The 72,089-nt window shown below is 46.7% G+C and overlaps 1 protein-coding gene and 1 pseudogene across 1 annotated transcript; both read right to left on the bottom strand.

Moving 5' to 3' along the window:
• Positions 1 to 55,933: 55,933 nt before the first annotated feature.
• Positions 55,934 to 56,800, bottom strand: LOC115315732. Its single transcript, XM_040212122.1, has 3 exons — positions 56,741 to 56,800; positions 56,585 to 56,604; positions 55,934 to 56,453 (listed from the first exon to the last, which is right to left on the bottom strand). Exons 1-3 carry the CDS (start codon positions 56,798 to 56,800, stop codon positions 55,934 to 55,936), a joined length of 600 nt encoding a protein of 199 aa, XP_040068056.1.
• A 9,585-nt stretch (positions 56,801 to 66,385) lies between these two features.
• Positions 66,386 to 68,810, bottom strand: LOC115318527 (annotated as a pseudogene).
• Between the last annotated feature and the right edge of the window lie 3,279 nt (positions 68,811 to 72,089).

The raw sequence follows: 72,089 nt of genomic DNA, 5'->3' as shown, positions 1-72,089 counted from the left end.
GCAAGTATTTTCAAGGTGAGCTATTGTACGCCTATATTTTATTTATTTATTATTTATTTATTCATTTATTTATTTGGTGATACTGCCAGCATTCTGTAGATAGCCCAGGCAGGAGGTGTACAAAAACAGTATTCGAAAACAAGCGGGAGTAGCGCAAACAAACAGACAGCCACTACTCAACAAAGTGCGAGAGTACTGCTTGACTAAAAGTATCTAATGATCTTAAATTTACAACACTTTCAGAAAGCTTATTCCTCTCACACGTGGTTCTAGGAAAAAAGGATGCTTTGAACAAAGTGCTTCGACACAATGGTTCGACAAGTGTTAATTGATGTTTGCCTCTCGCGGGCCTTGTTTCGTTAAATGAAGTGTAATCACAGAGACGCAGTCGCAAAATACCCTGTATCATATTGCCGCGCGCCAAGTAGGCAGCGCGGCCGTAGCCTAACGGTTATCGCGCTTGCCTCCCACGGGAAGGGTCAGGGTTCGATTCCTGGCCGCGGCTACGCATTTTTGTTTACACTGTAATGTGATGTTCTAGTGAATTCGAGAATCGTCTAGGCTGATTCGAGGTTAGAATGTTCTACGCGTCGAACCTTCTACATCGAATGCTCCAGAAGCCAACGCGTGTACAAAAGCGGCTCCGTCTGGCAAGCAGGAGTCAATGTTTGCCCCAGTGTTCGACTGTGCTGCTACGCCGACTTCGACGCCCGCGACGCTCTGTTATTATCTTTGTACTCTTTTATTTTTGGCACAAGTTCGCCACATTAAGCGTTTATCTCTTCCTGTTTATTTGCTCTTTTTTTGGTCACCACCCGTGACATTTTGGTGGAGGTGCGGAGTACCGCATGCCCGTGCAGCGTTCCCCTCCCAGGGCCCGCAGTGCAAGCCCGATTCCAAGCCCTGTGAGAAGACCACTCAACGCGGAACCTGAAACTCGGACCAGTCGCCGCACCCAAGGTCTACACCCGGAATACGGACTGCTGCCGCCCAGGACCAGGCAGCCAACGAGGCCGACGATGGACGATCAGCAGTCGCAGTCCCCGACCGCCGCCGCCGTCATCTACCTGCCTGTTGCCCAGCGAACCCCAACGACCTTCCATGGCGAGACCCACGAAGACGTAGAGGACTGGCTTCTGCACGACGAACGTGTAGGACGCCATAGTGGATTAACCACTGAGCAGCGCCTCCTAAACCTCTACTTCTCCTTAAAGGGCACCGCGAGGAAGTGGTTCGAGAACCACGAGGCGTCGCTTACGTCGTGGGACTCCTGTATCGCTGGCCTGAAGGAGACATTCACGAACCAGACACGACGATAGCGAGCGGAAGACTTCCTTCAAGTACAAACTTAAGGGCTCAACGAAACGGTCACCAGCTTTGTTGAAGACGTCCTCCGCCTGAGCAACCGCGCCGACCCTCAGTCCACCGTGGAAAAGAAGCTGCGTATCCTGATGCGCGGCGTGAAGGACGACATTTTCGGTGGGCTCGTACGCAACCCACCCACGACGATTCAAGGATTTGTAACCGAGGCGACGAACATCGAGCGTGCGCTGCAAGCCCGAGCCAGCCACTACCAGAGGCTACCCGGCGACAGCGCGGTTCCGCCGTCCTCTTGCGACCTTGTCTCCAGCATCCCAAGCATTCGCGAGATCATTCGCGACGTCGTCCGGGAGGAGCTGCCAAAGCTACTACCCGCCGCTGACCGACCAGCTTCGCTCTCCATCGCTGAGGTCGTGCGGGAAGAGGTGCAGAGAGCCATTCAACCAGAGGCTCTCATCAGCGCAGCAGTCCCCGAAGAACCCGTGCTAACTTACGCCGCAGTGGCCCGACGGCCACCGCCTCCTCCTCGCGCCTATGTCGCGCCGCCACGACGCCAATCTCCTGCGCCGCAGTACGACCGACGCCGCGACGACCAGCCCCAGTACGCCAGCCAGGAGCCCCGTGCACCCCGGAAGACCAATGTGTGGCGAACGGACGACCGACGCCCTCTGTGCTTCCACTGCGGGGAAGCAGACCACACCTACCGCCGATGCCCATACCGTCGACTCGGGCTGCGCGGGTTCCACCCGAACGACCCGCTACCCCGTTATGGCGAACGCCCTCGGGAAATCGACGAGTACCTTTGACGACCTCAGTCCCCCGAGCCTGCGTCCCGCCGAGAGTTCCGGTCGCCTTCGCCGCAACCTCCAGCTTCGCCGATGAACCGACCCCGATGTGAAAGCCTGTTACCCCTCGCTCCACGCCGGGGAAACTAGGCGCGGCAACCCCTGGAGGTGGAGTTGCCGAAGACGACCGACGCAAAGATCCTCCACGAACGTCGGAGGGCCCCCACTCGAACGCTACCACAGACCGAAACGATGCCCCTGCAGCAGTGCCCAATAACCTAAACGTCGTCATCGACGGCCATGACGCATCAGCACTCGTGGACACCGGAGCAGACTACTCGGTCTTGAGTGGGAGGCTCTCCCGCCGCCTTCGAAAAGTCACCACGCCATGGGACGGACCACAAATACAAACCGCCGGAGGGCACCTCATCACACCAGTCGAGAGATGCACTGCTCGCGTCGAGATCCACGGTGAGACGTGCCCTGTGAAGTTCGTCGTTCTGTTCGAGGGAAATTATCCTCGGAATGGACTTTCTCTGCGAGTGTGGCGCCGTCATCGACCTCGGGGCAAACCAGCTGACGCTACGAAAGCCTGTTTTACCGCCGGTGGAGACCAACACGACGTCAACCGCGATCCGAGTTATCGCCGACCATGTGAACTTACCGCCGCGGTCGAGTGCTTTCGTCACGGTCATAACCGACGCAGCCATGTACGGTGAAGCTCTTCTGGAAGGCAGCGTCCAACTGCTCCTTGAGAAGGGAATTTGCGTCGCACGAGGCGTAACGGATCTCCAAGAAGGACGTACAGCTATTCTTGTGACAAACTTCCGAGAGGAGCCGCAGCACCTAACGAAGGGTACCACTGTGGCCACATTGAGGAGCTTCAGGCGCCAGTCGTGGCCACCGCAATCTCCGAAGAAACCTCGTCGTCACAGCAGAAGAGCACAAGGCCGCCGCCAATCGACATTGACCCCGAGCTCCCAGCTCCTAAGCGCCGGCCACTGGTTGATCTCCTCGTTGAATACCGTGACTGTTTTGCCAGGTCGTCGAAAGTTGGCCAAACACCAATGGCGAAACATCGCGTTATTACCGACGACGACGCGCTCCATGTCCACCAGTCGCCGTATCGAGTCTCCTTAATGGAAAGGAAAGTGATTCAAGATCAAGTCCAAGAAATGCTCGACGACGACATCATTCAACCCTCAAGAAGTCCATGAGCGTCCCCAGTCGTCCTTGTAAAGAAGAAGGACGGAACCCTGCGGTTCTGCGAGGACTATCGTCGACTGAACGCTGTGACGAGAAGGACGTCTATCCGCTCCCCCGCATCGACGATACGTTAGACCAACTGCGCCACTCCCGATATTTTTCGTCGATGGATCTGAAGTGTGACGACTGGCAGATTAAAGTCGACGAACGCGACCGGGAGAAAACTGCCTTCGTCACTCCCGACGGACTGTACGAATTCAAAGTGATGCCGTTCGGGCTTCGTACTGCGCCAGCCACCTTCCAGCGTGTCATGGACACCGTGCTGGCAGGTCTGAAATGGCAGAGCTGCTTCGTCTACTTCGACGACGTCGTGGTATTTTCACGAGATTTCGACGAGCACCTGAAATGACTTCGAGCCGTGCTTCAAGCCATCAAGACCACCGGCCTGTCACTCAAGCCAACAAAGAGTCGATTCGCCTATGATGAACTTAAGCTCCTTGGCCACGTCGTGAGCAACAAAGGTGTTCTCCCTGACCCTGAGAAGGCCCGCGCCGTGACTGCATTTACGCCGCCGTCTAACAAGAAGGCCGTGAGAAGATTCCTCGGACTTTGTGCCTACTACAAACGATTTGTTTGGGACTTCGCCAAGCTGTACGCACCGCTGACGCACCTCCCGAAGGACGCCGTAAAGTTCGAATGGACAGACGAACACCAGCGGTCATTCGATTAGCTGAAACGAAGACTCCAGACGACCCCGATTCTTCGCCATTTCGACCAGTTCGGTGATACAGAAATCCACTCGGACGCCAGTAACACCGGACTTGGCGTGGTGCTTGTTCAAAGGCAGGACGGGGCAGAGCGAGTCATCGCATACGCGAGTCGGACGCTGTCTAAGGCGGAGAGAGACTACTCTACAACTGAAAAGGAGTGACTTGCTGTCGTCTGGGCAATAACAAAGTTTCGCCCATATCTGTATCGAAGTCATTTTCGCATGGTCACGGACCACCACTCGCTCTGCTGGCTCGCGAATCTGAAAGACCCCTCCGGACGCCTCGCCCGGTGGAGCCTACGACTGCAGGAGTTCGACATGACCGTTGTGTACAAGTCCGGCCGGGAGCACCATGACGCCGACTGCCTGTCAAGAGCTCCTTTCGAGGCCGGTCCTGCCTGTGTCGAAGACGACGACGATGAGTGTTTCCTCGGCGCTTTGGACGTCAGCGACATGGCAGCACTCCAACGAAACGACCCTGAACTGCGAGCGCTCCTCGAGCACTTAGAGGGACAAGCTAGTTCGGTTCCCCGTGCTTTCTTAAGAATCCTGCATACGTTCTCCATACGGCGAGGGGTGCTGTACAAGGAGAACTTAGTCAACAACACCACATGGCTGTTGGTTGTTCCTGCCAGCCTTCGAGACGAAATATTACAAGGATGCCATGACGACCCAACGGCTGGAATCCTTGGCTACAGCAGGACGCTCGCCAGGATTTGAGAAAAGTACTACTGGCCGAGGCTACCGAAGACCGTTCACCTATACATTCGATCATGCCACGAGTGTCAGCGACGCAAGAAACCACCAACGAAGCAGTCAGGACTTCTGCATCCAATTTCTCCCCCGTCTATGCCGTTTCAGCAGATCGGAAGAGATTTACTTGGCCCTTTCCCATCGTCAACGTCGGGAAACCGCTGGATTATCGTCGCCATCGATTATCTCACACGGTACGCCGAGACGAAAGCCCTTCCAGCATGTACGGCTGTTGAAGTCGCCAAGTTTTTCATTGAGTCCATTGTCCTCCGGCACGGCGTCCCTGAAGTCCTCATCACAGACCGTGGATCTTCGTTCATGGCCCAGCTGACGCAAGAGATCCTTCGTCTCAGTGGCACCGGCCATCGTCGAACCACGGCATACCACCCGCAGACCAACGGGCTGACCGAGCGACTCAACAAAACAATCGCCGATATGATCTCTATGTACGTCGACGTAGAGCGCAAGACGTGGGACGCGGTGTTGCCCTACGTCACGTTCGCCTGCAATACAGCGGTTCAGGAGACCACTGGATTCACCCCTTTCCAGCTGGTACATGGTCGGAAGGTAACGACCATGCTGGCCGCAATGCTGCCCCATGAGCCATCTGACAATGAGAGCGACGACGCCCAGGCGACTGCTCAACGCGCCGAAGAAGCCCGTCAGCTCGCCCGACTCAAGATTCAAGACCAGCAACGCGTCGACGCGGGCCGCTACAACCTTCGTCACAGGGACGTTCCCTTCCAGCCCAGAGACAGGGTGTGGGTGTGGACGCCCGTCCGTCGCCGCGGCCTCAGTGAGAAACTGCTAAAACGGTACTTTGGACCATACAAGGTACTTCGTCGCCTCCGCGAGCTGAACTACGAGGTGATGCCCGACGGAACAATAACATCATCACGCCACCCACCACAACCTAAGTCGTCCACGTCGTGCGCCTGAAGCCGTACTACGCTCGATAGGACTTTGGATCTTATGTTTTTCAAATGACTCTTTAGTTTGTCGTTCTTTTTATGTGCTTTGTTTTGTTTTGTGTTGCATCGGGGCGATGCACTTTTTAAGGGGGGAGTAATGCCGCGCGCCAAGTAGGCAGCGCGGCCGTAGCCTAACGGTTATCGCGCTTGCCTCCCACGCGAAGGGCCAGGGTGCAATCCCTGGCCGCGGCTACGCATTTGTGTTTACACTATAATGTGATGTTCTGGTGAATTCGAGAACCGTCTTGGCTGATTCGAGGTTATATTGTTCTACACGTCGAACCTTCTACATCGAATGCTCCAGAAGCCAACGCGTGTGCAGAAGCGGCTCCGCCTGGCAAGCAGGAGTCAGTTTTCGCCCCAGCGTTCGACTGTGCTGCTACGCCGATTTCGATGCCCGCAACGCTCTATTATTATCGTTGTACTGTTTTATTTTTGGCACAAGTTCGCCACATTAAACGTTTATCTCTTCCTGTTTATTTCCTGTTTTTTTGGTCGCCACCCGTGACAATATTCTGAAGAACCTTCTGCCGTTTTCTTTTTCCCGGGTTTCTAAATCACTCAATCCCAATCTTGGGTACAAATTTGAAACGGATGACATAAAACCATAACGGTTGTACACAAATCGCAATGTTTTTTTTTTTTTTTGCACAGTCTCTAACATATCAATTGATAGCTTTGTATGAGGGTCCCATACCATACTTGCATATTCTAGCATTTGTCTTATGATGGTTTTATAAGCAGTTAGTTTAGTTCCAGGTGAACACAGGTTAATATTTCGTTTTAAGAACCCGAGCTTCCGCATTGCTTTACGAAATTTGCATTTAGACAAATCAGAGGTAATTAAAACTCCGAGGTATTGATATTGTTTATCAGTCTTACCTTAGGAATTCAAACACAATCATAAGGAAAAAATCGACTTTGTACATTGGGGTGGTGTATCTTTAAATCGTTAATAAAAATTAAAAGCGAAAGTGGCCCAATAACCGAGCTCTGGGGCTCGCCCGAGAAAACGGGTGACTCGGGGGAAAAACAGTCAACACTAACACACTGCGTTTTGTGTTTCATTCCTCTTGGATGCCATTTCCTATGTGTAGAGGTCTTGCATTACTATTTTGGTGTCTCTCTTCTCCAAAAACACCCAAGTTTAATTAGGACCGGGTTCTTTCTTAAACATGCAGGTCTTGGTGGCAAGCACCAGCCAATCAAGGCCAGAAGTTTGCTCTTTGCCGCTCATCGCAAGTGTTTTCAAGGTGAGTGATTGATGCCTATCTGAGTTGTGTGTTTTATTCGTCACAAACACTCAATTTCCTTTCTTTATACTGGTCTTGTATCAGGCTTTTGTGTCTCTGTCCGGCCAAAGCATTTGTATTAGACTAAGACTGGGTTCTTGAGGATATGTGCAGGTATTCTTCGCAGCAAATGGCTGCCAATCAGGAACACGATTTTGTTCTCGGCCACCAAGAGCAAGTATTTTCAAGGCAAGCTATTGCCCGCCTATATGAGTTTCAGCATTTGTCGAGGAGCGCAAAATCAAAGCCCGGAAGTAGGCCATTGCAAAAATGTTGACTCGGAAGCGCATAGGGAGGAAGCTTTCCCAAAGTATCCACCTTCCTTTACAAGTGAAACCGAAACTAAGAATGTGGTTCCATTTGAAAAAAACAAAACAAAAAAAAAACATTGTCAGCCCGAATTAACTCGGGGCGGCACGGAGCAAAGAAGCCACGATACGAGTATGCTTGCTTCAGGCTTTTGTAGGGGTGGTCGATGACTCGGTGCTTTCTAAAAAGTTAAGTTTTTCATAAAAGTGTCGTGGTTGAATATTCTGGGATGGGCATTGAATCGGGATGTTAAGGTAAAAATTTCATCCACATGCCGGGATTCATGTGCCTTGTCCTCCCAACGAGGGGGACAAGGCCTTCAAAATTTTAGGTTCGCAAAAGGGGTGCGTCCGTATTGACGTCTCATTTTACATCCGGCCTCTTATTTTAAAACTCGCTATAAATGACATGCCTAAAATTCGTTTGGATGTACTTCCTCCCAGCAAGTATACGGTTTTTGTCTCAAAAGGTCTAATCTGATTTTGACCGCACCTCAGGTCTCCACCGACGATTCATCAGGACGAGACCCAACCGGGACATTAGGGAGGAGCGGTTTAAGCAAGGGAGTCTACATATACGACAGCTTCTTGCGGCCAAGAACCGAAAATAGATAGACGGTGGGTGTTTTATTTTCTACGCCTTTTGGCGTGCACATTCTGTTTGTTATGATTGAAGATTTTTGCAGAGTTCAATGTCAACTATTGTAAAATACCGAGCTTGCGCTCAAATCGCAGAAGCGCCTACCCTCTGATTCGAAACGATCCGCAAATAAGCACAGGGCATACCAGACACCCATCCACCTGTTTTGAGCCTTGCTTAAAATATTAAAAGAGCATATCAAGCGCCAGGGGCTGGTGGCGTCTTTGCCACAATGGCGCCGGTTGCAGAGCTGACAGATTCGTGACTTGCAGAAGCCATGGCATGGCCTTTGGGAACCAGGGAATCAAGATTAACGAAGTAGCGCAGATATCGGAGGCGAGTGGTAACTAATCGTAACTAATCGCAAATCTCTTGCAGTTTCTACGGCCCACAAGCCAGCAGGCGCCAGTTCGTTCTTGTTCAAATGTGAGAATTCGAGATTTTCTGGATTGCTCTGAAGCAGCAATACTGAAGCCAGACAAGCGGTACGGCATATTTAATTGACAGAACTCAGAACGGCTGGGAACGCTTTCACTGAAGCTTGTTTTGCTGCAATGCACGCGGTACGGCATATTTAATTGACTGAGCTCGGAACGACTGGGGACGCTTTGACTGAAGCTTGTTTTGCTGCAATACACTAGTGTATTGCAGCAAAACAAGCTTTAGTGAAAGCGTTCCCAGTCGTTTTGAGCTCCGTCAATTAAATATGCGGTACCGCTTGTCTGTCTGGCTTTAGTGTTGCTGTAGGCGACAAAACATGTGCCCAGTTTGGTCACAAGAGGCATATTATGTGACGCACATCTAATTTTGAATTTATCCGGCTTAGTGTGCTGTAGGTGGCTTGTCAAAGAAATTGGTACTTGGACGCAAATAATCGCAAATCTTTCTGCAGTTTCCACGGGCTAAGAGCCAGCAGGTCCCAGTTTGCTTTTCCTCAGAGGTGAGAATTCTAGATTCCCGAAGCACGAATACTGAAGCCAGACGACCGGTACAGCATTTTTAATTGACGGAGCTCAGAACGACTGGGGACTCCTGCATTGAAGCTTATTTTTTTGTAAAACACGCGAGCGACATTGACGTATGCCCAGTTAGGTCACAAGAGGTTATCAATGTTCCGCGCATGTAATTTTTTTAATCTTTCCGATCGATCCAAAGTAACTGCTACTTAAACGCAACTAATTGCAAATCTCTGTTCCAGTTTCCACGGCCTACAAGCAAGCAAGCACCAGTTCGTTTTTCCTCAAAGGTGAGCATTCCAGATACTCTAGTTAGGTGCAAGGCAGGAACCGTGAAGCCAGACGAGCGGATACATATATTTAATCGACAAAGCTTAGAATGACCCGTGGCAGTGGAATCGAAGCTTATTTTTCCGCAATCAAACGCAGACATAATTTTGAATCTACCCGGCTTAGTGAAGGATTGCTACTTGTCGCGAACTAATCACAAATTTGTTTTTGGCGGTTCTATACGGCTACAGGTAGCAGGTGCTCTTTTCAGTAAAAGATGAGGATTTCACATTCCGTTTTCAAAACAACAAGTTTTTGAATGAGGGTCCTAAACAATTAACTTTCTTTTGCAGTAAATCAAGATCCTCCAGTTCAGGAATATGTTAAATATATTTGGTATGGATAAGCCTAGTGTTTTGCTTCTTTATTCATAATTTGACAACAGCAACATTTTTTTTTTATTTTATAACTCAGAAATACACAAAAGAAGAGACTGCGTTGCAAAGAAATGTCGTGCTGAACGTGATATTCCAACGCGTATATAGCTTTATTGGTAGGCGAAATAATATATTGGATTCCAATATCCATTATACGCTAAGTACACTGGAATTGTAAACCCTTATTGGATCCCCATAGACACATGGGGATCCAATAAGGTTTTATATGGTATTGGATTCCAACGTTTTTAGTGTATTATGGATATTAGAATCCCATAACAAACCCTTATTGTAATACAACACAATAAATGTAATGTTTTCCAATACACTGTTCATATGGTATTGTAATACAATAAAAAGATAATGTTTACCAATATCCATAACACGCTGTTCATATTAGGGTTTTCTAAAAGGGACTGCTACGTCCATGGCTTGTATAGTGTGTTCTGAGTGTCCTCCTTTTGTAAAAGACTGATGTCCCGGTTTGTAATCCTGATTCAGCGCTGAGGCAGTGCTGCGCTGTAAACAGGACACCTTGCTCGGACATTGAGGTTTAGTTAAGCAGATTAGTGTGTAGCTGTGCACCTTTTTTCTTTACAGGTTAGTAGTACAAGGTCTCCCATGGGCACGAAGGCAGTACAAGGTCCCCCATGGACACGAAAGCAGTACAGGTTCCCCCATGACAGGAAGGCAGTGTGCCGTATACTCGAATTGTGCATTTTTAATACACCAGATATTACTTCTTCCCACGGTTTTACGTAGGCATTTTCTGAACCCTGTATGCGTATATAAGCATACATATAATTGACATTTGCACTCACTTTCCCCTTCCCTCAAAACAACGCGGTTATATCCGTACCACATGCCACGCAACCTATTGCCGTCTTTCTTCTTAGAGCCCTCTATTTAGAAACCCATGCTAGGAGTATAATTTCCAACACAATTCATTTGAATGTCTAGATACACTGCTTTGGGTCTCTGTTGAAAATCCAATGTTTTTTTCTACAGTGTTGCAATTCATGTTTTGATGGGCCATCTCATTAGGTATATTCCGACTCGTCGGAATATAGCTAATGAGATGGCACGTGAAAACCTCAAGTACAACGCGGTAGAAAGAAACATTTATTTTAAACAGACTCAAACCAGTGTATCTAGACTTTCAAATGAAATCTATTAGAAATTCTTATGAGATGACACGGCAAAACCTTAATTGAAACGCGGTGACCAATAGTTTTCGTAAACTCCTTAGGAACTCATTACAAAAATCGATTGTTTTTCAACAAAGACTCGAAACGGTGTCAATAGACATTAAAATTATATTCATATGAAATACATTAGAACCTTTATGCGGTAGCACGTCGAAACTTCGATTGAAACGTGGTGGCCAATAGTTTTCCTAAACTCCTTACGGATTCGTTACAAAACTTATTTGCATTTCTATTGAGACTCGAAAAGATACGATGAGTAGACTCCATAAACTTTCAAATGAAATTCATTAAACATTTTTGTAAGGGGTTAGTTGGGTTATTTACGGCACTTTTGGAATCTTGAACATTCACGTAAGAAATTAGCGTCATCTTTGACTGACTGTTGTCAAGCACATTGCGGAGAATCCGCACAACGGATATGGGGTAAAAAGCTAGAGGTGAAAGCGATGTTGCGAAAATGTCCTTGAAGTTATACGTCCATGTTATTTGTGAGAACTGCATACGCGGGGTTTTATATCACGGTCGACTTCACAGGAAACCGACCACTTCGGCTGTATGTCAAACCACGCAGAACTACACGTTTCACGTTTTACCGGCCTTAATATCTACCGAGTGTCTCCACGGGGCAGGAGAACAGCTTGATATTGTCTGTCCCGGTATGCCTTTTGGACTAGGCACTCTGCCGCTTTCTTACTCGTGAGACCACTGTTTCCTGGAACCCACTGAAGTGCAAAGTCATGGCCCGCCTGCATTGCAGCCGTCTTTTCAATCGGAACATTGTAAATGAGTTTGCTGCTGATGCTTTCGCATTTCATGATTGTATATGGATGTGAGAGCCACTTGAGACTAGCTGCCGATGAACTATACCTTTTCCGTATTTTGTTATTTTTTTGTAATGACTACAACACTGGTATAGACGCTTTAAAGCGACTGTATATGGGCGCCGGCATAACAGACTCTTAGTTTTTTTGTTTCCTCTTATTTCGCTTAGCTCACTTCAGTGTTCCCACAACGGAACAGGCTATTGCCATTTTGGATTCTACTGTTTTCTTATCGGCCTTGGCCTTCGTAGAGGCTCATCAGCGCCTGCTTCACTAGCTGGGCATGACGGTAAAACAAGAAAAGGTCGCCAATCACGGCAGTAATCTCGAGCGTGTGCAAAGCATCTACAGAGTACTGAATAAATATGTGGACACGGCACTTACCCCTTTAACCGATATACACATATCTTCCTCAGTAGATGGAGAATTGTACACTTCTTTAAAGCCGCACTTTATTTTGACGTCCGATCTTGAAAATCGGCCCTAAAATAAAAATTGGAATAGATTTGAGGGGTAATATTACACGAGCACACGTACTTAACGTCATGGGGTCAATACATCAGTGAGTTTTAAGATATTTATACCGTATTTCGGCTATATTAAGAGCATTCAATTTTATAAATGCAAATGCAAAAAAAAAAAACCACAACAAAGAAAAGAAGATTTGGACACTCAAAAATAGCCAAATGTTTTTTATAGAAGGGCTTAAGTTTCATATTAAGCGTATCCGCGTTATCCGAATCGCACAACCCCCGTGTGGCTAGTTTTTAGAAAACAATATGGGGCACAGTTGCTTTCCTTTGTACTCGGGGTAATTTTACCTTTACTTTTCGCATGCGTTTCAGCCTTTGCTATTGCTTGTTCACATTTTGTTTTAGTTGACCCTTGTCCACCTCTATACTCCATTCACCCTTAAAGACCGCCGACCAGTTCGCGCTTTCCACTTTTCCCTCACTTCCTCTTCTCCTCCCTTCTACCCTGTAGACCGCTGCATGTTTCCGCCTCCCCTATGGTGAGGAGCATGTTCTGCTTTGCAGAATCTCGATTCTGGTCGTGTTCAAAGCTCCGCCTTCAGCGTGAGCTCGTTGGCTTCCGCAGGGCTTTGGTTGCGCGTGGCTGTGCCTACACGCTTGTGTTAACAAGCGCAGGAAGCTCGCACTGCAGGATTAGCTCCTACTCTCAACTTTAGAGTGAACGAAACGTAGGGACGATAACCTGATTTATATTATATTTATACTATATTTTTAAGGCGTGAAGTTGATTGAAATGAGCCGTTTGGGTCTTTTTATTTTTCAGCACACCTTTATTTCATATTGATTTATTTCAAAATATTTGAACCTCGATGAGGTCATTTCAGGAGTGGAAAGAAAACATACATATATATTCAAAAATACAAACAATTAAAGACGTACAAACCGTACAAAACAAAACTTACAAACCCGAGAAAAACGCAATCTAGTTGAAATATAGTACAAAAAAATCACATACACTTCATTAGTAGATTCACAGGTATCATACCAGAACACCTATTGTACTTCTAATACAGATCTATCAAAATCGAGTTAACGAACTGATCTATTTATAATGTTCCAGTTTTCTATCGTTCGAGGAAAAAAATATTTAAGAACAGTTAAGTTGTGCTCATTACGGTACAAGATTTAAATGATAGAAGCTTCGAGGGCGTATTGAAAAACAAAACCAACATATTTCTCCCGATTAAGTGCACAGTCACTATTCACTATATTGTGTAGGATCTTAAGTTCTACAGCGCTTCTGGAATCAAGAGGCTTAACTACTATGTCAGTCATGAAAGATGTAGGAGAAAGTTTGCGATCGTATCTATTACAATTAAGTGTAGTTGTCTTTGCTCGTATTGCGTCACTATGCTTAATATCATTCTTTAGGTGCGGATCCCACACCACACAGCCATACTCTAAGATAGGTTTAATCGAGGTATTATACGCCGTTATTTTAACTTCCTTAGTTGAAGATTCTAAGGTTATTTTGAGATATCCTAGCCTTTGCAGAGCACTAGCCTCTTACTTGAGGCTAAATGTGAAGAAAATACTCAAATATTTGTATCATGGACTTGACGCAGAATTATATTACCAGTACCACACTTAAAAACAGACGATTGCTTTATATTAGTAAATGCCATAACGACAGATTTCTCAAAATTAATTTCCATCTGCCACTTCTGACACCAATTAAAAAAACTTGTACAAAAGAGTCGTTTAGCGAGGCATGGTCATCTACCGAGTTGATTTTGTTGTGCTAACCGCCATCATCTGCATAGAGACGAATTTCAACTGGAAGACCATTCGCGCCGTCGTTTATATAAAGTACAAAAAGAGGTCCTAAAACCGATCCCTCTGGGACCCCGGAACTAACTGAGACATTGCTAGGATGAACATCCCTATATGAAACTAACTGTGATATTTTTTAAGATAATCTTCGATCCAATTAACTAATGACGTAATATTTAATACCCCTTGTTGTTTCTGAAGAAGTTTATGATGTGGCACTTTATCAAAAGTGTTATAATATTCTACAAAGATGGAGTAAACTTATCCTCTTTTATCTAAAGCTAAACTTGTGTCGTGAGTGAATTCTAGAAATTGCATTGAGGTGGAGTAGCCACGACGAAGACTTTGCTGTTTAGGGAAAGAATAAAATTAGTCTCAAGGTACTCAGATATGTGCTAGAAGACAAATTGTTCCAAAAGTTCGAATGAAGACGATGTGAGTGAAATGGGTCTGTAGTTTGTAACCACCTGTTTGTTGCGTAACTTGAACAAGGGGATGATTTTAGAGGACTTTCATGACAGAGCTACTGTTGCAGTAAAAATAGATTTTTCTATTATGAGAGATAGATATTTTGAAGTCTAAAGGGAATATCGGCGAAGAACAAAATAGAAAATTCTATCAGAGCCAGGGCTTTTCTTACAGTCAAGTTTCATTGGCAGACTGAGGACACCTGAAACACTAATTTCTAAATCAGATAAAGCTGGGTGTATACCATCAAAGAAAAAAGTCAGAATAATTGCCGTTATCACGATTGAATGGTGATTTGAAATAATCGCTAAAACAGTTCGCTATCTTTGTCGGCACACTTAAAGATTCACCTTGAATAGTAAACCTCTGCGATATGTTACATTTTGGAATAATAGGGCTAAAAATTTGTCAGGTTTTGATGTCATAAATTCAAACAAAGTTATATTAAAATTTTTTTCTTTTAGCTGTTAACATCTTTTCTTTCAAGGTTGTTTTCAGATATTCAAACGAGGTATGAACAACTCATACCTCCACGGGTCTGCAGGTGCAGAGGGTTTTTTTACCCGCTTCCCTGGGGGTACAGCTATACGGGCTTGTGCCAATGCTGTGGCAACGAACGCCTGACTTTCCTATGGTCGTGCAATCAGCATCCACACGCTTGGATGGGCGTGGCCGACAAACTTCTCGAACCTGGTATTCCATCCTTCGCAGGTATATGTCCGGTCTTTATCTTGAAGAGTGGCGTCAAACATATTCCACCGTTCCGGGGGAAACTCCGGTCGCCACCGCAGAAGGAGCAGAAGCATAAGGGAAGGGGCCGTTGACATACGTGCAATCAAAGTAGTCCAGCAGGTCGCTGATGTCACCGGTAGACTTTTCTTTGATGTAGATTAGTCCTTTGGGAACAAGCGGTGGTGTCTAATATACAATGGCTTGTATATTACACTTTTGCTTCAGTTTTTTTTTCACAACACCATGAGATAAGCCTTGATTTCAAATACATTTACGACGCTCAATGACGGAATGAATTTGTTTTCCTAGCCATTCACTTCAGATATTAACTCGAACCCCATGAAAACCCATGCATTAGTAATGAAGAGACATTGCGCCTAACCTTTATTGGAACGTTTAGAGTGACATAAGCTCAATGAAAAAGCGAGGTCGAGAAAGGGTGACTTCGCTTCTGCGGTCACTTTTTAGGTTCAAAAACTTCGGTTCACGAAGTTTCTGGGGCGTGGCAAAAGGTTTCTCCGACATACCTTGAGTCAAGAAAGCTGGCTCTTATCAGCTCCATTCAGTTTCAGAGACCTAAATTTTGGCCCTAAATCTTTGCCTCTTTGCCTGTCATGGCTTATCTGTCGACACCTTTACATAGGTTGGGATGCCAGTTCTCCTAAAAATGGCGCAATGTCCATCGCGTCCGCACTTCGTTCCAGCCCGCGTTTCGCCCGGGGTAAAAAAGAAAAGAATGAGGTAAGCTGTTGTCCCGCTACCACATTTGGACATGCTGTCACGATTTAAAAATAAAATGTAGACTAACCGAATATGTAACAAAAGGAAAGATGTAACTCGGTGTAGGGTTGCTGAAAATTGACCCATCCTTTAGCCGTCACAGCTCTTCAACACTACTCGACTTAAACTATCCGTGAAGGGTGCTTCGGGAAACGCCAAAAACACACTTCTCTCGAGCAAACAAGTGCGCTTCGGGTCCTCGCCACTGAAAAAGCTGTGCGCTGACGTCCTGGTTCCTGAAAAAGGATTCTTTGATGCTCTGTGCTACCGAATACTCGCGCTCCAAATCTGCGACAGGGCACTCTAGGGATCCGTCGTCGAACTGCCATGCTTTGTGAGTATAGAGGACGCTTTGGCACACCATAATCCTGCGACCAAACTACCCAAGCAAGTCCGATGATAAGAGTGATGGTGATGATTTGTGGCTTTGGTTCTTACTCAAGCGCCACGGCGCGGCAAAGATTGTCCCGTGCTTTTCCTTTGATAGGGGTCTCTCCAGGTGAATGCAATGACCGGTGGAGCGAGCCACGCGCCGGACATCTCAAGAGGTGATGCCATGGCGAGCTCTGTAGACTGTTTTACTGAAAGAGGGCGAGAGAGAAAAAGTGAAAGGGCTACCGACGCTTTCCCCCTCGCTGAGGCGTTAGAAAAAGTGAAGGTACCGGATGGGAGGCTTCGCCTTTGTTGGGTGTAGGCATTGCCCGAATTTGCGCTTTCTTTTCTGTTTTAAACTTCCAAACTTAATTAGAGCCACGAACTTGGATGGCGACAGTCCCGCGGTCAATGGGACATCATTGCTCGGTTATAAGGTGCACGAATAACGACAGAAAGCGTCAATGTCAGAGGACCTATGCAGCTTGCACAAAATTCGGCAAGGCGAGTGTGCCTGCAATTTCTTTAATCTCCATTGCTTTCCACGTGACCCCGATTTGCGGCGGCAGTAGCTTGCGCCCCGAAACCGAAAAGACTTTTCCTCCACACCATCCTCTCGACTGTGCCCGGATCGTTCTGTGAATCTAGCGCTCACCGCACTTAACGCTGTACCGTCGAGGAACATGGGGTACACTCGCAAGGTGCGTGCAAGTTTTCTCCTGATAATTGCTGTTTTAGCAGTAAGCTCTTGTAACTGATTTTACTTTAAAATTGATATCTTGAAGTGGTGACACTGACTCAATTTTATTATCTACAACACTTAGTTGAAGGCTGATTTCCGCCGGTGGGTGTGGCTGCAAATTGTCGCAAAGTTCTATCGCTTTGCCTGAATCGGGATCAATTGCGCGATACCGGAGGGTCGTGAACCTATGGTGACCGTCACAACGTGACTAGACTCTTCTTATTTTCAAAATTAGTACATAATGCAGCTGGAAAGAAACCTTCAATTTGTGGTCATGAAATTTGAAACATGCTCATGCATCGGTGTTTATAAACGTTTTATTACAGAATCCCGTGACGACGAGTGTGAGTTTTGTCGAGAACTGAAAACAGCAAAGTCGAGATGGGCCTTTTGCCGGAGCGAGTCGATCAAGGATTCAACGATTGGAAAGCGATGCATGAGCATGCTTAAACTTTAAGCAACAGAAATTGAAGGTTTCTTTCCGGCTACATTATGTACTAATTGTAAAAATAAGAAGAACCTAGTCGCGTTGTGACGGTCAACATCGCTTCACGACACTCTGGAGTTTGCGATTCAGGAAAACCGATAGAACTAACTTTTCGACAATTTCCAGCCACACCCGGCGGCGGAAATTAGACACCCAATAAGTGTTGCAGTTGATAAAATTGAGTCATTGTGAGCACTTCGAAATATCAATATTGTCGAAACCATTGAGCCGAAGCGTTGATGACTACAAGAAAAAACACTACTTTAATCACCGGTAGCTGCTTTACTCACACTTCCCAGTTCCGAACGAAACTCCCCGATCGAAATTGTAGCTCGCGCTCGGGCCAAGTCCCCGAACCTCCTCGTCTTCTTTTCCGCTCCGCTGAAGGGTTTCTTCATCCACCCCCCAAAAGGGAACAAAGTTCATTTTTAACCGCTTTCTAGCCCGTACACAAGTTGTATTGGTCGTTTTACAACCGCACCAGCGGGAAGTCGGATCTCGCAGACTCGTACTCTTCCGTCTCTTCCGGAAAACAATGTTTTCACAACTCCCATCTTCCAGAGCTGGCGTGGTTGCTGGCTTTCGTGAAGAATAACCAGGTCCCCAACTTTGAGATGTCGGTTTGACCTCCTCGTCTTGTACAGTGATCGGAGTTCCGTTACGTACTCCTTTGACCATCGTTGCCAGAACTCTTTCAGGAAGTCTTCTCTGAGTTTCCAGAGCCTTCGCAGCGATTCTGCGTCTCCGTTTTGCAAGTCGGAGTCGGACGGTTTTGGTAACGACGTAAGTCTTTTCCCTGTCGTGAAGTGCGACGGTGATAGTGGCTGAGGCTCTTGCGCTTCACTGTACGCGTAGGTCAATGGTCGAGAATTGATGATTGCTTCCACCTCAGTGAGGAGAGTCACTAACTCTTCTTCTGTCAGGACTCTTCGTCCGATGGCTTTCATCAAAGAGTTCTTGACTGACCTGATCAAACGCTCATAAAATCCGCCCCACCACGGGGCACGTTCTGCAATGAACTTCCATTGTATCCTGCTGTTTGCGAAGTAATTCCGCACTTCTTCGTCTCGTAGAACATTCCAAAGCTCGCTTAAGTCTTTCTTGCTTCTCTTAAATGACAACGCATTGTCAGAGTAGATCACTCTTGGCACGCCTCTTCTTGATACAAATCGTCGGAGCGCACACAGAAATGTTTCTGCCGTCATGTCCGGTACCATTTCCAAGTGTACTGCCCTAGTAACTGCACACGTGAACAACGTGAGATATGCCTTCCTCTTTGTTTTCCTCGCTGTGACCCATACGGGTCCCGCAAAGTCAACACCCACGACCTCAAAGGCTTCCGCTTCTGTGACACGATCTGCGGGCAAGGGCGCCGTCACTTCTGACATTGGTCTGGCGTTCAGCCGTTGACATGCGATGCATTTCTTGATTTCTTTTTTTTATCATTTGACGAGCTCTCACGATCCAGTATCGCTCCCGTAATTGCACGAGTGTGTCACGCACTCCCGCGTGCAATAGTCTACGATGTGCTTCAGTTATCAACAACTTCGAAAAGTGGTCGTCTTTTGGCAGCACAACGGGATGCCTTTCTTCAAAGGATTTTTCGGAGAACTGTAGTCTTCCTTCTACCCGAAGTATTTCATCGTTATCCAAAAAAAGAGAAATGTCTCTTATAGGAGAATCTGGCGGTAGTTTTTTGCCGTCTTGAAGATTCTTTATCTCCTGTTCGAAGGCTCTACGTTGCACATTCTTTATTATATATCTTTCGGCTCTGTTCAATTCTTCCGTGGTTAATGGTCCAGTTTGAGCGCTAATTCTTTTAGACTTCATTATAAAGCGGAGTACCCACGCCATTGTTCGCCGAAGTCGCATAGCTGTGCTAAACCGCTCAATTTCTGGAACCATCGTTTGGTCTGCTGTTGCCGTGGGTAACGCTGCAACCTTTTTCTTCTCTGTTTCTTCTATATTGAATTCTTGCGGTTCGGACTTCTCTGGCCACCGCTCTGGTACTGTTAACCAGCTAGGTCCTTTCCACCATACTTCACTGTCGAGCAGCTCCCTGGCTGTGATTCCTCTGGTCACCAGGTCAGCTGGGTTCTCTTTGCCTGGGCAGTGTTTCCAAGAGCAAAGATCAGAGTTTCGCTGGATTTCAACGACTCTATTTCTTACAAACTGTTTCCAGTCATTTGCTTCTCCGAGGATCCAATAAAGAGCTATCTTCGCATCGGTGCACAAGTGCACTTCGTGGATGTTCTCCTGCAGCTTGGTCTTAATGTAGACACTCAGTCTGGTTGCCAAAAGACATGCCAAAAGTTCTAGCCTCGCTACAGAAAGTTCTTTTAGAGGTGCCACTCGAGACTTGCAAAGCAGGATCGTGGATGTCGTGGTGCCGGAATCATTCGTCATAGTTACCTATGCTACGGCTCCATACGCCTGAGGACTTGCATCGGCAATGATGTGCAGGTTTGTCCTGATCGTCGCTCCCTTTATTCCCCGTCTGTAGAAACTCGGCACCATGACGTCACATAGCAATGGAAGATCTGCACACCATCGGTGCCATTCACTGCGCAGGTCAAGAGGCAGTAGGTCGTCCCACTCCATCTTCTGTTTCCAGATTTGTTGAAATAGGATCTTTGCTCGCACGACAAATGGCGCGATGAATCCTTGGGGATCGTAGAGTCTGGCTGTAGTCTGTAGGACAAACCTTTTTGTGTCTGAGTGCTTCTCTACGAAGTTCAGAACATCGCCTGGTGCAAATGTTAAGACATCTGTGGCATGTAGAACTTCCGAGTTCCAGTCTGCTCATCTGACACTTCTTCTGCCATTCCACCTTCGGTGTACTTCCGGATCGCGACGTCATAGTCCCTCATCAACTTAGGGTTCTGAGTTAACTTCCTTGTTAGCTGCTGAAGCCTTCTCTCCGCAACTTGTTTGTTATCGTCTAAGTTCACAACGGGTTTCCACCGGAGGGCCACCTCATACCGAAGACCGATCTTCTTAACTGTTTCTTTATAAGACGCGATCACGGGTTCTGTCTCTGGATGAGGTTCGTCGGTTATCCCAATCGATTCAAGGTTCCAAAACCTTTGCATTATTTCAGATGCATCCATGTTGTTTGTCGTTGGGTTGAGAACGACCATCTGTGAGCTCTTGATGACAGATGCTGAAAGTTCTGTTGGACCGTGTACGGTCCAGCCAAGCGACGTCTCGATTGCTCGAAGTTTTCCGTCGAGTCTCTTAACTTGGTCCGTGACGAAGTTCCAATAGCAATCGCCTCCAATCAGTATGTCCACGCCGTTGGGTCCCTCAGCTTCGCAGAAGTCCGCGGCCGTGTATCCCATTTTTTTCAGTTGGCGACGCAATTCTTCTCTTGGATAGGGCAATCGTTGACCACAAATACGGCTTGTCTCAAGTGCTTCCAAACGGAAAACTTCACCTCTCTGATTTTCAAGAGTCACAAGAACTCTGCGAAAGTTTCGTTCTGTCGTGTGGTCGCCAAATGCTCCTACCGTCAGTCTTTCGTTTCCCAGGTGCTTGCATCTGAGCTTTCGTGAGAGTACTTCTGTGACAAAAGACCTCTGGCTTCCGCCGTCGAATAGCACTCTTACAAGGATGCGCTGTTTCGGTCCCAAGCTCCACACTGTCGCTGTTTGCAGGAGGACGGTTTTGTTGACCCCGTCTTTAATCGTAGATTGTATGGCCACTGGACCAGCAGAAGTCAGTTTTTCCTCTTGTCTGCCTTTGTCGTCTCTTGAGCTTGACAAGAACGTTGGGTCACACATGACTGATGCGTGTCGACCTTGGCAGTTGGAGCAAGAAATGTTTTTCCTGCATTGTTTGGCCAGGTGGTTTTTCTTCGTGCACCTAAAGCATCTTCCCGAGCTCGTTAAAATCTTCCCCTTCTCGGGAAGACCTATCGTTGTTGTGCACAGCTCTGTCTCGTGGTCTGCTGACTTGCAGAAAACACAGCTCAGCTTGTCACTTTTCTGTAGAAGTGTCGCGGCCGTTCCTTTTGTCCATGGTTTTGAATTGTGCTTTGCTGCACGAGATGCTACTCCACTCTCTTTTCCTGCTTTGCTTCTTATGCCTCCTGATTCTGGTTTTTTTGTGACTGTCGTTCTTTCTCTACTTTCAACTTCAATTCTCAGAAATTGCATAAGTGATGGTAGTTGCCTTAGCTGGGACTGTTCTACAACGTGTTGGTTTCCTTCGCCAGCCGCGTTTACGACCGCAGCTTCCGGGCGACGCTGTTCTTTCTTCCGAACGACATTTCTGTTGAAGGTTAGCACAAGATCTTCTGGAATCAGCCGAAGTACAAGGGGGCAAAGGAGAGTCGAATAAAAATCTTCGTTAACTCCTAGAGACTTGAGTCCTCTTATATGCGCTTGGAGGTCATCGTGTAGTCGTCGTAGTCCTCGGACGTCTTGCGAGGTCCGAACTGGCTGCCGTTCTGCTAGTTTCGTCATGTGGTCATCTACTAGCAGCGCCTCGTCGCCGTAACGGGACTTTATGATCTCCCGCGCATCTTCATAACAGCTGGCCGTTGGTGGCAATCCGGCAATCGCTGCAGCAGCCTCTCCCGACAACGCCGATCTGAGGTAGTGGAACTTCTCGGCCGATGACAGTTATGGGTTACCATGGATGACCTGCTCGAACTGCTCCCAGAAGGGCTGCCATTGTTGACGTTGTCCGTTGAATTTCAAGAGTTCAAGTTTTTGTAGCTTGACCTTGACTGACAAAGTGGGACTGCGGTGGTTTGTTGCGATTTCTTGACCGCTTGTACTCGCTCTTTCGTGTAGGGTCCGCACCTTGAAGGTCAGTCTTGCCGAGTAGGTGACGATACGATCGCTGTACTCGACGGTCCGAGCATACTCTTGTTCGATGTCACTTGCTGCCAACAATGGTTCGAGGGCAGAGTCCGTTTCGGTAAGCTGACCATGTAGCGCGTTGAGACGAGTCAGTAAGACGTTGAGCTCTTCCTCAATCGGCACTTCGGTTTGGGTAGCTGTATCGATTTCCGTCAGCAGCTTTGTTACCTGTGAACGCAGGGCTTTTCGCTTCTGTTTCAGCCGATCCATGGCAGCGTCGTTAGGGTCCCTTGCGTTCTCGAGCTGGATGGTGTCTTGTCCTGTAGCCTCGTTACATCAACGCTTGTGACACCTTCTCATCTGGCCCATCGTACAGTCCTGATCCCGGGTTTCGGCACCAAAATGTCGAAACCATTGAGCCGAAGCGTTGATGACTACAAGAAAAAACACTACTTTAATCACCGGTAGCTGCTTTACTCACACTTCCCAGTTCCGAACGAAACTCCCCGATCGAAATTGTAGCTCGCGCTCGGGCCAAGTCCCCGAACCTCCTCGTCTTCTTTTCCGCTCCGCTGAAGGGTTTCTTCAAATATTACGATAAATTTAGTTACAAAAACGTTACAAGTGTATCACCCATGAAATCTTTTCTCCCCTTGCCACTGCTTTCTTTACGCCGTAAGTGTTCCGGTTCTATGTCTTTTCTATAAAATATACAATTCTAACGCCACTCTTAAAGGGAAGCTCTTCCTCGACCCAACTTACGTTTCTCCACGCATTGATCATCAGTACAAAGTCGTCGTTCCTCATTCTCGAACCACAGCTTATCACGATTCTTTCATTCCTAGGACATCTTCAGAGTGGAGCCACGTTCCGGCTTCGTTAATATTATTGCCCTAGTTAGATGTGTTTAAAAGTGTTTTTACTAATTATTTTTGCGAAAGTGCCCGTGACCTATCGTGTCGTCTATTACTGTTTGTTGTTTTTTTCACTCACTCCCCTCTGTAACGCCCCTAGGGCCTTGAGGGTATGTAAATAAACATATAAATAAATAAGCTGAAACAGCATTTATCACCAGAAAATGTGCACGCACCTTGTGAGCGTACCCCATGTTCATCGACGGTACAGCGTTAAGTTCGCTGCGCGCTCCATTCACAAAATGTTCCGATCACAGTTGAGGGGGTGGCGTTGGGGAAAAGTATTTTCGGTTTATAGATGCAACCCACTGCTGCCGGAGATTGGGGTCATGTGGAAACCGCCGCACTCGCCTTCCCGGATTCCCTGCAAGCCACATAGGTCCTGAGACAGTATTTGACGCTTTCTGTCGTTATTCCTGCACCCTATAACCGAGCAGTAGTGTCCCGATGACCGGGGAACTGTCGCCATCAAAGCCTGTGACTCTAATTAGGTTAGGAGTTTAAAACAGAGAAGAAAGCGTTATCGAAGTTCGGGCAATGCATACGCCCAACACCGGTGAAGCCTCTCGTTCCTGACTTTTGCTGTTTCTAACTCCCCAGCAAAAGGGAAAACACCGGTAGCCCTTTCCCCTTTTCTGTCACGCTTTCTAAATGGCGCTATCCAATCTAAAATGGACTATAAACCTTTCTTTTTTTTATTTACTCACGTCCCCAGTCACCTGGGAGACGTATCCGGCATGTGCGTCGAAAAAAAAACATTTTAATTTGCAAATAGTGACGGTTATGCTTATATACCAAATGTATTCATTGGCGTGGCGACGGCAAAACAATGTTTTTACCCATACTGGAAGTGACGATATTTCAAGATGGCGGCGCCCTTGTGAACTGAGTATATGAACAAACTCAACTCACTTACGTCACACCACTGCAACGGTGGCGGTGGTGTCGGTACTGCGCATGCGCAGAGGCTTCACTCCTTCCTAATTTGGTTTCTGGGCACGCAGTGCCCACATCTGATGTGGAGAAAGCGGCCGCGCGGGCTTCTTTTGAAACACTGTGTTGGTGTGTTCTTCATTTTAGCTTAACGGAGCCAACGCTATGAGGTGATAGGAACAGTCAAGCAGCATTGAAAGCACAAGTCACGAGACTCTTTCTGTTTATGATCGGTTCAGCGATGATAGAAGACGAACAAAATCATGAACACCACGATGGTGCGCTTTGAACGTTCTCTGATTGTTCTCACCTACTAGTAGCGTTGGCTAAGGTGGAACGAAGCATTTGAGTCTCCGTCAAAACGGACGCCACCAAGCGGGAAAACCGGGAACCAGCCGGAACAGGTCGCTTTGCGCCTCTTTACGTCTCTGGAGGCTTTCGCACACACGTGTTGTCGGCGTGGTGGCGAACAATGTAATTTGGCGAAGGTCCCGATATTTCTGAAGTTTCCTGAGTGTTCATTATTGTGGTGAAGCCTCAGTAGATTGTTTCCTTCCGTCACATTTTTGAAAGCCCGTTCATTCCACAACACACGGTCGCATGCTTTCGATTTCTTGGATAGGAAGGAATCACAAAAAAAATGTTTTGATTTCTTGTCTGTCTCGAATCACATTCAAATTAACGACTACTTGGTAAGTGATAAGTGATTTCTTTATAGGGGTGTAGAAAAGTGGACTAAGGACGACAGACGGGGTGTTCCACTGGAGGAAACACGAATGTTGCAGTCGAGTGAACAGGAAGGTTCGATAGATGCTTTTCTTTATTTTGGTTCAGTTCGATTAGCTTAAAAATTGAGCCACCCTCGGCGGTTGTTGCGTTGGCTATTCATCTTGGCTGCTTTTCGCCGAAAATGCCTCTGGACCACACCGAAGGAGTCGGCTTGATTTTGCAATTACTTCATTCCGGAAAGCCTGCTCGCTACATACGATTAATGAGAGAAATTGGCTGCTGTCAAAAGGTGGGGAACGCGTCTGACAAAGTTAGAAGCTGTCACGACAATATGATCTATCGCGCCTTTAATATTTATATTATACCCCCGTCGAAGCCAGCAGCAATATACGTCTACATTGCTCAAGTTGTACGGCCACAAAAAATACAAATTTTCTCCGTTCAGGATTTGAAGTCAAGTTTAATGCAGAGAGGTTCTGCGTGAATCTTAGATAAAGACTCTCTTCAGTTTGTCCCCATTCGTCTCCGTTCTGCCGGATAGAACCATTTGGCTGAGTTTAAGCAGTATCTCTCTGTCTCTCAAATATTCTTTTATTCAACAGTTCACCTTATAACTAATCAACTAAGCTCATATTTCAACCCGAAGAATATACTAATATCGCTTTAGTGGGACCCATAGTACGTGATATAATACATAACCCGCACATTCGTCAAAATAACTTCTCGATTGCTACTAAAAGCTGAATTGAAATACGAGTGTCAGCTGCTTAGTAGGGCGGCAGCGGGTAAACAGGGTCCATGGCTCAAGAAGCGCTTGCTTAATTTCGGTAATTTTCCTGCAGGCTGTGTTGTTGATCGTGCAGACGACTGGAGCTGTTTCTTAAACGCGGATGTGCACAAAGGCTCAATTTCGCGGACAGATAAGTCGCATGGTCAAGGCATGCGAGTTAGCTGAAGGTTACTCTCGGTAGAACAATTCTGTAGTCATCGCCGCTTTCCTTAGCTGATCAAAACTGATTAGAGTCTATTACCGTGTCTCCGGAGCCCAGAGTTTCGGTATTGAATTTAATCTCCGAAACGAAAGTTTGGCATGAAATGAAACAAAAATCACTGTCAAAAACGAAACTATATACTCTGCAACTTTATGTGCACCGGCTACAGTTAACCGTCCAGTTGAAATGCCTATAAAATAGGGCATTAAACAAAAGAAAATCTGTTAAACTGAATACGCAACCCGTCTAGGTCGCCCGGCCGAGCCGACGCGACCTGTTTCCAGCCGTCATGTTTGTTTGATGATGCCCCCCCCCATAGGTCGTTGGAGTCGCGAATAGACATTTTCTATGCGGACGCCGCCATCTTGAACCTGGTAACATCCGGTGTAGTAAAGTACTACCGAATCGCTGGTGTGGCGCTATGTTCTACTAAGAACTGAAGAGCCAGGACAATAAACCTCTTTACCGTGAAGGCGGATCCCGAACAACGCCGCTCGCGCACTCGGCTCCAGAACTGTGTGCGTTGTCTTCGTCGTCTGGTCTCGGTTTCCATCATACTTTATCCTTAAAAAGAAGAGTGGAAGTGCTGAACCTGTTTCCTATCTCGAGTCGAGCGCCGTGGAAGTGGCACAGGAGTTGAGAGCGGCTAGTTGTGGTTTGTAGAGGGACTTTTAGATGGACTTGGGTTTGCGGGACTGGAATCAGTGGTATTCTGGTGTGGCAATGGGTCCAGCCCTCGTTCAGCTAGAGCTCTGTTGCAAGGAACCTTGCCCTCTGACGTTGTAGGTGTGAGTGGTGCCTCTGGGTCAGTCTATTCGGAAAACCCAAGTGTGTCTTCTGTGCGCCGCTGGCGAACTTTGACAAGATGGTGACGCACCAGGTCCAAATTGGCCTTTATCGTCACCATGCGTGAGCCTTCCGCGCTCCTGAGGATTCCCGACAGCCATTTTGGGCCCGTACCAAAGTTTCGGAAGAATATCTTTCTGCCCATTTTAAAAAAGTGGCGGAGTTGGCTGACTCCCGCCCTGTGCAGTCAGCTCTGACCTATGGGGGATCGGTGGCCGAGTGGTCTAGCGCACACCAGCTCGGAGCACGTAGAGCGAAAGCTCGCGCTGCAGAACCCAGGGATCCTGGGTTCGAGCCCCACCCCTGCCCGTTTCGATCTGGATGAGCATCGTACCGGCGTGCGGTCGTGTATCACTACTGCGTGATGCACGTTAAAGACCCCAGGCTAGCGGCTGTACCGCACTGGCTAAATTTCTCATCTACAGCTGGGAGACTCGTCGCCCCTGTGAGGCAGACCAAGCTCTAGGCTGTATAAACACACACACAACCCAATTTTTCAGCTCTGACCTCTTGTCCGGAAAGCACGTGTCCAAACGTGACCGAATCTGGTATACCAAAAGTAGCTGGGATGGAGACTTGCCCGAAGCCACAGGCGTGCGCCGATAATTGAGAAGCAGTCGGCACAACTTGACGTCATGTGTGGACCCGCTTGTCTTCTTCAAGCCATCCGAAACCGTACGTACGGCTCGTTCGGCGAGGCCGTTCGATTGTGGATGACAGGGGGCCGTGTGGTTTCTCTTTAAGAACTGAGAGAACTCTTCACTAGTAAATGGTGTACCATTATCCGTGACGACAGTCCGTGAGATCCCAACGCGGCTGAACAGCTCCCGAAGTTGTCGGATTGTGGAATCCGACGTTGTATGATTGGTAGTTGTAGCTTCAATCCACTTCGAGTATGCGTCGATGACAATCAGGATCATCTTTCCGTCGACGGGCCCGGCATAATCCAAATGTAACCTCGACCAGGGTTCACCCGTCACCGGCCAGTCGACAGGTTTCTGTGCTGCTGGCACAGAAGCAGCTTGAGTACATGTCTCACATCTCTCGGCGAGGTCTACGATAGCCGAGTCCAATGAGGGCCACCAGAACTTTGAGCGAGCAACCGTCTTCATAGCCGACGCACCTTGGTGGGTCTCGTGGAGGAGCTTGAGGACAGCTTCGCGAGCCTGTTTTTGGAACGACGACTTGGTTTCCCCAGTATAGCAAGCTGTGATGCACCGAAAGGTCGTCTTTCCTGCTCCAGAAAGGTCGAAGCCCCTCTTGCTATATCAATAGCTTCCGCGACCATCCGCGCTGGATATAATTGATGACGCGTACGTAACGTCTTGTCTTCCGCGGTCATTTGTGCCATCTGTTTCTCTGACACAATGCCGTTATCCAGCTCCTCCAAATAAGCAAATATTTCAGGAAGATCCTTCTCTTGTAGTTCTTGCAAATCCGCTTGAAGGGGAAATCTACTCATGGCATCGACATTGCCGTTACTTGTCCCTGGCCGGTACTCGATGCGATAGCTGTATCTACCCAGGATGATGGCCCACCGTTGAATTCTAGCCGCAGCCATCGTTGGCACGGCCTTGTCAGGATAAAATAGACGTACCGCGGGCTTGCGATCCTTAACCAGAGTGAACTCCCTACCCAATAAGTAATCCTTAAACTTCGTGACAGCAAACACCAATGGCAAGGCTTCTCGTTCCAGTTAGGAGTAGTTCTTCTCAGCACTCGTCAGTGTCCGAGAGCGAAAACCGACAGGCTTCACTTCGCTTCCACAACGGTGGGAAAGGACGGCGCCAATTAGATGTGGTGAATCGTCACATTCAAGAAGCAAGAGCTTCGTAGGGTCATAGTGAGCTAACATGTTGGACTCACTCAGGCTCGTTTTTGTTCGTTGAAACGCCCTGTCTTCATCTTTTCCCCAGTGCCATTTTACTCCCTTCTGCAACAGTGTGTACAAGGGGGACAATTATGTTGCCATGTTTTTCACAAACCAGTTATAATAAGTTATGAGGCCCCGGAACGAGCGAAGCTCGGTGACGTTCGTTGGTGCTCGGGCATGCTGGAGGGCCTCCAGGTTCTTGCCGGTTGGATGCAGCCCTTTTGTGTCAATCCTGCGTCCGAGGTAGATAACTACTGCTTTCCGGAAGCAACATTGCTCCTTGTTCAGCTTGACTTCCTTATCACGGAGCACTTGCAGTACCTGACGTAGCCTTTCAGCGTTATCCCCGTTCTTTTCCGCTACCAGGACATCATCCAGGTACACGTGAACTCCAGAAATGTCTTCTAACAAGGTCTCCATTCTCCTCTGGAAGATTGAAGGGGCCGATGCAACACCAAAAGGTAGCCGGTTGTAGAAATATAGGCCCTTGTGCGTGTTGATCACCGTCAACTCCTTGGACTCCTCGTCTACTGGAATTTGGTTATAGACTTCCCGAAGGTCCAACGTACTGAAAAGGTCACCGCCATTCAGTGATGCGAAAATGTCCTCAATCAGTGGTAACGGGTACCGTTACCGCTGATACCGTTCTCCACCAGGCGGTCGATCTCGTCGGTAACCTTCTGTCGTCGCCCGTACGCCACAGGTCTGGCCTTCCAGAACTTTGGTGTTGCTCCTGGGCTCACGTGCAAATGTACTTCCGGTCCTTTGATGACATCCAAACCCGGTTGAAAAAGTTCCTGGTATTCTGCCAATACCTGGTCCAAGTCTCCATGTTGCTCAGCCTTCAAGGACAACAGCTGATTTGGAAGAAGGCTGAAGGCTCGAGTTACGTCGCGGCCAACCAGACTTGGTCCGTTGCATCTGAAAGCCGTTAACTCGGCTTTTACATGACGTCCTTCATAACTTACCGTCAAGCTCAACTTCCCGATGATTGGCACCCTACCGAGGTACCATGACAGACTTAACGTGGTTTTTTGCAACCGAGGCCACCTTGCTTTGTTTTCTTCATATACTCTTTTCCGAATGACGCAGACCGGGGAGCCGGTGTCCAGTTCCATGAGTAGGTCAACACCCCCCACGTGAACAAGCGTCAGACCGACGCAATCAGGTTCAACGTGTTTTGTCGCTGTGGTCGTGGAAAAAGGCTGTCAATACCGCAGTCGTCATCAGATTCTGTTCCAAGAAAGGCGTTTGCTCCTGCACGCGACGTAGTCCCACGTGAAGTGCAGCGCTGGGAAACATGTCCAATCTTCCCACAGCAAAAACAAGTCTTCTTCCGAAACCCGCAGTCCTTGGGGAGGTGTGAAGTTCTCCCGCAACGGCAGCAGGCCTCCGATGCTATCACATTATCTTGGATCCTGCCAGGAATTCGGGTTTGAGAGGTCTTGCTCCCTCTCGCGGTTATCTTCTGGAGTTCTCCCTCTGGCTTCACCATTTGTGTGGCATCTTTTGTCGCTGCTTCTGCAGCAACTGCCCTGTCCACCGCCGACTCCAGCGTCAGGTCCCGGCGTGCCAAGAGTGTCTGCTGTAGCTTTTCGTTACGCAGCCCACAAACTAGCCGGTCCCGTAGCATGCGGTCGAGCATCGACCCAAAATTGCACTTATCCGCGGTGCGCCGCAGCTCCACCAGGAAATCGTGAACTGTCTAGTTCTCTCCTTGTCGGCGGCTGAAGAAACGGAAGCTCTCCGCTATCTCATTAGGCTTCGGCGTGAAGTAGTTATCAAGGTGCTTGACAGTTCCGTCGTAGCTCAGCTCGGATACTTGTAATGGCGCGCAACTTGCCGACAACAGGCGAATAGCTTTGGTTCCTAACACAGGGACTAGAAGCGCACGCTTCTGAGGCGCCGACGTGATCTTATTCCCCTCGAAGTAGGCTGCGACTGTAATGAAATAAAAGTCCCAGCTGTCTGTAGCCTCGTTGAAGGGCGGAACGTTGTACGCCTTCCTTGCTGAGCTGACCGGTGGTGACCCGCCGATCAGGGGACCGTTTCTAGCGTGGATGTCCGTGTTCCTCGTCGCCAATGTAGTAAAGTACTACCGAATCGCCGGTGTGGCGATATGTTCTACTAAGAACTGAAGATCCAGCACAATAGAGAGTATTCACTGGCGGCCATATCTGTGTGCGCGGCTGCTGAGCGCGTGCTGACGGCGAGCTTCTGCAGTCCTTTTGGAACGTGCATTAAGCACCATCGAGGTTGCCGGTCTTAGCAGGCTATTAATGTGAGCTCGTTCTGGGCATGCGCACTAAACATCGCCCTCAAATATGGCGTCCAGTGAATACCTTCTATGAACGATTTTACTTTATGATGGCGGATCCCGAACAACGCCGCTCGCGCACTCGACTCCAGAAGAGTGTGCGTTGTCGTCGTCGTCGGCTCTCAGTTTCCAACATCCGGTATGCAGGAAAACATCGTTTTGTCCTAGACTCACACACTGGGGAAATAATTTTTTTATAATACGAAGTCTATCTTTCTTGTTTTGTTTTATTATATTGTTTTCTTTGTTCAAAATTGTAATGCCTCGCTTTTTTTCCCACCCCGCAAGCCGGATTTCTTAACTACGTGACGGAAGAGGACGGTAGACGAAAAATTATCCCTGTACTCCTTTTTTACTTTAGATCAGACCGCAGCCCATGCTACGATCCGTTAGAGATAATGAAGTGGTGTCAAAAGGGCATGGTCACAGCGCTCCAACGTCTTTGTGCCTCTGCTACCACCGATCAACCAATCACGCACAGCGAATGCAGTGCGATCCTGGGCATTTTCTCGGTACCTGATTGGTTTAGCCGGCGATGCAAAAACCGAGAAAGTCAACGAGTGCCATGACAAGTTACGTTTTGTGCCGCGTGATTAGCTCCATTGGATTGTAGCATTTTGAAGTCGGATTTAGAAGGGTAAAAGGGCTTGCCTTCTTTGGCCAAGGAAAAACTGGACCTGCTCTTTCAGACACTTGACATAGTAACGTTTAGTAATCGAGGAAGTATATTTCTAAAAGTATATTCTTTTTTCCTTGATTTTCTGGCTTTCCCTCTCTATATTTTCACTTGGTTTTATATATTGATTATGCACATACCGCAATCATGTTTTGTTAATTTTTTTTCAAGTATCTTTTTATATATATAGTGGTGCCAACTTGATCGCTGACTAACCCTTTATTACCAAGGAGTCCCAACAACCGTTTTCATTGAAAACCATGGGACCCCCGTTTGATTAAGTGTCAATATCTAACATATCATTTACAAATAAAAACACATTTTAAGTTGACTTGACTTGGCTGGACAGGCTAATTTATAGTAGCGCATCTGACATTGGAGTTCACCGGCATTTTCTTTGAAATATACGAAACTTCAAAATATACAAAAACGGTTGCCTAGCGTACCTTTATTATTTTGAACCTTGACTGTGTGCATTCAATGCTTACCTGATTCGAATACTCTGGTGCGTTTCTTCCTATGCGGCGGGTTTTTCTAAAACCACTATTTGAGTCAAATTCAGCCAGGGCGTTCAAAAGTTTATAGGCACACATATAGCTTGCGTGGTCAACTGAAAAAGAAAAACAGAAAAAAAAAAACAGCGACAAGAAACTTAGAATGACAAAGAGGTCTCTCCTTACATAACGTCCCTAGATTACACTATGCGAGGTAGCGACAAGTCCTCGCCGGCCATGACTGTGTTCGACATCTTCTAGGTTACTCCGACGATTCACCGCACGTGCCAATCCAGATAGAAGAACGTCGGACGCGGGAAGCTTTTCGAACGCCAAGGTACCAAACCGTTCAGGGGCGTAGCCGGGGAGAGGGGGTGGGGGGATGTTCTTTTGCTTGCCCCCCCCCCCTTTCTCCGCCCCTGATTGCTAGTCAATCAACCTTTTTTGTATTACTACAATCGATGTTGTTTTTTTTTCATGACTCGCCGCAATTTCAAGATAAAAAAATTATATATTACTTTTTTCGGTCCATTCCGCTTGAAAGCATAGGAATGGAAAAAAAGCGCATAGGAAGGCATCCAAGTGCGTAAAGATTATCCCGGAAACTATTCTCTCAAGTCGGCAGATTAAACGAAAGTCTTCGGCAGTTTGATACTTTAGACCCATGTTACGGATAAAAAAAAAAAAAAAAAAAAAAAAAAACAGGACGCGGATGGCCAAAAAAACGCGTTTTTCGTCTAAGGCTTGTAAATTATGAGGCGCTGGAGAAATGCAGCCTTCTGCCTTAAGTCCTTATTTCGAACTCTTTTTGTTCGCCTTCCGCCCATTTAAAAGCATGCGGGAAGGGCCTTAGAACGCACTTGGTATCGTTGCGCCGCAGCGTTCTTCTGCAACATAAAGTTCGTCCGCTTTCCTCTCCGTCACCATGGCAACGAACGCCGGATGAATAGAAGCACGCACGGTACCGCCGCTTGAAGCTAGCAACAGCTGACGCCATTTTACGAACACCGTCTGCTAGCCAAAGCCGAACGCGGTGTGTCAGATCAACCGCCTCCGCCGGTGCGCCGCTAGCAAAGACAACGAAGCTGAGACACGCCGACGGCGATCGAGCAAGCAACAACACCGCGGGACGACTGCAACGGCGGCATTTATTCGGGTCAACGGCCGCCTTCGCAGGTGCGCCGCTAGCAAAGACGACGTAGCTGAGGCACGCCGGCGCCGAATGGGCGAGCAAAAGCACCGTGGGACGACTGCAACAGCGGCATTTATTCGGATCAAAGGCGCGAAATAAGCAACAACAATTTTTATTTGAATCATAACACCCGATATCCAAGTTGGGAACCATATATCTTTGCTGGGTCTTTCCTGTGAACTTTATACAGAGACACAGGGTGCCTCATTCAAAACGCAGCTCCGTTAGCAAATTATGGGGGCTCTGAAAAGGACCGTTTAGACCACTACCAGAACCTATAACTGACGTAACCGCACTTGACGAGCGGTTGGCGCACAAGTCGTCTTTATGCATGCAGGCGGGTGACGGGCTCAGCGCAGCGGATCACTCGAAGTTACCGGGGCTGTCAGAATCCTCGCCCTCTCTGCGTCGGGGCTCTAGATTTTGGCGGCCGCAGGGACGAACGACTAAAATCTATCAGTGTTTCCGCGCGCCTTGTCTCTCCTCCAAAACATGAACTTTGCAAGGTGACCAGTGAAATGGTGGCTATCGCGTTGTCCAGATGGAAGAGAGTTTTTGACGTGGGCCTAGGTGGAATCCATCGTATTGGTGTGCGCACCAGTGTTCGCGTCGACGAAGTGCAGCTTGTGGTTGACAGTGAGGTGCGTGAAGCGAGCGTCATCTGCAAGCTTGCGATAGCCAGCCCAACAATCAGTCGTTATTCGTGTTCCAGGGCGGATTCACTCGGCTATTAGCCCTTGCACGGTTTTAGCGTCACGGGTTTCTACGGGAACAAGAAAGCAGCACCCGCTGCAACGCGCCACACCGCCGAAAACCCACTGGCCAGGCCTTAAATACCCGCGATGGTACTTGTGCCGACCGATCATACTCTCGTCTAGTTCTACAGTCACGCCTTCGCCACCAATCATGTCTGAATGCTTAAAGACGGCATTTACCACAACCTCCCGACAAAGGCTCGCCCAATCAGTAATTGTCTTACTTGCGATATCAGCCTCCCTCTGAATGACGGCGCACGGTAGGTTCTGGCATCCGGAGGATGATTTTCATGAGTTGGAGAAGCGTCAGGTGCGATCCTTCGAAAAAGGAACCGCTCCGTACCGAGACCTGGCCCGGCATTGAACTTGGACCGGCTTCCTCTTGGGCACCTCACGAGTCATCCACACACCGCACCCCGCACTTCCCCCCCCCCCCCTCCCCCCCCCCCCCCCCCCGTGTAGGCATCCGCAGATCTAGCGCGGACTTGCAGCTTGTTATCGCAGCTTCGCACTCTGGACACGCACGAAAACCCAGGAGCCAGGAGCAGGCCCATGCGCTGAAGCAAATTAATTGCTTCAAGAGGGTCTTTCATGGCGCCATGAAGATGGCACCAGTCGAACGCCATGGCACTGCGATGCTCGCCTCTGGAAGAATAAAGCGCCGAGGGAGAACTGCGCGCTTCTTTGTATTTATTATTTTTATTTCATCGGCCATTTTATACCTCGTGTCACAATTCTAACAAGCTCATTGGTTGATCGGTTGGACCACACCATCGCGTGAAAAAACGAATGCCAAACGTATGTCCACAGACGGCATCGTCACAGAGAAGGGAGCGGTCGAACCCAACAAGAAAATGAAGTCAAAAAGTGAATAAAAATAAAAAATAAGAAGGGAGCCGTCGGAGTTTCGGACGGCGTCTTTTTTGATGAGAGGAGCCGCTCTAGCCAGAGCGGCCAGAGCAGCCGTGCTGCTCTGGCTGCTCGGAATATTCTTTTTTTGTTTTATTTTTTACTCTACAGGGTGCCACAACCCTTATTTAAAGCTGATTTGTTAAATTAATAACAAACAACGCGTTGGAACCGAGGAGGTAGAGAGTCGTGGCGTCAGAATTCGACATGGTAGGAAAGAAAAGAAAATAACGAATGCACAATACATACCGTATGCCAAGACCGTTATACTCCGAGCTTAGCGAGGCCTTATGACACCGCCGACGACCGTTAGGCTATTTATTTTGTTTCTTTAAATTTTATATCGTGACGACTAGTCTACTGTGCCTCGAAGTCTCAAGCAGAGATCCGGCAGTGTTTAATAATTATTATTATTGTCGTTTGAAGAGCACTCTTTCTATGCTGCTTCGTTCCTGACGCCATAAAAATATTCTTTCTGTTTAGATAATAGGCGCGAAAAATGCATACTGGCTGGGGCCTGAATAACAACTCTGCATTAAAAAAAAAAAATTTGGGTTGTGTGTGTGTTTATACAGCCTAGAACTTGGTCTGCCTCACAGGGGCGACGAGTCTCCCAGCTGTAGATGAGCAATTTAGCCAGTGCGGTACAGCCGCTAGCCTGGGGTCTTTAACGTGCACCACGCAGTAGTGATACACGACCGCACGCCGGTACGATGCTCATCCAGATCGAAACGGGCAGTCTCTGCATTACTCAGGCTGTAGTCTGTGTGGATTTTTCGCGCCTACAATCTAAAAAGAAAGAATGGCATACAGTCACATTACACGCGCACGCACTGAAAGTTAATTCAGAAGTGCAGTGTCCCCGACGTGTTTTTCTATCGCTTTCAAAACGATACACTGATACCGCCAAGTGTTCCCCGCCTAAAAGTTTGGTGACATTAAATTGTCTACTTGTTGTCCCCCTTACTCCCTCCCTGTCTTGCGGCGCATTTTCTCAAAAGTGGTCTATGGTCCAGCAGTTGCAGCGTTGTTCTCGTGTCTTCTCGTTGGGTTCTGTATTTCACGCATGCACACAAAAGATGCTAATATTGAAGCTAAATAATCGTAATAATCAATTATTGGACTAATTTTATTCGACTAATTGTATCCCCAAACCAATCCGACCATGAACTAAACTTTCCGCCCCATATTTTTATGGCGTCAGGAACGGAGCAGCATACGAAGAGTGCCCTTCAAACGACAAAAATAATAATTATTAAAAACTGCCGGATCTCCGCTGGAGACTCTGAGGTACAGTGGAGTAGTCGTCACTAAGAAATCTAAAGAAACAAAATAAATAGCCTAACGGTCGTCGGTGGCGTCATAAGGCCTCGCCGAGTGTGGACACTGTGGAGTATAACGGTCTTTGCATACGGTGTGTATTGTGCATTCGTTATTTTCTTTTCCTTTCTACCACGTCAAATTCTGACGCCAAGGCTCTCTACCTCCTCCGTTCCAACGCGTTGTTTGTTATTAATTTAACAAATCAGCTTCAAATAAGGATCGTGGCGCCCTGTAGAGTAAAAAAAAAGAATAAGAAAGGGAATATTCCGAGCACCCAGAGCAGAACCTCTCATCAAAGAAGACGCCGCCCGAAACTCCAACGGCTCCCTTTTTTTTTTTTTATTCACTTTGTTACTTTATCTTGTTGGTTTCGACTGCTCCCTTCCCTGTGACGATGCAGTCTGTGGAGATACGTTTGGTGTTTGTTTTGTCACGTGATGGTGTGGTCCGACCGATCAACCAATGAGTTTGTCAGAATTGTGTCACGAGGTATAAAATGGCGGGTGAAATAAAAAATAATAAATGTAAAGAAGTGTGCAGTTTTCCCTCGGCGCTTTATTCTTCCAGAGGCGAGCGTCGCAGTGCCATGGCGTTCAACTTGTGCCGTCTTCATGGCTCCATGAAAGACCCTCTTGAAGCAATTAATTTTCTTCACCGCATGGGCCTGCTCCTGGCTCCTGGGTTTTCGTGCGTGACCAGTGTGCGAAGCTGCGATGACAAGCTGCAAGTCCGCGCTAGATCTGCGGATGGCTACACGGGGGGGGGGGGGGGGGGGGGGGGCTGTGTAGATGACTCGTGAGGTGCCCAAGAGGAAGCCGGTCAAAGTTCAGTGCCGGGGCGAGGTCTCGGTACGGAGCAGTTCCTTTTTCGAAGGATCGCACCTGACGCTTCTCCAACTCATGAAAATCATCCTCCAGATGCCAGAACCTACCGTGCGCCGTCATTCAGCGGGAGGCTGATATCGCAAGTAAGACAATAACTAATGGACCTATTGGCGAATATGTGCTGCCACCTAGACACGCGACTGAGTTCAAGACTAAGCGGCCAGAAAACAACGCGCGCGCAAGGCCTGTCCTCCCCCCCCCCCCCCCCCCCCCGTCTGACACCAAAAGTGTCAGCCACATCTTGCTCCCCCATTCAGGCGCTATGGACGAGATACGGTTCCCCTAACCTCGCCTTTGTCCACATCCTGCGTCGTCGTCTGCCCCGAAGTCGACTCACAAAAAAAACAAAAAAAACAACTTCCCTCTCTACTCTGCCAGAAGAAAGAGAGGGATGGTACTAGAATCATTTACTCTCGAACTGATGTTTCTACAAAAGGTCCATTGGGCGAGCTTTTGTCGGGAGGTTGTGGTGAATGCCGTCTTTAAGCATTCAGACATGATTGGTGGCGAAGGCGTGACTGTAGATCTAGATGAGTGTATGTTCGGTCGGCACAAGTACCATCGCGGGTATTTAGGGCCAGGCCAGTGGGTTTCCGGCTGTGTGGCGCGTTGCAGCGGGTGCTGCTTTCTTGTTCCCGTGGAGACCCGTGACGCTAAAACCGTGCAAGGGCTAATAGCCGAGTGGGTCCGCCCTGGAACAAGAATAATCAATGAGTGTTGGGCTGGCTATCGCAAGCTTGCAGATAACGCTCGCTTCACGCATCTCACCGTCAACCACAAGCTGCACTTTGTCGACGCGAACACTGGTGCGCACACCAATACTGTGGATTGCACGTGGGCCCACGTCAAAAACTCTCTTCCATCTGGACGGCGCAAGAGCCACCATTTCACTGGTCACCTTGCAATGTTCATATTTTGTAGGAGAGACAAGGCGCGCGAAAACACTGATAGATTCCAGTCGTTCGTCGTCGCGGCCGCCAAAATCTAGAGCCCCGACGCAAACAGGGCAAGGATTCTGACGGCCCCGGTGACTTCGAGTGATCCGCTGCGCTGAGCCCGTCACCCGCTTGCATGCATGAAGACGACTTATGCGCTAACCGCTCGTCAAGTGCTCGTAACGTCAGTTATCGGTTCTGGTAGCTGCCTAAACGGCCCTTTTCAGGGCCCCATATTTTGCAAACGGAGCTGTGTTTTGAATGCGGCACCCCGTGTCTCTGTAAAACGTTCACAGGAAAGACCCTGCAAAGGTATGTGGTCACCAACTTGGATATCGAGTGTTATGATTCAAATAAAAATTGTTCTTGCTTATTTCGCGCCTTTCACCCAAATAAATGCCGCAGTTGCAGTCGTCCCACGGTGCTGTTTCTCCCCCATTCGGCGTCGGCGTGCCTCAGCTTCGTCGTCTTTGCTAGCGGCGTACCGGCGAAGGCGGCCTTTGATCCGAATAAATGCCGCCGTTGCAGTCGCGCCACGGTGTTGTTGCTTGCTCGATCGCCGTCGGCGTGTCAGCTTCGTCGTCTTTGCTAGCGGCGCACCGGCGGAGGCGGTTGATCTGACACACCGCGTTCGGCTTTGGCTAGCAGACGGCGTTCGTAAAATGGCGTCAGCTGCTGCTAGCTTCCCGCGGCGGTACCGCGCGTGCTTCTATTCATTCCGCGTTCTTTGCCATGGTGACAGAGAGGAAAGCAGACGAATTTAATGTTGCGGAAGAACGCTGCGGCGCAACGATACCAAGTGCGTTCTAAGGCCCTTCCCGCATGCTTTTTAATGGGCGGAAGGCAAACAAAAAGAGTTCTAAATAAGGACTTAACGCAGAATGCTGCATTTCTCCAGCGCCTCATATTTTGACGAGCCTTGCACGAAAAGCATTTCTTTAGACCGGAGTTTGGAGATAGTTTTTTTACAACAACATGGGTCTAAAGTATCAATGTGCCAGGTCTTCCATGGACAGAGAGAAACACCAGAAATGTTATGGTTCTTGTACAGGTTCCTGTTCACCAATCTGGGCGTGTTGCTGAACACGCTCGGATTGGTGCCCGACTCCTTACCCGGAGCTCGCTGGGGCTTGCTAGAGCGTGTGCCCAGCTACGGACGCGAGCATGCTATACTCCGTCTCACCCTACGATGGACTAAAGGCAAGAGCTACGGACCGCCAAATCCAATCACGAGCAACTAAAAAATTGCTTCGTGGTATTTAGCTTCGATGCACGTCAACGCGCGTGGAGCAAAAGCTCGCGCTGCAGAACCCAGGGATCCTGGGTTGGAGCCCCACCCCTGTCCGTTTCGATCTGGATGAGCATCATACCGATGTGCGGTCGTGTATCACTACTGCTTGGTGCATGTTAAAGACCCCTGGCTAGCAGTCATACTACACTGGCTAAATTGCTTATCTACAGCGAGTGACTTGTCGCAACTTTAAATGGCTGACCAACTACGCGCTGTATAAATATCCCCATAACCCAATTTGTTTTTTTGCTTTGATACACGTATCGGTGCCCGCGTCTCGGATTACTGATGGGAATGGGTGGACAATGGTTTGAATAAAACAGCACTGGGTGACTGATCAATTTTAGATTGCAAAGAAAGCCACAAAATGCAGGTTCTTTGCAGTGCCGAAGCTATAAAAATGATGCAGCGCTTTTGATTCGTAGCATTATTCGTCCCCCTAATCAATGTTCAGCATGTCATAGTTTAGCGTGAAACGTGATTGGATCTGGTGGTCAGTGCGTTTGGGCTTTAGTTCATCGTAGGATGAGACGACGTATAGTGAGTGACCTTGAGGGCCGGAGGTAAAGTTTGCCTCTCCCCTAAGACCCCTGATAACCCTGTCAGACGGCAGCTAAAATTGCACTTGCGCCAAATGACTCAGATTTTAAAATGACATTCAAAATTGGGCGTGCCAGACGATATCTAGTTTTAATTTTTTTTTTTTACGAAAACTATGTTTTGTAGCAACCATGAGGCTAACCGTGGGGCGAAATCCATTAGCCAACGTAACGTCGTTATAAGCCAATTCGTAAGACGAGCCTCCCGCTCCCCGCCACTACAGCTGACAGCGTGCTCGCTATCAGCTATCAGTTCTTTCGTTAATATCGGTAGTCCTTGCTTGCTCTCGTTGTCTCTCACACTCGATCTTCGTCTGCCATTTTTACTTCTACGTCTGCGAGGGATCCTGGACGCCGTATTATCCTTCCACCACTTCTATCACGGCGGTATTCGTTGATCATGGTTCGAGCGTCTGCGGCTGTTGATAAGGCCGTCTGTCGTCTTCGTCGTGGACGCATTCCGCGAGCTTCGGTTTGAAAACAGGCTGCCGCACCTACTACGTACTACGTCTTCAAGCAGCCGTTTGGGCGTTGCCGAGGTTGTGATAAGCTCCCCTTTGAATGTGTGTCGGCGTTACAGGGAGTGCTTAGTTGGCCAGGTGACTTCTGTGGGTATTGATGCTGCTGGTAGGGGGCGGTGAACGGAGGGGGGAAGGAGGACGGGCGAAGCCATTAACTGTCCTAGTGAGAAAGCGAGTCGGCGCTGCAAAGCCATACACCGTTGGGGAGGACAGAACCATCGCCAACTTGCTCGTTCTGGGGCACACCACTGCCAATTGATCGCATCTCTCTGACGCGACTGGCCAAAGATCGTGGGCGCCGCCGAGACCGCTGAACGGTTAAACACACACGGGATAACCGAACTGTCCCAGGGTTGCTGCAAGTCATAAAGAGTCGCTGTACGACTGCTACCTGCGATGAAATCAAGTTCCAGCGCCAGCGGCTACCAAACCAAGGTAGGGTAATGGTAAGTTTCCTTTTTGCGAAAAAAGGGGAAAAGCTTATTCAACGAAATACGACTCATTAAAAGAAATTAATGTTTGAATTAGTCGAAATAATATCACTATATGGCTTTTTCTAGCTCTTAAAGAATTCAAGCAATCTTGTTTCAAAATCACAATTAAAAAAAAATACATCACTTGTCTTTCTATTACCGAATGTCACGCAAAATTGACTGATTGTTCTGCCAATATTGTAAAGCTATTCGTTAACTTACCTTAATGTGAACTCCGTCCCAGCGACTCGAAGTCAGCAACGGAAAGTGTGGCGATAGTAAGGTTTGGTTCACTTAACATGCAAATACGATGTGACGGCCCTTGGCCCGTCGATCAAAAGTAGTAGTTTCGGGCTCCAGGAATTAATTAACGAGAGATTTTTGGCATAGATCCGATACGCTTCTTGGAATTTTGGAAGGGATTTCTCGTAACGTCCTACTTTGCGTAGTGGGAAGTGAATGAGGACAAGATTACCAGGTAAATAAGGTAGATCTTGATGGCGCTCGTCGTAGAACCATATAAATGTCTTGGATGACTGTTGATGAGCCAGTGTTTCAACGTGGGCAATTTGTCGGGAGACTTCGATGCTGTTCGGTTATGCGACAACTTCGTCATGAGGATAGACCGTAGAGTAGGGCAGATCGTATTTATCATAGACGAGGCTTCATGACCACAAAAAAGATGAAAAGAAGAAAACCTTGTTACTGATTGAATGGCCGTGTTGTGTGGAAATGTGACATAATGAAGTTTTCTGTTCCAGTTGGAATGGTCGCTGTTCACGTACGTGGATAGCATCTGCGTGAGGGGGTGAATAAAGCGTTCATTGAGGCGGTTCGTTTGAGAATGATTTGGGGATGTTATGAAATGATTGATGTCAAAGCTAGAAAGCAGTTTTTTAACGTTGCTTACTGAAAATAACGACAATCATCGCTGATAAGAACGTCAGGTGTTCCGCGGCGCAGAATATTATTGAGCAAGAAGAAAGGTGCAACAGTGTTCATAGTTGCATACTGGAAGGGCTGCGGTTTAGACATAGTCAGTAGCGTGATCAATGGTTACGAAAGTTTATCGATTTCCAGCGGCAGAGGCTGGTAGTGGTACTAGAAGGTCGACGCCAACGACTTCTAATGGTTGTCGTGGTGATGTGATTGAGTGAAGAGTCCCGTTGCAATTGGCTGTGGGTCGCTTTCGTCGTTAACATTGTTGCATGACCGGACATATTTACAAATGCTGCGGTACATACCGTGCCAATAAAATTGATCACGTGTTCTAACGGATGTCTTTAAGAGTCGAACGTAACCTTGAAGTGAGATCGTCGTGAAGGGGTCGCAGGATGTCACGACGAAACTGGGAAGGAACCGCAAGAAGTCATCGCTGACCGTCGGGGAGATAGTTGTGTATGTAGAAATATCCGCCATTTTGAAATGTTAGGTTTGTCTGATGAGGCGGCAATTATTGGAGATCTGAGTTTCATTCAGACGGAGAATAATCTATTGTGCCCTAGGTCAGAGTGCTGGGAGAAAAGAAAGAAGTTAGATGAAAGTTTAGCGAGAGCATATTTGGCTGTTGAGTAGAAGCCATAGCTTTATTGAAGTCGTTGGGTACAAGAAACATCGCAAAGGCCCGTCAACGTCGTTGTGTGTTTGTCTTGATCCATGTATGATTCTAAAATCGCACTTCTGGAGTCGGAGGATCCGTCGATCAAGGCGGACGGACATGTTTTAATGAATGAAAGCCAGCTGAGTGCATGTTGATCTGGGATTACTTGGAAGTGGTGACCGTAAAGGCATGACCGAAACTTGGCAATGACCCATACAACGGCCAGACATTCTCGTTCTGTTCTACATTAGTTAGATTATTTTGTTAATGTGCTACTGGCGGAAGCAACGACTTCTCTTGCGGAGGATGTATTTTGACGCTTCATTAAAACGGCGCCTAGGCCATGAACCCTAGCGTCGGTGTGGATGCCTGTAACGTCGGCGACATTGTAGTGAGATAGGATGAGAGGAGTAATGAGTTACTGCTGCAGAGAAAAAGAATGCCCGTCCTCAAAGTGGGTTCTACAAAAAGGGGACGTCTTGCTGCAGAATTTCTTGAAGGGTCGCAGCAATTTTTGCAAATTTTTGGACAAAGCGGCGAAACTAAGTACAGAGCCACAGGAAGCTGCATAGCTGCTTGATGTCTGTGGGACATAGGAAGTTTAGGACCGCACGATGCATTTCAGGTTTAGGGCTTACACCCCCTTCAAAAACTATGTGGACGAGGACATTAGTTTTCTTGCAGCGAAATGGTATTTTTTTTGTTTACAGCTGTAAACCAGCGTCGGTGAGCTAGAAGACCACTTGGGATAGGCGAGTTCGATGTCTTTAAAGGTCGCGGAGAATAATGTAATGCCATCTAGATAGTAGACACATGTCCTCTTCATGCCACAAGGAACACTGTCAATGGTGTGCTCGAAGGTAGCCGCCACGTTAGAAAGGCCGAAAGACATGCCATTTAATTCGCAAAGCCCATCCTGTGTTGAAAAGGCTATTTTGTTTGTCTTTTTCGGCCATAGGAATCTGGAAATAACCTGAGCAAAAATCGAGGGACGAAATATAGGAGGACTCTCGTACACTATTGAGAGCGTCATCAATAAGTGACTGTAGGTACACATCTTTCATGTAATCTTGTTCTTGTGTCGGTAGTCAGCAGAGAAGAGAAGTAACCCTTTGTTTTGTACCAGGACCACGGAGGAGGACCAAAAGCTAGTGCAATGTCAAAAGCTCTTTCTAAAAGCATGTGTGTTGACGTGTTCCTGTATTATCTTGCGCTCAGACAGTGAGACTCGATATGTTCGGTGTCGAAACGGGCGTTGAGGAAGCCGTTTTGATTCTATTTTTGAAAAGCCTTGATTTTTCGAGAGAGGATGATGGCGTGTCAAATGTAATCAATATTGGTTTAGCAGTGTGAACAGTTGCTGCTTTCGTAATGTGGGCAAGGCATCCTCAATGGTGCGCCGTAGTTATGTGGATGGTACCATTGTTGGAAGTTTTCTAGGTGACTTTCTTGGGTGTTCAATGAATCAATCAATCAACCATTTTATATATGCGGCTGTACGCTAATACAGGCGCTGGAGGCACGAATAAAAAGCCAAGATATGTCGGCTTGACGAGGTTCGCGGCCCCTTTTTAGCAAACGGCAAGCAATCGAAAAAAAAAAGAAATTATAGCTGCAATGTTCAGGTACTTGAATGCTTGAAAGGTTAGCCACGAGCGAGAGATAATCCTTCGGGTAGAAGTACCCAGTAATTAGTCATGGTAGATGCGGCAAGTGTTGCGTGTCCATACCTAATAGTGGGGAGACTGTATGGCAAACTTATTTCTTTCTGTAAACGAGGTTCTTTGCGAATTTTGAGAAGAATGTCTCCGGAGAAACCTGGTGATAAAATTGCTTCAAATATTAAATAATATTTAAAGCAATATTCAGATATTCAATATTTCAGTATTCGACATTTAATATTGCTGTTGGGTAATAGTTCCGCAACATCAGTTGTAGATATTTTCACACCATCTTATTGTGGGATAATAGCAATGTAGGATTTGTTTGGGGTGTGATACGTTTGGGTATGGGTAGTTTAATATTGCTTGGTGCTCTTGTAGGAAGTCACAACCATGTATGATGTCATATGCATACTTAGTTAAGACTATAAACTTCACGACGTAAATGATGACTTAAATTACAATGGTAGCCATAAAAAGTACATAAATTGGAATTTTATTATTCGGAGCCGTTCGGAGGAAATAGTTCCTTCACAGGGTCTTCATTTTGAGAGATGAGATTATGCACTCGGGTATGTCACAGAGACAGCAAAACCAGCGTCCAAAAGAGCCGTAAAAGATCGAGTGTTAAGTGTGATTGAAATTAATTTTCCGGGAGAGAAGGAGGTTCGGAGAGCTGCTTGCAAGATATCACTGGTGATCAAGAGCGCCGTCGGGGAGAAGTGGAACAATTAGTGAATGGCATTTGTCGGCCTTGTCGGGGATTACTGGAGAAGGGCGACTCGTCACCCTGGTTCAACTGCCCACAGAGGACTCGCAGAAAATTTGTGTGGGGTCCTAGAGGTCTCTATGGGGCACCCATAGGGTTGTGTGTGTGTCATAAAATGTCTGTGGGATCAGGCCTGTGGGCCTATGGGACATGCGGGTTACTGTGTGGGACCCTTTGGGTAACCCACACGGCCTACACAGCCCGTGGGTGTTCTTTAGGTAACCCACAGAGTCTGTGGAGATAGAACCCTGGCTTTTATGGGACATTTAAGACATTTTGTGGGTTGCTGTAGGTACCCCGCAGCCTGTAGGGATAGAGCCTAGGAATCCATTGGACAAGTACGACATTGTGCGGACTGCTGTAGGGATGACACACGCTAGGGGAGCTTTCTGTATTACTACACGGGACATGTGTCAGGCCTATGGGAAGCCTGTGAATGTGCAACTCAAGATATATTCTACAGAAATCATGCAAAATAAAACTTTTTATATGTCTTTTGTTATTACATCGCTCACCCCAGTGCGCAGAACACTACGCCGACGACGTCGACCACTCGTGCTCTGTGCTCTGACCTTATCAGTCTTGTGTGTTCTGTATTCTAGCGAAAAAGCTTATTGCCAAAATGCAGAGGAATAAATGTACATGTTTATAGGCAATAGAAAAATTAGATGCAGGACATGCAGCCACGCTCACGACTCATCATCGTTACAGATTGCCCGTTGCGTTGCTGGCCGACGGAAACTACAACGTGGTGCTGCATCGATCTCCGTTGCACATCAAGCCCGTCGTCGTCGTCACTATCATCGTGACTGTGCTCTTCTTCCTGCCGTCCTGCCATTCCCATTCGTAGGAACTACGGGACTCCAGCGCCCCTGCGCTACAAAAGAGAGACGCGTCTGCTCCTCCTGACACTTGGCAGCAGCGACGGTACTGAGCAGCCACGCTCACGACTCATCATCCTTACAGGTTTGCTGGTTTTTTCCTTTCTCAAATCAATTTTAAGTAACGATAAATGTCGCTGCTGCCACAGCTGTTATCAGTTGACCTGCAATTCTACTGCTTGTTCACTTTCGCGCTTTCGTTTTGTTTTGTTGGTGTCAAGTGACGTTCCATGGCGAAGGACATGGCCAAATTATTTAGTGACTTTAAAGAAGAATTCCGACAAGAGTGGAAGTCTTTCAAAGTATCACTAGAGCGAGACATTCGAGGTGACATCCGTGAAATGAAGGCTGACATCAATTGCTTTAAAGAGAGTGTGAACTTCATGAACCTCGAGTTCGAAGACGTTAAGGCCAAGTTTGGCACAGTTTTAAAGGAAAATGCCGAGCTTAAGAAAGAAAACTGAAACCTTTCGGAAGAAATCAGCCAAATGGAAAAGTGTATAATCGACTACCAGGATCGGCTCACAGAAGCTGAGCAATATTCAAGAAACTCCAACCTAGAAATCAAGGGCGTTGTAAAGCACGATCACGAAGTACTTCCCGACCTGTTCAATAGGCTAGGGGAATCAATCGACGAGCCAATCGTTAGAAGTGACATTGCGATCTGTCATCGCGTGCCAACCCAGGAGGCCACCAAATCTAACATTATTCTCCAATTTGTGAGCCGCAGCAAGCGTGATGCCGTCCTTGATAAGGCAAAAAAGAAGCGCATTAAGAACTCGGATCTTGGCCTTGACACGGATGCCCCTGTCTTTGTCAACGAACACCTATGCCCGTCTCTAAAGCGGGTTCTCGGAAAAGCGATTGCCAGAAAGCATCGATGTAATTGGAAGTATGTCTGGGTTCGAAATGGCAAGATTTTTGCTCGTCAAGCAGAGAGGACCCCACTTGTTCAGATTAACAATGAGGCTGACGTAGGGGAAATCTGTTAGTTAAGCCGCGCTGTCATGTACAGTCTCTTCCATTTGTTCTTTATTTTTTTATGGCTACGTCGAACTTGTGTTGCCGGAAGAACTGAGTCAGTTCTTATCCTCTCAAAATTCTACCCATATCTTTCACTTGAACATGCGTTCTGCAACAAATAAACATGACTCTATTATATCATTTCTGAATCAGTGCCACGTATCATTCGATATGATAATGTTCACGGAAACCTGGTATCAGCAGGATGCTGATATGCTCGTTCTGTCGGATTACGCACATTTCTTCTTAAACCATAAGCATGAACGTGGCGGCGGTGTCTCAATTCAAGTGAAATCTTCAATTAAATGTGAGCTGTTAGATATTTTTACTGAAATTACAAGTGATTATGAGATCCTAAGCTTAAAATATGGGGCTAATATAAGAGCTGTCATGTACCGCTCACCTTCGGCGGATTTTGAAATATTTATTTCTTTTCTTGACCGCTTTCTAGACTATGTATCGGCAAATAACTACTCTTTGGTCCTAGGGGGTGACCTCAACGTTAATCCTTGGAGGACTCTTTCCAAACTAAGGCACTCAATATTTCGCTACACTCTAACGGGTATCGCAATGTTATCACGTCTCCCACTAGAATCACTACATCCACATCAAGTGTAATTGACCTTTTATTACCAATATTACAACCAACGTCAAAGTAACCGGAACCATAAGTTGCGACATAAGCGATCACATTCCAATATTTTTTACTTTACATAATCGTGACCCATACAAAGGTGCTGCTAAATTTTATTTATTTATTTTTTTATTTATTTACACTCTTAGCCCGTAGGGGCTGTTACAGGAGTGTAACAGATATACAAAATAGAACACTAAGTAGTGAGTTGTAGTGTTCAAAAATGTGCCTTCATATGTACATATGAAGGCACATTTTTGAACACTACAACTCACGAAAGACAAGAGTACACTAGTTTGGTAAATCACACTGAATACACAACAAAAACATTTTTACGTATAATATCTTCTCAGTGCTAAAACTTACAAGAGCGTACGCTGCTGAGCGCGCAAAAACAACATCGAACAAAGGCTGATAAAAAAAAACAAGAACACATGAGCAGATAATAAATGGAGTCACGGAAGTCCCAATCCATTTAAGTATCAAAAACATATAATCTAAATTATCCAGTCCCAGAGGGAAAGGTTCGTTAGTATTGATTATACAGTTTAAAAATGCATATTTCAAAAGAAGCTAGGGTATCAGTTAATACTATTTCCTCGGGGAGGTTATTCCACTCTGATATAGTTCTTGGAAAGAAAGAATACTTATAGGTATCATTATTTGGTTTCTCTAAATTTATTTGACATGGATGAGTACTTCTTAGATGCCTAGATACACGGGGCGTTATATAGTTACTTGTATTTAGGTTAAACATTTGATTTCGCAACAGGAATAGGAATTTTAAACGAGGTATTTTCCGGCGATCAGAAAGGAGGGGAAGACTTAACTGTTTAAGCATTTCATTTACTGATTCGGTTCTTCGATATTTCGACAGTACAATCCTAGCAGACATTTTTTGCACCCTTTCTAATTTGCTTATTTGGTAACTTCTAAAAGGATCCCAGATAACAGAAGCGTATTCTAAAGTTGGCCGTATTAACGTTTTGTATGCAGTTAATTTTGTTTCAGGTGGAGCGTACTTAAGGTTGCGCTTAAGGAACCAGAGCTTTTTTTTTGGCTGCGGGGCAGATGTTGTCAATATGTGCGTTCCAGCTTAGACCAGACGATATTGTAACGCCCAGATATTGAAATTGAGAAACTTTAGTCAAAGGTTGGTTATCAAATTCGTACACAAATGGAAGAACGTTTTTCTTTTTGTTAGTTATCACAGAAAAGACTGTCTTGTGACGATTAATTTTCATTCTCCATTGCTTACACCATTCTTGTACTTGCTGTAAAGAGTAATTTAACTGTACCTGATCATGGTGACAAGAAACATTTGTATACAACAAGCAGTCATCTGCGAACAACCGAACAGTAACATTAGGCCCTACTTTTTCCGTAATGTCGTTTATATAACAGAAAAGCAATACGAGCCCCAATACACACCCCTGGGGAACGCCGGAGGGTACACTTACAATAGCTGAATTCTTTTTGTTTACTTGCACATACTGTATTCGACTTGTGAGGTAGGCTTTAATCCACAAAACAATGTTTTCATTTACCCCTAGGTTTTGTAATTTACGAATAAGTTCAAAATGAGGCACCCGATCAAAGGCCTTTGATAGATCCAAACATATCGCATCAATTTGCCCTCTATTATTAACAGCTTTGGCAAAGTCGTGTACAGTTTCAGCAAGCTGTGTTACAGTCGAGAGTGACTTCCGAAACCCATGTTGGTTAGAAAAAAATATGTTTGAATCTTCAAGAAACCTATACAGCTCCTTAGACACAATATGCTCAAGTATCTTACAATAAGCACACGTCAGCGATATTGGCCTATAATTTTTAACTGAATGCTTATCTCCCGATTTGTGCACTGGTACGACTCTCGCTGTCAGTCAGTCCGGAGGTACTTGATGGCGCTCTAAACTTTTACTGAAAATAACAAATAGGTACTTGGACACCCACTCCGCGTAACGCTTTAAGAATGTGTTGGGAATTTCGTCTGGTCCCAGTGATTTTTTTTTGTCGATCTCTAGTAGTAAAGCAAAAAATACCCTGCTCAGAGATAATCAGATCTGGCATAGCCGAGAGCCGCGCGCTTCTTATCTCTACAACGCTTTTATGCGTGTTTTCACTATCTACAAAAACAGATTGAAAAAAAATATTAAACACGTTTGCCAGTCTGGCGGGATCAGTGATGATACGGTCATTATCGGTGACATATTCCACACCCACCCGTGACGGCGCGAGATGACGCCAAAATGTTTGTGGTGAAGACCTCATAAATTGAAGCATGGATTCTGAAAAATTATTTTCCTTTGCGTCCTTTAGTTTACATTTAAGGGTACGCGATAGTTCTTGAATAAGTGTGGCATTACGAGTTTTTTTCTTGCTGCTGCGGGCTATCTTACGTTCGAGTTGAATTATTTCTCCTTTAACCCACGGGTGTTGCCTTGCCACGCACCTAACCCTTTTTAGAACGAATCTATCCAGACAGAAGAAAACTACGCTTTTAAATTGATTCCATAGTTCATTTAAGTCTTCCACATCCTCTAGAGAAGAAAGTTGTAATTCTAAATGGTCGAGAATACTGACGTCATCGGCTCTGTTAAAGTTATGCACTTGCGTGGTTAAGCACTTTGCGGTTCTGCACGTTGTTGCGACTTTGCAGGATAGCAATACCATCTTGTGATCTGACAGTCCGTCTTCAACGCTTACTTCATAATTTGTTCATTGTTCAGAGACAAAAATTAAGTAAAGTATAGAACTAGATGACCCAGTTATTCTAGTAGGTTCTTGAACCACCTGCACGAGATCGTTACAAAAAGCGATGTCCAATAAAAGTTCGCCGTTGTTGGTTTCAGTTGGTCCTGGTTCTAAGTCATCCCATTTAACTCTGGGTAGGTTAAAATCACCAGCAATTATCATCTTGTAGTGATCGGTCACATTTTGCTGTAGGTAATCATGAATAGTCCCGAGAAACGTAGTTGGGGAATCAGGAGCTCTATATACTCCACCAATCACATAGGTATGTCCACAAAACGTCATTTTGCACCACAAGCTTTCAGTATCAGCGCAGTCGGCCATCAAGATGCAGGCTATGTTATTCTTATAGATAATAGAAACTCCACCTCCACGGGATCCTCTGTCTTTCCTGATTATTTTGTAGGATGGCGGAAGAAGCTCGGAATCACTTATCTGGTCGTGCAGCCAAGTTTCAGCAACAACAACCATATGAGGGTTATGTAATAAAGTAGGTGCTCCAATTCGTCCACTTTATTAACAAGGCTTCTCGCGTTCAAATTAATAAGCCGAAGGCATTCTTCCTTCTCAATTTTTGATCGTCATTTATTTTCCGATCGTGAACCCCGGGAATCCGTGACTTTTTCGCGACAGCCAACAGCATCTTTCCAAATAAACGTCTCGTCACCGATCTGCATCTTATCGTGTACAAGCCTCACACGTAATCTTCGAGACCTTTCTTCACTTGCACTTTGCCAAAGATTCCGTCTCTTGTGTAAAGTAGCATGCGAATAATCATTGGACACCGATATCTTTGGCCCTTTCAGTTTCTTGCAATTCTGGAGTACTTGAACTTTTTCATTGTAATCATACAGTTTCATGATGACAGGGCGACATTTACCTTCATTTTTTTTCCCAAGTCTATGAATTCGCTCGACCGTGTTCACAGTCACGCCTAGCTGTTGTTCAAAAACGTCTCGAATTACCTTAGTTTTCAAGTCATCATCTGTTTCGCTGCGAGTTTCGAGAATGCCAAACACTATTAGGTTGTTTCTTCTAGCCCTATCTTCAATATCTGTTATTTTAGTCTGTTGTATGTGAACTAGTTCTTCTAACTTTTGAACTGTTCCCCGTAGCTGAACAATATCTAGATTGCTCTTCTGGAGGGCGTCTGATATGTATCGCTAAGCGAAGAGGAAGAGAAAGTCGGAAACGAGCTTCCATCGCGCGCTCAGAGAAAGACCTTTCTTACCGACGCCATGAACACTGGCGGACCTTCAGTTTAAACTTGTAAATAAACGCGTGTCTTTATCGGAAGAATGTATGAAATTGGCGACGAGCGAAGTTAGGCGAACCCCGAAGATGGACGATTACAGCATTCACGGACGTATTCCGGAGTATAACCCCGGAGGTAACTGGAGTTCGTGGCTCGAACGCTTAGAATTCTATTTTGAAGCCAAGGACATCACCAGCCCCGGGAAGAAACGAGCAGTGCAACTGACATCGTGCGATGAGTCGACCTTTGACATCGTACGGGCCTTACTTGCACCGAAAAGACCTTCGGAAGTCGAGTTCGAGGAAATATTGAAACGCCTCAACGATCACTTTGACCCGAAGCCAGCGGAACTGCTCAGCCGTTTTAAGTTCCACCAAAGAAATCAAGCACCTACAGAAACCATTTCTGAGTACGTCGCCGCTCTCCGAAAGATAGCAATACACTGCAACTTCGGAACGGTGACAAACATCATGGCCACAACCACAACCACGGTGACGGCCACGACAAGTGCCAGTTCGTCAAGTGGGGAGGCACAGGCGGCCCAAACGCCACAAACGCCGCAAACTCCGGGGGCCGTTTCTTCTACGGTACTACCGCTAGAGATCATGCTACGCGATCGATTCATCTGTGGCATTAAGGACACGCACCTTCAGCAGCGCCTGTTAGTCGAGCGGAACATCATGTTCGACCGAGCCTACACGATGGCCTTGGCGACGGAGTCCGCCACCAGCCAGCAACGCCAAATACAGGCTAGCAAGGAAGGCAAGGTACAGAACTCCACGGCAGTGAAATCCGCAAAAGACGACAAGCAAGCGAAGAAACCCTGCTTTCGTTGTACAAGCATGCACTCACCGGATGACTTCAAGCACATAAAGGCAATATGCAAATTTTGCCACAAGAAGGGACATTTGGAAGAGGCGTGTTTCAAGCGTAAGGCCAAATTTCAAGAGACTTCAATAAGTCGTACGCATCACGTGACAGAACCGAAACACGAAAACCATGGTGACCTGTTCGCTGTAAACAGCGTTACACAGGGAGACTCCTCGCGGATCATCGCGGAACTTCTCGTAAATGGTCGACCTCTCAGCATGGAAGTGGACTCCGGTGCCTCACACACAATAATCAGCTCCGACACGTTTGAGCATCTTTGGCAGGGACGGCCACCTAAGCTCGAGCAGTGTGACCTCTCCTTGAGCGTCTGGGCGGGAGACCGCATGCACCTGTCTGGGAAATTGCCTGTGAATGTACGATTCAAGGACAAAGAAGCTCGTTTGGAACTTTACGTGGTTAATGGAAAAGGAGCAAGTCTTTTTGGTCGAGACTGGTTTCCTGCGTTGAACATTAAGGTGTCCGGAGTATACGCAGTGTCTCCAAGAACTCTGGAAGATCTTCTGACGAAACATAAACAAGTGTTCCAGGGTCAGCTCGACGGTCATGTCGGCGAACCAATACACATAGACCTACGACAAGATACATCTCCGAAATTCTTCAAGTGTCGGCCGGTTCCCCTGGCCCTGCGTACCGCCGTACACGATGAACTAAAAAAGCTACAAACGCAGAACATTTTGGAGCCTGTGAAATCATCGTCCTGGGCAACACCGTTAGTGATCGTCCGCAAGAAGAACGGCTCACTACGGTTATGTGGAGATTACCGGTGCACAGTCAACCCCGCACTTAAGCCAAACGCATATCCCCTTCCCACGGCACCGGACTTGCTGTCCATTGTACGAGGAGGGAAGATCTCTAAAATAGACCTCCAGCAAGCGTATCAGCAATTGCGCGTCGACGAGACCACGGCGGAGCTACTGACTGTGACAACAACAATGGGGCTCTTCCGCGTAAAACGGGTTGCTTTCGGAATTTCGGTAGCGCCTCTGCTGTTCCAACAGTTTATGGATACGCTGTTGGCAGGTATCGAAGGCACCGGAGCATACCTTGATGATATTATGGTCACAGGGTCAACCGAAGAAGAACATCTACAGCGTTTGGAAGCCGTTCTTCAGCGCCTCGAGGAAGCTGGACTCCGCGTCTCTCGATCTAAATGTAACTTCAAGGTTCCGGCGATAGAATTTCTAGGTTACCACGTTGACGACAAGGGCGTCAGACCAACAGCCGAAAAAGTCAAGGCCAACACCGAAGCACCGGAACCGAGCAACAAAAAGGAACTGCAAGCTTTCCTTGGCATGCTGAGCTTTTACAGCCGCTTTCTGCAAGACAGAGCATGCACGGCCGAAAGGTTGCATCGACTCCTTGACAAAGATGCCAGGTGGTGCTGGGGCGAGAAAGAGCGCATGGCGTTCTGACAGCTGAAGACACGCCTGAGCTCAGCACCAGTGCTTGCGCATTACGACGACAAACGGCAACTTGTTTTGTCTGGCGACGCCTCGCCCTACGGCGTTGGGGCAGTATTGTCGCAGCTGAACGACGAAGGAGCGGAAGTTCCAATTGCCTATGCGTCCAGAACACTGGGCAAAAGTGAACGGAACTATTCACAACTGGACAAGGAAGGACTAGCCCTAATCTTTGGCACAAAGCACTTCAATCAGTACATCGCCGGGCGACACGTTACTGTGTACACCGATCACAAGCCCCTCCTGGGAAAAATGAGCCAAGGTCGGCAGATCCCTGCAATGCTCTCACCCCGCATGACCCGGTGGTGCCTGCTACTTGGAGGCTATGACTACGATTTGCGCTACCGGCAAGGCAAGTCACATCAAAATACAGACGCACTGAGCCGTTTGCCGTTGCCAAGTAAGAAGGCCGAAGCTGCACCTCCAGGAGATATACTTCCCCTGGAAGCTATAGAGTGTCCACCACTAACAGGTCAACACATAGCACGACTAACCAAAGAGGACCCGACGTTGTCGACGATCTACCAGGGTTTACAAGACGGTACCACCTCAAACTGGACCGGAGACGAGTTCACGCCATACAAGCGTCGGGAACACGAGCTGTCAACACATAATGGCTGTGTAACTTGGGGAGCACGTGTAGTTATCCCGCGAGCGGCTCGCGAGCAAGCTCTGAAAACGCTGCACGCCAATCATCTAGGTATTGTTGCTATGAAAAGCACTGCCCGAAGCCATTTCTGGTGGCCGAGCCTGAACGCAGACATTGAAGCCACCGCAGCTGTGTGTCCCACTTGTCAACAACACCATCGCTCCAAGCCAACAACACCAGCACCTGACTGGTCAGCTGCTACTCGACCCTGGGAAACTATCCACATTGACTTCGCCGGACCAATCGAAGGAGTTTCTTATCTGATCGTCGTCGACGCGTACTCTAAGTGGCTGGAAGTCAAGCCGATGCAATCTACGACGTCCACGCGCGTCATCGATGCTTTGCGCACTGTAATGGCAACTTTTGGAGTGCCAAGGATCCTCGTCTCTGACAACGCACCGAATTTTGTGTCAAGCGAAATGAACGAGTTTTTAAAGAAAAACGGTATCAAACACTATACAAGCGCGCCATACCACCCGGCAACTAATGGTCAAGCAGAACGGATGGTGGGTGAAACAAAGAAAGCTCTGTTGAAGCTTACGGAGGGAACAGTGCAATGCAGGATCGCCAGATTCCTTTTCCGACAACATACGACGATCTCTTCTGCCACGGGGAAGACACCCGCCGAGGCAATGTTCGGTCGACGAATTTGCACACCCCTCGACCTCATGAGGCAATGGGCAACTGGAAACGAAGATCGAGAATTTTCTACAGATGGAGTGACAGAAGGTTATTCTACAGGGCAAACTGTCTACATAAGGAACTTTCGTGGAAGTCCTGCATGGATCCCAGCAGTAATAGTGAAACCTATGGGGATTCGCTCATTCCAAACAAAGACAGTGGACTCAAAACTTCAGCGTCGACACGTGGATCACATTCGCCACCAACGAGCGAACACAGAAGCTGTGGATGTGGACACATCTCCGTTCATAGCATACCCAAACGTCGAGGTCACTAACGAAGCATCCACGGTAATACCACTGGAAGCACAGGAAGGCCACGGAGCCTCCATGGACAACACTACGGACGTCCAGGCGGACATCGGCCCCAGAGCTACAACTAGATGCGGTCGCAATATCAAGCAGCCAGCACATTTGAAGGACTTTGTATTGAGCATTAACCCAGAAGGGGGAAATTGATATGTATCGCTAAGCGAAGAGGAAGAGAAAGTCGGAAACGAGCTTCCATCGCGCGCTCAGGGAAAGACCTTTCTTACCGACCCCATGAACACTGGCGGACCTTCAGTTTAAAGTTGTAAATAAACGCGTGTCTTTATCGGAAGAATGTATCAGCGTCTAGAGCCTTTTCAAGGTGGGTGACCTTTGCAGCCATTTCGTCCTGTCTTTGTTGGGACGTAACCTGGTTTTCCTTCAGTTCTTTAATTTCAGTACTCATTTGCTTTTGATTTTCAAGAACTTGTTTAATCAGTTTTTCTAGTGTTGTATCCGGGCCCGGATTTAACTCGACGTCCCCAGAAAGAAGCAAGAATAAATTATCCCAACACTGCAAGGCACAGGCAAAAAACACTCGTGGGCACGGCAGAACAATAATACATCGGTTGTCAGATTTGAAACACATGCAATCGCCTTCACTAACCTGTTGTATCACGAAAAGAAGGGGCATGTTAGATAACATGTCGCTCGGACGGTTGCCGTGCCCACTGACGAAAGCTGCTTCGGGCCGTGCTCTTGTACCCTTCTGGCCTTGAGTCATGGTTGCTGCTTGATGTCCGTGCAATACGCCGACGCTGACGTGCGGTAGCAACGTTTGCGCTTGGTTTGGCCTTGCAAGTCTTGGAACGATGGTTGCCGCCCCCAACGCAGGAACGGGACATGCGCTGCCCAGCAGCATCATCTGTTGCATCACCAAAAAAAGGGGCATGTTAGATAACTTGTCGCTCGGACGGTTGCCGTGCCCACTGACGAAAGCTGCTTCGGGCCGTGCTCTTGTACCCTTCTGGCCTTGAGTCATGGTTGCTGCTTGATGTTCGTGCAATACGCCGATGCTGACGTGCGGTAGCAACGTTTGCGCTTGGTTTGGCCTTGCAAGTCTTGGAACGATGGTTGCCGCCCCCAACGCAGGAACGGGACATGCGGTGTACAGCAGCATCATCTGTTGTATCACGAAAAGAAGGGGCATGTTAGATAACTTGTCGCACGGATGGTTGCCGTGCCCACTCAATCTTCTGTAACCTACCAGGAAATGACTAATGATTGCCTACTCGCATTTAGGAATGCAGTATTCAACAGTGATTGGACATCGGTTTTCTCTAAACTAGATGTGAATGATGCATATAATGAATTCTTAAATATTTTTAAATCACTTTGCGCCCTACATTTTCTGTTTAAAACTGTAACGACGAGCAAAAAAAAAAAAAGAAAACCTTGGGTAACCCCAGCCCACATAAAATTGATGAGGAAGAAAACTCGCTTATATGAAACGTTTTTAAAGACGAGGGATCAAAATAAACTGTCATTTTTAAAAAAAAAGTTAGGAACGAATTGGCATCTGAGCTTAGAAAAGCAAAAGCATCATATTACAAGCAAACGTTTCATGAGGCTACTAAACCACGCCCTGACGTCATGTGGAAAATTATTAATGAAGTTTTAAATCGTAGAAAGGTTTCCCACTCTATTGGCGAATTAACTATAGACGGTCATAACATGTCAGGTGCACGTTTGGCGGAACAGTTTAATGCTAACTATTCAAATGCACAACCTAATGCACAGGCCAACGGAAATAATGAAAATGTCTATTCTTCTGTGAAACATACTGATGATACGTTTTTTCTCAATCCAACTGACGAAGTAGAGGTGTTTAACATCTTTCCAGGACTAAAAAACAGCAAAAGTATTTACATTGATAACTTACAATTAAAGCCAGTTAAATTTGTAATGGATATAGTTGCCCCACACAGCATACATATACAACTTATCATTATCATCTGGTCAGTTTCCCGCAAACATGAAGTTGGCTACCCCGCAAGGGGCACCTGTGAAAGCAGGTGTTTAGAGAGTGGCGTCTCCACGGACCCCGAGCCATGCGGGTTCGCTCGCCCACGTCTGGCTGTGCGTGGCTTTCCCGTGTCCGGGGAAAAGGGCATCCTGCTGGTTGAACCGAGCCCGGGGTAGGTTTTGACCCTTCGGGGCCCCCCGGGTGAGGCAATACACCACTTCGATCCCCGCTTCTCGTAGACGGGAGTCCTGGTAAGGCCCGGCCAGGATGATTCAGTCTAGTCGCCTTTTCTTCTACTATCCCCTCCGATCTTTCACTTTTACCTTTCCTGTTCCTTTTACTTCTCTCTCATTTCTCTTACTCCCTTTTCACCCCTCTTTGGCGGCAAGGGCTAACCTTGGGTGGCGATGGACCTCTGTCTTGACCCACACCTGGGTATAGTCTCCCGGCAGTACTGTTAGCGTAACGTCACCAGCCAAGCCCTTCTTGTTATGGTGCGTTACCTAACCCCTTGTTGGGCTCGGTGGTGGGCGGTGCACCGCGGATTATGAACACTCTTTGCCCTCCTATGGCGCCCCCTCTTCCAAACCCCGTTCAGGGCAAGCCTTTAAAAGGCGTTGTCTTGAACCCAAGACCATCGACAAAGATTCTGGAGGAGGAACATTTACAAAGTTTTTTGTTGTTCATTCACTTGATGAACAAAAACCTGTTTCAAAGCTGTCGCCCTCTGTTGTTGCGAAGGTACTAGAAAACCTTGTCGAATTCTCCTACAAGGCTAAAAAGCAGCACTCCGGAGACCTCCTAGTGGAGGTAACCACCAAAAAACAGAGTGAAGCGATCCTTAAACTGACTAGTTTTCTTGGTGTTAAAGTGTCGGTTAGCCCTCACCGCACGCTGAACACCATCCGTGGGGTCCTCTCCGAGGACGACTTCTTACACACTAGTGAGGAAGAACTTCTCGAGGGACTCCAAGGCGTTGGCGTTGTTGCCGTTAAGCGCATCATATTCCGTAAAAATGGTGAGGAAATTTTTTCGAAACATGTAATCCTTACTTTTGAAGGAAACACACTGCCAGAAACCATCAAGGCAGGATACCTTAGCTGCCGCATCCGCCCATATGTCCCCAACCCCCAGCGGTGCTTCCGTTGCCAGCGTTTTGGCCACAGATCACGCAGCTGTCGAGGGAAGGAGACGTGTGCAAAGTGCAGCACCCACCACCATCTAGTCGACACCTGTGAAGCGGCAGCTTTCTGTGCCAACTGCAAGGGTCCTCACCCTGCGTACTCTCGTTCTTGCCCCTCGTGGCGACAGGAAAAGGAAATCCCAACCTTAAGAGCAAAAGAAAACTTATCCGGAAGCAAAGCAAAGGTTCTCCTTTCTTTCGAAAGGCACGTACTCGGACGCGGTGCGCAGGGGCCCTCCACCGCGAACGGAATCGAAAGCCACTCAGGTCTCGCCTGAAGCCCTGGCCGTGGCCTTTCGGGCCCCATTCCCCCCGCAGGGGCAGGAGCTTCCCCCACCCTCTGGAGGGAGCACATCAGCAGCCCCCAAGTCTCAGGACAGGCAGGGAATGCCAATGCCCGTCCTGACCGCGACGCCTCCCCCAGTGGAAAGGAGCGACACTCTCGTTCCAACTCCTCCAAAGAGCGGCACAACTCTCGTGCTGCTCTCCCTGTACTCAAGGGGCCGGAGGAGACAGAGTTGAAAGACACTCTGCCCAGCACCTCCGCTGCCTCTTCGGCTGGTCGCGGCCGGGGCCTGGCTCCCCGTGATCGAAGCCGGAAGAAAACGCTGGCCAACACCAGCGACACGGCTCAAGAGGCAGACTTGTCTATGGACTTGGACGACTCGGGTGCTCCTGCTTCTGACCCGGATAGCATGGAGTGGCAGACGCAGTCCCGTGCAGGGAAGAATATAAAACCGGTTACTGCGCCGAAGTAATCTAAGTGGTCTCTATCCCGAGTTTTAATCTTTTTACTACCGAGTTTTATTGATTTACACTTTTCGATATAAACAAATTTTATAAATGTCAAAAGTAAATTTTATGCACTGAAATTGTCGCGGCCTTTTAGGAATGTTGATGATGTAAATCATTTTATGGATGAGCTTCGGCCGATAGCTCTTGCTCTTCAGGAAACTCATCTTCATGGTCGCTCTCATATTTTAAGACGTCACCGGGTCTTTAGGAAAGACCGTCTTAGCGATACTCCCTCTGGTGGCGTGGCAGGGGTTGTACAAGGTGGGGTCGCCTGCTCTGAGGCCCCGCTCTACACACCACTTGAAGCCGTGGCAGTGCGCCTTCTTTTAGACCGCCTTATAACTGTAGTATCACTTTATTTACCACCTAACACTCCATTACATCTTAGTGAAATGCAGGGTCTTGTAGGCCAGCTCCCACAACCCTTTATGATTCTAGGCGATTTTAAAGCCCATCATCCCCTAGGGGTATTATTCGTCAAGACTCTCGTGGAGGTGTAGTTGAACGTTTTTTATTGGCATCTGGGCTATGCCTTCTTAATGGGAGAGAGCGAACATTTTGCAGTGCAGCTCACACCACATTTACGTCCAGTGATCTGTCGATTTCATCCCCCTCATTGTTTCCTTGCTTTACATGGAATGTTCTCAACAACCCTTTTGACAGTGATCATTTTCCGATTGTTTTAGAGGGCGTTGTTTAGTTGCCCTCACTTTTAAAACCTTATCTCTAGGTGGAAGTAAGATGAAGCTGACTGGCCACTGTTTGGGTTACATTCCACCTTGGACCCTTCTCTGCTTTCTTCTATGTCACCCGAAGATGCTACACTGTATATTACTGAGCAGATACTAAATGCTGCTGAGTTGTCTATTCCACGAACCTCTGGTAATGTACCAAAAAAAAAAATGCAAACCACGGAGCAAGAAGGAGTGTGCCACAAGCTTAGCGGATCAAAACAGGGCTTGGGGAAAACTTCGCAGATACCCCGCATCACGTGATCTCGCAGAGTTCAGGCAGCGGAAAGCTAAAGCCCGTTGGTCCAGGAAGGGGTCAAAATGGAAATCCTGGATGAAGTATGTCTCTTCTATAAATAGTTTTGTGCCAGCCAAGGAGGTTTGGGATAGATACAGGGAAATAAATGGAGATTATTGGTGCTTTGCAATTCCTACTTTTGATGCCCCTTCTTCATCTTTAGTTGACATCGCCAACATCCTTGGTGAACATTTTTATAACACATCCAGCTCGGCAAACTACAGTGATTCGTTCAGTAGATTTAAATCTCGTGCAGAGCGGAAAAATATCTCCATGTCTGGAGGAGACTCTGAGCCTTATAACCAGCCTTTTACGCAGTATGAGCCTGAAATGGCACTTGACATAACAAGGGTTTCTGCTCCAGGGCCCGACGCAGTTCAATATGAAATGCTTCGTCGCCTTTCTCCTGAGTTCCTGAAAAGTCTTCTCTTGTTCTTCAATTTATTGTGGAAAAAAGCCTCCTTTCCCCATGCCTGGAAGCATGCTCATGTCATCCCGCTCCTGAAGCCGCAGAAAGACCCTTCACTACCATCAAGTTACCGTCCCATTGCTCTGACGAGCTGTGTTGGGAAAACATTTGAAAGGCTTATAAATAGGCGGTTAGTATACATATTAGAAAGGCAAAAGGTCCTTGGCAAAAATCAGTGCGGGTTTCGCCGAGGTCGATCTACTCTCGATAATTTGGTTTGCCTGGAAACCATTATACGCGAGGCATTTGTGAACAAGCAGCACTGTGTTGCGGTGTTTTTTGACCTAGACAAAACGCATGACACCACTTGGAGATATGGTATCCTGAAAGACTTGTATGCTTGCAATATCCGTGGTAGGATGTTGCAATGCATTAGTAACTTTCTAACAAACAGAACCTTTCAAGTCCGGCTTAGCAGCACCCTGTCTAAACCTTTTGTTCAAGAAAACGGAGTCCCACAGGGAGGAATTTTGAGCGGCACTTTGTACTGAAAATGAATTCTCTCGCACGAATGCTAGATCGGTCTATTTCCTACTCTCTTTATGCTGACGATGTACAGATCTCCTCATCTTCTTGCAATCTTTCTAGTTGTGAGCGGCAGTTACAACTGGCTATAAACAAACTTTGTAAGTGGGCGGACGAAAATGGCTTCAAGTTCTCGGTTGCAAAGACTGTCTGTGTGCCTTTTCCCTACGTCGCGGGCACTCCTTAGACCCAGCTTTGGAACTAAACGGTACTCTGATTCCTGTTAGGAAGGAGCACAGGTTTCTTGGTGTCATATTTGACAAAAAACTTACCTTCATTCCCCACCTAAAATTTCTCAAGGAAATTTGCCTTCGTTCCAGAAACTTTCTGAACGTTTTGGCTCATAAATCATGGGGGTCGGATCGGAAATGTCTGTCGCATTTGTACACCGCGCTTGTGCGATCTCGTCTTGATTATGGCGCCGTGGTGTACGGATCAGCTCGCCCATCTGCTCTCAAGATGTTGGATCCTGTGCATCATCTTGGCTTGCGTTTGGCAACCGGTGCTTTTCGGACCTCGCCTGTGCTTAGTTTGCATGCGGAATAAAATGAGATGTCGCTGTGTAAAAGACGTCAATACCTCAGCATAACCTACGCGTCTAGGATCCTAGCAAACCCTGATCACCCAACGTATCATTCTGTACAAAGGTCTCAATTCTACCGTCTTTTTGAAAATAAGCCAAGCATCGTCAGACCGTTAAGTTTTCGTATAGAGCAATTTTGTTCCTCACTTCAACTTCGTCTGGACGAACTTAACCTAATTCAGAGCACAGTCTGCGTGGCGCCCTGGAATGTGGTCCGTGTTTTTTGTGACTGAACTTTCACTAAGTTTAATAAAAATAGCATATTAGCTCTTGTGATTCAGCAGGAATTCCTTGACCTGGAAGAGAGATATAAAGATTATGCTCACTTTTACACGGACGGTGCCAAGACTTCATCGTTTGTCGGGTGTGCCGTGCATTCAGGTCGTTTTGTAAAAGTTAAATGTCTAGAGGAATTTGCGAGTATATTTACTGCTGAAATCTACGCTGTGTCTTTTGCATTGGATTATATTCTGAAGACTAAAACTAGATGGGCCGTAATATTTGTGGACTCTCAAACTGCCATTACTGCAATTTGCTCTCTAAAAGCCACTAAGAATATGCTTGTGCAACAGGTGCGAAGTAAACTTAACGGAGCTTTGCGTAAAGGTCACAATATAAAATTCTGCTGGGTTCCGAGTCATCTGGGAATAAAGGGTGATGAGGAGGCAGACAGGCTCGCTGCATCTTCAGGTAACTGCTCTCGATATCAAGCTAGCTTGCCCTATCAGGATATCAAGTCATTAATTAAGTCCTCACTTTTTCGTCTATGGTAGCCAGAGTGGGCCATGGAGTCTAATAACAAGCTCCATGCAAGCAAACCAGTTCTTGGGTCTTGGGAGAGCTCCTCACTTAAGAACCGCTTTCACGAAGTTGTATTGTGCCGGCTTCTAATCGGGCACTCCTTCCTTACACACAGATATCTCCTTTATGGGGAGGATCCACCAGTGTGTGAGCACTGTGGAGACAATCTTACTATTCTTCATATTTTGTGTATCTGCCGAGGATTCGACCCTGAACAACGCGCTCATTTTCCAGAGTTTTTTAGATTTTGTATTCCATTTCATCCCGCTCTTTTGCTGGGAAAGCACCCTCTCGTTCCTCTTGATCGAGTTTTATCATTTACTACTAGTACTGGCCTTATACACCAGATCTAGTCCCAGTTGTTTTCAGGATCATCTTTTTGTAATGAGGTAACTATAGGAGTTTCATCAGTTAATTTAGTCAGGCGCAGTATGAACTCCGTTGCTGTTGCGCCATAAAATCCGCAAACAACAACGACATGAAGTTGGCTAAAATCACTATTGTGCAAAAAGTAGGCGATAAGCATGTAATGAATACCCTTACAGAAATATCATATATGTCCCAGATATATTTTATATAAGGCCATATATGTACATATAAGTAAACATATAAGGCCATATATGGACATATAAGTAGACATATAAGGTCATATATTGCCATACAAGGGCTGAAATCAGGGTAAATATGGCAAGGTGACACCATATATGACGATATATATTGCCAGATAAAGTCATATACAACAGTATATGATGCCTGATACTCCTATATATGGCACTATATGGTGCTAGATATGGCTCAATCCAGCCATATACAGATGACTCAATGTGGCATGCAGGCGAGTTGTTCGCTCTAACACTGTCGCGCTCTGTACAATCATTTGTTATACGAAGACATATTGCATATCTCAATTCTGAAATTTCTCTGAAACATGTTCTCTTTTATCTGTATGGCATCAATATGTTTTTCAGGGAAACTGAATTGGCTCTCACTGTGTTATTTCTAAGAACACACCAAAAACACTTCACATGAATTGCATATGTTTATTTGTGCACCGTTTTCAGATTTCATTAGTTTTTCATGACACCCAAATGACAAATCAAGATGAGTATATAGGTATGTGCGACAAAATTATCTCATCAAGTTATTTTCAATTGTAGGTGACTTGCAACTTTACAGGTCAAGAACAAAGCGGAAGGAGATGGGAAGCTCTTCCCATTTTCTACTAAAGTGAAAAGAGATGAGAGGAGCTTCCACTTCAATCTTGACCTGTCACCGACTGTATACTCATTTACCAAATCCTTCAACCAGACAAAACATCCTTAAAAATGCAGTATCAGAATTGTGGTTCAGTTACAGTAGCTCAACTGCATGTTTATTGCAATGAATACTATGATGCAGGAGTTAAAAAAAATCACTAATAAAGTACAAGTATTTTTCACTCTTAAGAACCCCTGAACATTATCTTACACAGCCATGGAACATTCCTGGAAGCATGAACTCAAGAAATAGGCATTCACCCAAGTTGTGCATTCTGTGCCTCACAACATCAAGCATGTTTATTGTGACAGCAAAAAAGCAGTTACAATTCACACCATATTTGTACAAGTCATCACACAAATGTAATTACTTAGAGAGCACATATGTTGTTTAGCTGTGTCTGCAAACAGGATGAGCGTTAAATGATCCAAGTATACAAATTATAAAGGTCACTATGAAGGGAAGACAAGGCCGAGGACGAGGGTATACACAACTCTCTGGCATTCATACAACATATTCATGTACACCACCGAAAATTCTGATATAAGATGTGTTTACAAAACTAACTGTAATCATTTTATAGTGGAGAAGTATTATATAGCAAGAACCAACACAGATTGTCAACATTGAGGGAAGCTAAACTTCAAGGGAACACAAATATATTGCCGTTAAAGCACGGTCAAACAAAATCTCCATGGAGAACAAACTAGTCAAACAAAGCCTCCGTGGAGAACAAACTATGCAAACATATCACGCACCTGGAATTCCACCTAAACAACATAATATTAGCCGCAAAAGTTTATGCGTGACGAGCAATACAAAAATTTGCTGTTACTGGTAGTGTGGACGTGCTACACGCATGTGGGTGATACTTCACCCCTCGGTCTCTGAATAAGCAAAGAGGATGCCTGGCTGCCAGATGGAGCAGCAGTTCATTTTAGTGGCTGCTTCCTGTGGACCATAAGCCTTCGTGGCTGACATATTAGTAAAAATAGCTAACACACAAAACAAATATTTCAGACCAATCCCACTCAATAACTCGCAATATAAACTGAACATAGTACAAATGACATCATATGGCTAATATGAGGAAATTCTGAAAAGCTCTCGGCCCGACCAAGAGAACGGTCTAGTATCATGAAACTTTACTTATCGACATATTCACCTCGAAGCTGAACTTCCTTTCAGATCTAAAAAAAAAGAAAGCGTTCAGCACGATCTGGTGTGTATGATGGATTATCAATGCAATAAAATCCCAAGCTCTCCAAAACATGCATGGTTATTCCCGCCCTGTGAGCAGGTGCATTGTCCTGCATAAAAAGAATGCTTTTGCATAGCTCCCCTCGCAATTTCTTCCAAAAACCTCCTTTGGGAGCGGCAGTAAGCTGGGGTAGTATTATGCACTAATTGTTTGACCTTTCTCGAGATAGTCATCAAAACTCCTCCCTTGTCTCCAAAAAAAACGTGGCCATGACTTTTCCTGCTGATCTTTGGGTCTGTTTTTTGGTTTTCGGATCATAGTGATGCAACCGTGTTTCATCAACCGTGACAAGTTGTTCCATGAAATGCTGCAAAATCAATATGCGCATTTCTATTCGGCACTGTTTCTCATCAGCACTCAAACATTTTTGTTACTCATCAGCGCTCAAACATTTTGATACTTACTTGGCTGAGAGCTTGTGCACATCCAACTGCTCATGAATTATAAATTCTGGCATTCACATGATACATCTATCGTTTCTGCAACTGTTATAGACAAGACTCGCTTATCAGCCAAAATTAGATCACAAAAGCGATCAACAATTCCAGGAATTTACACTGCCTAAAGCCTCCCTGATCTCATGGCATCCTGATACTCAAAATCAGAATGCTAAAAGTTAGCACATGATTAATGCACAGTTGAGTATGACGGGCACTTGTCACTCAATCTTTGCATCGTACACACATGAATTTCCCTTGGAGTTTTCTTCTGCAGGTACAGGAAGCTCAGGAAAGCTCGGAGTTCAGCACTTGAAAATTCCACACTTGCGGTAGACATGGTTCAGTCGATGATCTAAGACAAATATAAGATTTGTGTTACAAACCTGCGAATGGTAACCTAAGAATATAAAAGAACAATCTTTTCACCTACAGTGACAAAACAACAGTCATATCTTGCGAAGTGGGTTGGGCCGAGAAGTTTTCAGTGCTGCCTCTTATAATTTCAGACAATCGAAACATGAAAGCTGACCTCAAGGAAGAAACTACAAATTCATCTCGTAGTTGTTGGGGGAAATGCACACGAAATCTAGCACAGCTATGCACTTCGTCATTGTTGATGGAACTGGGACCACATCAAGACGATCGCTTGGGCGGACTGCAATGATGTGCGGGACTGAGAATCCAGTTTCCTTATGTACATACTGCACACTGCATTCATGCAGCTTCTGCTGTACCAAGAACAACTGTTCTTTGTACTTAACAGAGCACCGAATCAGAGCAAAAGTTCGTTGTTTGTCAACAACATACATCACAGTGAAATCGTTCCTTCGGGTCTGGTTGGTGCAGAGCCTAGAGGAAAATGTCTGTGAGCCAATTGTAGCTTTTTTGTAGATATTTAGGTTGTCTGTGTTAGAAAAGAAAGATGTCAAAGCTGTCCTCAGTATTGCAGTTGCTTTGCATGACCGGCCATTACACACACAGCTGTTGGGAGCACACACTCTTGTGAAATCAACAGTGTCTAACTTGCTCAAGACCATTTCAGCACGAGACTGCGGCCTCACATGCCTATACATAGCACTTAACGCATTGCTGATGCCCACCAGGCTTCCTAGTTGTTTGTCGACAGCTTGGGTCCCTTTGACAAGGCGCACTAATTGCCCATTCCTGTCCTCAGACAAAAATGCCGATGTGGCCCAAAGCGGTCCCCAGTTCCTGACTGACTCTGGGACGTGTGTTAGCTGGTGTACGTTGAAAGAACAAAAACGTTCCCCATACAGCTCATGAACACCATCAACAAACCGAAACAAAAGCATCTGTGAAAGGTCAATTTGGTCCTTCGAAATTGACTCGGAAAGCAACATGTAGACGGCACCAATCAAAAGAACAAAATGTTGTAGGTAGGCATCCGGGAGGCTGTTAGACAAAACGGGAAAAGAATAAAACAATAGCCAGGCTCGCAACTCGCTTGCCTTGCAGTAACAACGATGCTTAAGGGAGCGCAGACACCTACTAATATAATCCGGCGGTCTAATGGTCAAAAGGCGGTTGTCAATTGTCTGAAGATGACGGCCCAAGTACCATGGCTCCTCATGATGTTTTGAATCGAACCACATGCCCAGAAACGTTTTCACCACACCCAGCAATACACAATGCATATATTCGACTGCAAACCCAGTGCAGATATCAAACGATGGTGAGAGGCTCAAAACAGTTGGACCTTTGACACCTTTCACTGGATACCCTCTTGTCACAGCTTGAGAAGCCTGCCGCCTCATCTGCCGACCGTTTCTCGACTGGTACGTTCTCCCAGGAGGGTAGACTCTCACATGCCCCTTGCTCTGCAGTATTTATGACTTTCCTGGGTGCTCACAAAAGGAACACCCATACAAACCATTAAACTGCCTGATGGCTTGGAGCATTGGTCGTGCAACTGCGTCGACAAATGAGATGGAGGCTGTAATGTATGAAACAATGGTCTTTCCCGTTTCGGGATGTCGCCAAGTCAGTCCGTTAGTGGCGAGCTCTATCACTTCCAGGACAAAAGGCTTCAAAAATGTGTTTATCGTCGGCTTCACACCGAACCACAGGAGCGTCATAATTTGAAATCTCTTTCGGACTAGCGGCGGTAGCTCAGGGATGATGCAATGAACTGGCCAGAGTGATTTAGTTGAGCTTTTGAAGACCTGCACACCATCAGTGTTCCACAGGAGTGAGAAGTTTAATTTGGACGAATTAGCAGGCTGTTCTTGATACATTAAGCCGTAATATCCCTAACTGGCTTGTCACTTGTTTTGCCAGAAGTTTTGGGGAAGTAGGCATATATTCTGTCGTCTTCCAGAAATGATCGTAGTGTGTCGGCTAAACTCATTTGCAGAAAAGTGCCCTTGCTCCGGCAGGCCTGATCACAAGTTGGACAGACTGTCATTTCCTCAGCTAGGTATGTCTGGCAGTTAAGACAATAAAAGTGTTTACAAACTCCTTTTCCCCTCTGGAAATGTGAGAGGAGCTTAAAAAATTTGAAAGCTGTGTCCGGAAGTGTGTTAGACGATGGTAGCATTGCCGAGAAGCCAGAGAGGATTTGGCCCAAACATTCCCTCGTAAGCCGAAACTTGAAAAATATCATTACGAGTATGAGACAAGCCTCGATGTTGGTGAAAGAGCTGCCTTCATACAGCGGACACTCATCAGGGTGGCGGTATTCGGAAGTAACTGTACCCCCGTCCTCTGCTGCACTGTCCTCAGTGTCAGAGTTGGCACAGCTAAACTCACCCGTCTCGCTCTCAGAACATGACACAGGGGGGCTAGATGAACAAGCTTGTCCACCATCCACGGATGAGACCAACACATCCATTGATGTGTCATCGTCAGTCGGAGAACTGGTCGTTTCTCTGGAGGCTCCACTTTCTGAGATCTCCCAGCGGCGACAGGTCTCTCGGGGAAGCTAGAATATAATGAAAAATTTGATCTACATTGCCCTTGTGAAAATTTCATTGTATCCCTTTGCATAGGAACTAGTTCATATATTTGCTTCTTTAGCCTTGGCTGGCATGACATCTGTGATGTAATGTAGCCATACCATGTTCTAATCTCGACTGACTGAATCGCAAACCAACAAGAAGAGCGAAGTAACTATTTACGATTGCAGATCCTCAAACAAAAGATTCCTTCGTATGAAATTTGCAGCAAAAAGTGGAACTGAGAAAATTGCATTCAAACATTCAACTCCTTTACATTGTTAGTGCCTCACAATGTGTTGAAAATATTTTATATCAACGTAACTATCTGGCGCATGGTTATCAAATTTAGTGCAAGGGTGTATAAACAGTTTCTAAAACCGAAAACCTCAAAATTGAAAAATAAATTTTTTCAAAAAATTTTGAAACTTAGGCCTATGTCTCCCCTAAAGAAAACAGGGAAGCAGAAGTGTAAACTCCCTGTGTGTTTGTAGCTAGAAATCACCTAAATTTTCTTCAGTTGATTAACCGGTCAGGAACTGTTGCAATTGTTGAACCAAATTACAAGGTTGTTCTAAAGGTCTATAGACCAGACAACAAATCTGTAAGCAACTCGTTCATTTTATCTGTATGGCGTAGCGTTTTGCACCAAGGACTAGCTTGGCACCAATATGAGTAAGCTCTGTGAAGTTGCCTTACCGGCAGGTTTCCATCTGTCAAGTACTTCTTGTATGGGCCTCGTCTCCTGCTTGGGTCCATCTTAATGGAGCAGCAGTGTCAGGAGGTGCCCCCCTTGATTCCTAAAATATGAAGAGTATAAGAGAATTACACAGTTCTGGCATATCTTTCAATATGAATTTGAATTCAAGAAGCATACTAAAGCCATTTTGGCATACAGTTTATATGTTGAATTTAAGCATGTGCACGACAGAAAGCACAACAAACACAGAAATGGTACCTCATCCGCGATTACACGCCGTTTACTGCCATATTCACCACCAAACCTTTGTCTTCCCGCGTCCACCGAGCCAGGTCCTTTCTTTGCTGTGTGCGCGGGCACAATGAGCACACTTTCAAGTAGCTAGCGGCGTTACTTGAACACTATCCCTGGCGCGCACTTTGAGGCACAGTACCCGAGTACCTGCTAAGCTATAAACGAAGAACCCCTAAGACGCTAGTTTACGTCGGTAAAACCAGTCTGCTAATGGAAATGACCAAGTCTATACGCACGACGTCGTGTGCTCCCGCCGAAAGTGGCTAAACGCACGACGCGGAGAGCTCATGCCGGAGAGTGCATGTACCACTGGGGGCGCGTTAAGCCACCCCTCTACCGCGTTCAGCCAGCAGCTCAAGCCCTGCTGTCCCCCATGCACCTCCGGAAAGTAAGTCCCATACCATTTAGTTGAGTGACGTTTCGTCTTAACTCTTAACCATTCGTTTTTTCCAGTGTTAATCGAAAAAAAGAAATGTAAATATCGCCAAATTCCACCACAAAAAAAAATTTGCGAGAAAAAAACAAGAAAAAAAAGTCCACATTGGAGACTGAACCCAGGACCGCTGCGTATGAGCCAGACACGTTACCACCATGCTGAGCTACGGCTTTCAAAATTTCGGTTTCACAGTTGGTCTTATACGAGAACCAAAAAGTTTTGCGCCGTGCGTATAGCCCTTTCTGGTCAACGTGCACGACATCGTGCATACAGACTTAAACGGCGCATTCACCACGGCAATGTAAGGAGTAGCGCGATGCGACTAGATCGCATCGCAAAAAAATTAGATTGTCACACTGGCGTGAGCGATGAGCATAGGGGGACCACCCGTCCTGCGACTCGCGGGACTGTCCTGCATTGAGAGCTCGTGCCCTGCGTCCCGCAAAAAAATACTAAAATCTTGAAAATGTCCCGCATTTCATACTGCTGTAAACTTTACTATGCAGCTCATGGCGCTGCTGAACAACAGGGCACGGGGAAATGCGGAGGTTGCTGGCAATCGTGTGAATCTCGATGGTACAGCATTTTCGATCCAAGCATTGCGGGAAGCGACCCTCGTTCTTGCATTAGAACTGACGTGCATGAGCCGTTGTGCCTCCCTTCCTTGGTGGTAGTATATTGAAGAGAAATTGCTAGCCGCCAAAAGTTGAAACAAAATTAATGCAATTATTTTCAAATCGTGATGTGTCAATGCAAAAAGGTTGCATAATTTTTTTTCTTTTGTGAAGACGGTTACACAAGACAAAACCACTGCAACTCACAGCGGTCAAAAACAACAAGACTCGAAATTTCTCTTGGAGCAAGTTGGTAAAAATAAAAATATGAATCTACAGGAAATAACAAGCCATTAAAGATTTACTGTTTCTTCTTTCCTTCTGATGCATCGAGTTCTGTTGCAGTCGACTTTATGTTTTCAACTTAGGCACATTTGTTAACGTTTGTAACACTAAAACTAAAAATATATCACTGGGAGTGAAAATTATTTGAGCTTAATTGCCACAATACAATTTGCAGCTGTATAATATGCTTTCAGACAAAACAGGATGTAACATGAGCTAGCAGAGCCACATTTTGTGGCGTCTGTTGATAAATTTCCTCGAATATTTTTTTATGTTTCTATTTTTCATTCTTGTGCCCCAGTCTCAGGTAAAAAAAAAACCTGAGACTAGTGCACAAGGAGGGAAAAATATGCTTCCTGCTTCTACCCCAGTCGAGTTAAAAAGCATCATGGTAAACTAACCCCAGATCGACTGCGCAGTGCGCACTAAGTTAATTTTTGCAGTTATCACAGTCTACGTACAATACCGTTCGTCCCCTGCCACCAACCTCCCCCCCTCTCTCTCCCCTTCCCTCTCCCTCCTCCTCCCCCCTCCCCCCTCCCTCCCTCCCTCCCCCCCCCCCTCCCCCTCGGCATCAGCGTGTCCCGCATTTCGCTAGCAGGAAGGTGGTCACCCTAGATGAGCGAGTCCGACGCCTTCGTTGACGAGTCGTCTCTCGAAAACTCGAGCTCCGAACGCCGTTGATTGGCTCGCATCGCAAGAAGCTGGGTCAGCAAGCGACTGCTCCAATCGCGTCGCTTTTTGCCCGCGATCGTCGCTTTTGGGATGAAAGTTATCGCGCGACTAGGTCGCATCGCCGTGGGAACGCGCCATAATCGAAATTACGCATTTTCGAAGTTGCGGTGGG

Source organism: Ixodes scapularis, unplaced genomic scaffold (assembly GCF_016920785.2).
Source record: "Ixodes scapularis isolate PalLabHiFi unplaced genomic scaffold, ASM1692078v2 PGA_scaffold24__2_contigs__length_7659602, whole genome shotgun sequence".
Taxonomy (NCBI): Eukaryota; Metazoa; Arthropoda; class Arachnida; order Ixodida; family Ixodidae; genus Ixodes; species Ixodes scapularis.
The sequence above is the reverse complement of the archived record's forward strand: the minus strand, read 5'-3'. Positions and strand labels throughout refer to the sequence as shown.

Excerpts from the sequence above, each read along its gene's own strand:
- LOC115315732 (XM_040212122.1), bottom strand. The coding sequence starts at position 56,800 with ATGCCCCTTCTTTTCGTGATACAACAGATGATGCTGCTGTACACCGCA. Across the intron at positions 56,605-56,740 it reads ACACCGCATGTCCCGTTCCT|CACGGCCCGAAGCAGCTTTC; the intron begins GCGTTGGGGGCG and ends AGGGTACAAGAG. Across the intron at positions 56,454-56,584 it reads CACGGCCCGAAGCAGCTTTC|ACTTGCAAGGCCAAACCAAG; the intron begins GTCAGTGGGCAC and ends CATCGTTCCAAG.